The 58508-nt window shown below is 46.8% G+C and overlaps 1 protein-coding gene across 1 annotated transcript; it reads left to right on the forward strand.

The window, feature by feature from the left end:
- Positions 1-796: 796 nt before the first annotated feature.
- psmb6 (proteasome 20S subunit beta 6) lies at positions 797-30367 on the forward strand. Its single transcript, XM_078200900.1, has 6 exons — positions 797-1126; positions 5426-5493; positions 9532-9663; positions 11623-11752; positions 22248-22392; positions 30064-30367. The coding sequence occupies exons 1-6, from the start codon at positions 1010-1012 to the stop codon at positions 30189-30191; spliced, it is 720 nt and encodes a 239-aa protein (XP_078057026.1). The 5' UTR covers positions 797-1009; the 3' UTR covers positions 30192-30367.
- The last annotated feature ends 28141 nt before the right edge of the window (positions 30368-58508 follow it).

Here is a 58508-nt window from a genome sequence, read left to right on the forward strand (position 1 = left end):
CCGCTAAGCCAATTATGAATCCACCTTGTCAGATCACCCTGTAGCCCACGTGCATTTGCCTTCTCAATAAGTCTCCCATGTGGGACTTTGTCGAAGTCTTTGCTGAAATCCATATAAACTACATCTACCGCACTACCTTCACCCACACGCCTGGGCTGAAAGAATCCCCAAATAAAGGCATTGAAGTGAATCTACCTTTAAATACTCAGAGACCTTTCTGAATTTCTATTTCCAGTGTTTATCCCTCAGTATCAAACTCTTCTTTCTGAATCGTTGCTGTGAAGCAGTTTGGAATGTTTTACTATTTTAAATCGCCTTATAATTCCCCATTTTTAAAATACTTTTCCAATTCAATCAAATCAAATCCAATTCAGAGTCTCAACAAGTTGAGACATTTCCGATCCAGGCTGACAAGACAGGGCGAGCGACCAAATCACCCTGTCTACATGAGCCAAGCTGATTGGAGGAGGGAAAGCAATACCTCCTCCAAGACTTGAGCTCATTTGCATCTTAGCCAAAAGGCCGAGATGCGGCTTTTAAAAATTGCTTCATATGAAACATATGAAGCTTCAATGTAACCTAATGACCTCAACCAAGTGCAGCATCCAATCCATACTACACTTGATCTTAGCCCTTCTGATGCTGACCGATTCCAGCCTCCGCCTTCCCATCAAACCCCGCGGCACTCACTCCTCCGCGTTCCCAACAAACCCCGCGGCACTCACTCCTCCGCGTTCCCAACAAACCCCGCGGCACTCACACCTCCGCGTTCCCAACAAACCCCGCGGCACTCACTCCTCCGCGTTCCCAACAAAACCCGCGGCACTCACTCCTCCGCGTTCCCAACAAACCCCGCGGCACTCACTCCTCCGCGTTCCCAACAAACCCCGCGGCACTCACTCCTCCGCGTTCCCAACAAACCCCGCGACACTCACTCCTCCGCGTTCCCAACAAACCCCGCGGCACTCACTCCTCCGCGTTCCCGGCAGTCTGTGTGTGTTGAGCTAAGATGGCGACGGGAGTTTCGGTGATGCGGCCGGTGGAGAGCTGGGCTTTCGGCGCCGCTGCCGCTCAGAGCGGCTCCGATCTCTACCCCGACTGGATGAGGCAGGAAGTCAGCACAGGAGTAAGTTTGATGGCGGCTCCCAGGCGCTGGGAGCAGCTGCAGAACCTCGGGATGATTCATCACAAAATCGGTCTCTCGCAGGAGGCCATTCGGCTCATCCTGTCCGTACCGGCTCCCCAGCGACAGGACTCAGTGCCTTTCCCCCGAACCCCTGCACATTGGACCATTATTTAGCAGAAACAATGTCCTCTGGAACATCTCGATTGATCCCGCCTCCACCACCCTCCCAGGCAGCGCATTCCAGACCGTCACCACCCTCTGGGTAAAAAACCTTTTCCTCAAATCCCCCCTAAACCTCCCACCCCTCACTTTTAACTTGTGTCCCCTCGTAACTGACCCTTCAACTAAGGGGTACAGTGGCTCCCTATCCACCCTCTCAATGCTCCTCAATCTTGAGCACCTCGATCAGGTCGCCCCTCAGCCTTCTCTGCTCCAACGAAAACAACCCAAGCCTATCCAACTTCTCTTAACTTAAATGTTCCATCCCAGGCAGCATCCTGGTGAATCTTCTCTGCACCCCCTCCAGTGCGTTCACATCCTTCCTACAATGTGGCGACCAGAACTGCACACAGTGCTCCAGTTCTGGCCTCACCAAAGTTCTATACAACTCCATCATGACCTCTCTGCTTTTGTAATCTATACCCCGATTGATAAAGGCGAGTGTGCCATATGCCTTTTTCACCATCCTATTAACCTGCCTTTCCACCTTCAGAGATCTATGGACAAACACACCAAGGTCCCTTTGATCTTCGGAACTTCCCAGTGTCAGACGTTTCATCTGCTATTTGTGATATATATAAATGATTTGGAAGAAGGTGTAACTGGTGTAATCAGCAAGTTTGCGGATGACACGAAGATGGCTGGACTTGCGGATAGCAAAGAGCATTGTCGGGCAATACAGCAGGATATAGATAGGCTGGAAAATTGGGCGGAGAGGTGGCAGATGGAATTTAATCCGGATAAATGCGAAGTGATGCATTTTGGAAGAAATAATGTAGGGAGGAGTTATACAATAAATGGCAGAGTCATCAGGAGTATAGAAACACAGAGGGACCTAGGTGTGCAAGTCCACAAATCCTTGAAGGTGGCAACACAGGTGGAGAAGGTGGTGAAGAAGGCATATGGTATGCTTGCCTTGATAGGACGGGGTATAGAGTATAAAAGCTGGAGTCTGATGATGCAGCTGTATAGAACGCTGGTTAGGCCACATTTGGAGTACTGCGTCCAGTTCTGGTCGCCGCACTACCAGAAGGACGTGGAGGCATTGGAGAGAGTGCAGAGAAGGTTTACCAGGATGTTGCCTGGTATGGAGGGTCTTAGCTATGAGGAGAGATTGGGTAGACTGGGGTTGTTCTCCTTGGAAAAACGGAGAATGAGGGGAGATCTAATAGAGGTATACAAGATTATGAAGGGTATAGATAGGGTGAACAGTGGGAAGCTTTTTCCCAGGTCGGAGGTGACGATCACGAGGGGTCACGGGCTCAAGCTGAGAGGGGTGAAGTATAACTCAGACATCAGAGGGACGTTTTTTACACAGAGGGTGGTGGGGGCCTGGAATGCGCTGCCAAGTAGGGTGGTGGAGGCAGGCACGCTGACATCGTTTAAGACTTACCTGGATAGTCACATGAGCAGCCTGGGACTGGAGGGATACAAACGATTGGTCTAGTTGGACCAAGGAGCGGCACAGGCTTGGAGGGCCGAAGGGCCTGTTTCCTGTGCTGTACTGTTCTTTGTTCTTTGTACTACACTTGGTCCCCAACTCCAAATCATCAATGTAAATCATAACCAATTGTGGTCCCAACACTGATCCCTGAGGCACACCACTACTCACTGATCGCCAACCAGAAAAACACCCATTTACCCCCACTCTATGCTTTCTGTTAGTTAACCAATCCTCTATCCATGCTAATACATTACCCATGAAACTGTGCACCTTTATCTTATTCAGCAGTCTTTGGTGCGGCACCTTGTCAAATGCCTTCTGGAAATCCAGATACACCACATTCACAGGTTCCCTATTGTCCACTGCACATGTAATGTTCTCAAAGAATTCTACCAAATTAGTCAAACATGACCTGCCCTTCATGAACCCATGAGCATGAACATGAGTCGAGTGAGACATGAGGGGAAAACCTTTCACATGGCAAGTGATTAGGATTGGGAATGCATTGTCAGACAATGTTGGGGGCAGAGTCAATTGTATCTTTCAAAAGATGATTGTATAATTATCTGGAGAGGACAAGTTACTGGGACAAGGTGCATTGCTCTTCCAGCGTGGACTCGGACACAGTGGATGAAATACCCTCCTGTACTGTAAGCATTCTGTGATAGTAGGGTCGATGACCAAAAGCTTGACCAAAGAAATACATTTATTCATTCACGAGCGGTGAGCTTCATGAAAAGGACAGAATTTATTTCCCATTGCCAATTGTCTTTGATGGTGAACTGTCTTTTGAACCACTGAGGTCCGGTGCTGTTAGGACGGGAGTTCCAAGATTTTGACCCAGTGACAGTGAAGGAACAATGAAGGCCAGCGTGAGGCTTGGGTGGGAATTTGCAATTGGTTGTATCAGTTGCTGAGGTAGGTGGGTGTGTCTGTGGTGGTGGACACCTTAAAGTTAGTGTTCAGAATTTGTCACTGGTGTCAGGGGAAAAAAAACGATGAGAAAAGATTTGGTTTTAGAAAATAGCTTGAATTCATGTTTACCATTACATTAACATGAATGTAATTTAAATTAAGAACATAAGAACATAAGAAATAGGAGCAGGAGTAGGCCATCTAGCCCCTCGAGCCTGCCCTGCCATTCAATAAGATCATGGCTGATCTGACGTGGATCAGTACCACTTACCCGCCTGATCCCCATAACCCTTAATTCCCTTACCGATCAGGAATCCATCCATCCGCGCTTTAAACATATTCAGCGAGGTAGCCTCCACCACCTCAGTGGGCAGAGAATTCCAGAGATTCACCACCCTCTGAGAGAAGAAGTTCCTCCTCAACTCTGTCTTAAACCGACCCCCCTTTATTTTGAGGCTGTGTCCTCTAGTTTTAACTTCCTTACTAAGTGGAAAGAATCTCTCCGCCTCCACCCTATCCAGCCCCCGCATTATCTTATAAGTCTCCATAAGATCCCCCCTCATCCTTCTAAACTCCAACGAGTACAAACCCAATCTCCTCAGCCTCTCCTCATAATCCAAACCCCTCATCTCCGGTATCAACCTGGTGAACCTTCTCTGCACTCCCTCCAATGCCAATATATCCTTCCTCATATAAGGGGACCAATACTGCACACAGTATTCCAGCTGCGGCCTCACCAATGCCCTGTACAGGTGCATCAAGACATCCCTGCTTTTATATTCTATCCCCTTCGCAATATAGGCCAACATCCCATTTGCCTTCTTGATCACCTGTTGTACCTGCAGACTGGGCTTTTGCGTCTCATGCACAAGGACCCCCAGGTCCCTTTGCACGGTAGCATGTTTTAATTTGTTTCCATTGAGATAGTAATCCCATTTGTTATTATTTCCTCCAAAGTGTATAACCTCGCATTTCTCAACGTTATACTCCATTTGCCATATCCTCGCCCACTCACTCAGCCTGTCCAAATCTCTCTGCAGATCTTCTCCGTCCTCCACACGATTCACTTTTCCACTTATCTTTGTGTCGTCTGCAAACTTCGTTACCCTACACTCCGTCCCCTCCTCCAGATCATCTATATAAATGGTAAACAGTTGCGGCCCGAGTACCGATCCCTGCGGCACGCCACTAGTTACCTTCCTCCAACCGGAAAAACACCCATTTATTCCGACTCTTTGCTTCCTGTCGGATAGCCAGTCCCCAATCCACTTTAACACACTACCCCCAACTCCGTGTGCCCTAATCTTCTTCAGCAGCCTTTTATGGGGCACCTTATCAAACGCCTTTTGGAAATCCAAAAACACCGCATTAAATTAATTTAACATTACATTTGATTTCTGGTTAAAAAGATTGTTATTGGATTTTCACATGTCACTGGGTTCAATATTGCTACTCTTGGGCTCCCCTGCCACAAACACTCACTCCCACCCATACATCCACCTCCCTAGGTTTCTCTGTCTCAATGGCATCATTCTAAACAGTGTTAAGTGGAAGTATATGCCATAAATTGAGCACGCAGTATAAGTTATTTCTTGTTTTTCTTAACTGTTTCCTCTGCTTTCTAATTCTCAGACATTCAGGCTCTCTGTCTGATGTTGTGGGTGAATGTGTGTCTGTTCCTAGGGGAATTGACACACATTAATGTGTTTTTTCTATTACAGACAACCATTATGGCTGTGGAGTTTGATGGTGGAGTTGTCATCGGTGCCGATTCTAGAACTACCACAGGGTACGTCTGTAAAGTATTTAGGAAACTAATTGTTCAAGGAGAATGAATCTGGTTCAGGGAAACTGAAATATATACATTACTGTAAGTTAGTTCCAATATCTGTGTGTCAATTGCTTACTGTATCTGGAGGAGGGGACGGAGTGTAGGGTAACGAAGTTTGCAGACGACACAAAGATAAGTGGAAAAGTGAATCGTGTGGAGGACGGAGAAGATCTGCAGAGAGATTTGGACAGGCTGAGTGAGTGGGCGAGGATATGGCAAATGGAGTATAACGTTGAGAAATGCGAGGTTATACACTTTGGAGGAAATAATAACAAATGGGATTACTATCTCAATGGAAACAAATTAAAACATGCTACCGTGCAAAGGGACCTGGGGGTCCTTGTGCAAGAGACGCAAAAGCCCAGTCTGCAGGTACAACAGGTGATCAAGAAGGCAAATGGGATGTTGGCCTATATTGCGAAGGGGATAGAATATAAAAGCGGGGATGTCTTGATGCACCTGTACAGGGCATTGGTGAGGCCGCAGCTGGAATACTGTGTGCAGTATTGGTCCCCTTATATGAGGAAGGATATATTGGCATTGGAGGGAGTGCAAAGAAGGTTCACCAGGTTGATACCAGAGATGAGGGGTTTGGATTATGAGGAGAGGCTGAGGAGATTGGGTTTGTACTCGTTGGAGTTTAGAAGGATGAGGGGGGATCTTATGGAGACTTATAAGATAATGCGGGGGCTGGATAGGGTGGAGGCGGAGAGATTCTTTCCACTTAGTAAGGAAGTTAAAACTAGAGGACACAGCCTCAAAATAAAGGGGGGTCGGTTTAAGACAGTTGAGGAGGAACTTCTTCTCCCAGAGGGTGGTGAATCTCTGGAATTCTCTGCCCACTGAGGTGGTGGAGGCTACCTCGCTGAATATGTTTAAAGCGCGGATGGATGGATTCCTGATCGGTAAGGGAATTAAGGGTTATGGGGATCAGGCGGGTAAGTGGTACTGATCCACGTCAGATCAGCCATGATCTTATTGAATGGCGGGGCAGGCTCGAGGGGCTAGATGGCCTACTCCTGCTCCTATTTCTTATGTTCTTATGTTCTTATGTTAATTTGATACACTGTCCTGGAAGTTAAATATTGGCTTGGATTCGAAAGAGACCTTCAAAATTCTTCTTCACAATAGAAATCTTCTGAAAGGGCAGACAGGTCTTCAGTTTAACAAAAGCAGATAATACTGGAAAATCACAGCAGGTCTGACAGCATCTGTGGAGAGAGAATGGAGCCAACATTTTGAGGAGGGTCATCTAGACTCAATGTTGGCTCTGTTCTCTCTCCACAGATGCTGTCAGACCTGCTGAGATTTTCCAGCATTTTCTGTTTCAGATTCCAGCATCCGAAATATTTTGCTTTTATCTCCGTTTAACATCACATCTGAAAGTTGGTATTTTCAGTATTGCAGTGCACCCTTAGTACCACCTACATTTTGTGCTCTAGTCTCTGCTGTGGGACCTGTTCCTTTAGGAAGCTGTGGGTTCGTCTTAACTCCTATTGCTGAGGGAGTTGGGGGGAAGAGAGAGAGAGAGACACACACACAGACACAGAGAGAGAGACACAGACAATTTACAAAGAGAGCTGATGATTTTGTTTCCTCAGAAGAAACTCTTCAAAATTGCAGAGATGAAAATTCAACAAAACTTACACCAATTTATAAATCAAAGAAAAGCTTTAATAAAGAAACATAATTACTCCAAACTTGGGGTCTCGCCCTGGGCCACTCCAAGCTTCCCACAATTCCCAACAGGTTCCTATTTATAGTGAATCAGCTGGTCAGCTATTACATCACTCTGTAATTGGTTCCATGGTTTACTGGGTCAGCCGACCCTTGCATCTTGTTCCCATTGGTCACATTACATCCAATACAAAGTTGTCACCGGTTACATACTAACAACTTTATATGCAGCACTTTTAGCAGAACTTTGCTAAAATTTAATGGATTGATCTCCTCAACTGTTCCTTCACTGTTGCTGGGTCAAAACCCTGGAACTCCCTCCCGAATAGCACTTTAGGTGTACCTACATTTCTTACTGCACAGTAAGAAACCTCACAACACCAGGTTAAAGTCCAACAGGTTTATTTGGTATGAGCTTTCGGAGCGCTGCCCCTTCATCAGGTGACTGCAGCGGTTCTAAAAGATGACTTGTGTCCACCTTCTGGAGGACAATTTGGGAAGGGTAACAAATGCTGGTCTTGCCAGCGATGAAAGAATGAATTTAAAGAATCCATCAGCAAATCTGCACCATATGAAGCCATCCCATCCCTCGTGGGCTTTTTGCATGTCCATCATATGCAGATTGCTGACTTGTCCGATATCCTGGAGATGTAATCCTCCCTGATCAAGTACACTGTTAAATGTGAGGGACTGTTCTTTGCAAAAGACAAACTATTACAGAAATTATTTAATGTTGAACAAAGCTCAGCTTAGTTAGTACACTCCTAAATCTCTTCTGGCCCCCTCATAATTTGCCTTCAGTTTAAGTTCATTTCTCCCCATGGCTTTGTGTTTACTTTGATCTCTTACTGAAAGATTAAGAAATGACTTTCTATGCAGCAAATATATTGAATCCCTCTTGGTGGAAGCTCCTTTCACTTCATACTTTCTATCTTCCGAGGTGTGAAACCCCACTCCAGTGACCTAAGCACGTGACCCAAAGCTAACATTTCAGTTCTGTATGACCAAATGAGACATTTGAGTTGTAGCCCCGCCTGCCCACTGAGATGGTCTTGAAAGATCTTGTGATCTACTAACAGAGAATTCTCACCAGTTCCATGGCTGATGTTTATCCCTCACCAATTCTGGTTGCCAGCTCTTTTAGATGATGCAGGTCACCGGACGTTAACAGGATCCAAGTCGAATGATGAAGCTAAAACCAAGAGGCACAGTTTTTCTTTATCGAGAGATCTGACAGACTTTGCTCAGGCTCATTGCACTCCTTCCACACGCCCAATGTCTTTAGCCGTCCCCCATTTATATTCATTTGAGTAGACTAGTCAAAATAAGCTAACTACTTGACAGCTGATGAATGTCTAGCAGACTTTCTTTGCTTATATACAAAAAGCCAAATAAAGTACTATCTTGGTAACATCTTAGCATTGAAAAATGTACAGCACTAAACTTGGCCTGGTGTAGAATGATTGACTTGTCTCAGATAAATATCGTGTTTGAGTTGGAGATCAAACTTTGGATTGTCAGTGCAATGCTCTTGGTCCGGGATATTCCCACGATTGTATTTCAGTAGATGACAAATGTTAATTCCTGGGATGGCAGCTTTCCTAAACAAGAACATTTGATTTTGTGACAGTTGACTTTTTCCTTTGTTCTCATAAATCTCTTGATCCACACACATCCAGCGTGATCTAAAGATAAGCACGATCTAAGGGCGGCACAGTGGTTAGCACTGCTGCCTCACTGTGCCAGGGACCTGGGGTCAATTCCTGGCTTGGGTGACTGTCTGTGTGGATCTGCACGTTCTCCCTGTGTCTGCGTGGGTTTCCTCCAGGTGCTCCGGTTTCCTTCCACAATCCAAAGATGTGTAGGTTAGATGGATTAGCCATGGGAAATGTGAGGTTACGGGATAGGGTGGGGTAGAGTGCCTGGGTGTGATTCTCTGTCAGAGAGTCGGTGCAGGCTCGATGGGCTGAATGGCCTTCTGCACTGTAGGGATTCTATGATTGTGCAGGAAATGTTGGCACCACTGCATTTTCAGGCAACATCTGTAAGGAATCGATAACAGCAGCTGTTCAGACATTGCATTGAAGCGTTAGAAGGAATGGAGTCACATGATACAGAAAACTGGGGGCAAGAGAAAAGACCAAATGAGAATTGAAACAGCAACAAATACCGCGTGATCAAAATAATAGATTCAATATAAATGGAAGGACATTTTTCTCCTTCCTTTGTTCCCCTTTTACTGCAGATGTTAAGTTGTGAAGAGCCACATGTGAAGCGGTAACTATTCCCTTGTGATGTGCTCTAACTTCTCTTTTCCAGGTCATACATCGCAAATAGGGTAACAGATAAACTGACTCCAATTCACGATCTGATCTTCTGTTGTCGCTCAGGATCAGCAGCAGACACCCAAGCGATTGCAGATGCAGTGGCCTATCAACTGGGCTTCCACAGGTTGGTCTGATAGGAACATTGTTAAGATCAGATGGTAAACATGATTTAATGCAGGGTAAGAGTATGGGTGGCAGAAACTTTCTGAATACAGGTTTCTAATTGGAGGTGAGTTTGGATTAAGACGATAAGGCTAATGGCCAATAAAGCAACATTTATTTTGGACAGTTGCAATGCTATTAGCTGCATTAAAGGCCCGATGTTGAATGTGATGTTGTAGTTTGAAAGGGATCCAGTTCTGTAGTTGGTGCGGAGCAGATTGATGTTTGCTGTGAATCCAACTTGGCACCACCTGCTGCAGAGAAGCTTAACAGTGTGTAAGGAATCCAATCAGTTTGTCATCTGTATTATCAAATTAACTCTATTCGTATCCTCATACTTCAGAGCATTGCCCTTTTCAACTATTTTAACAATTTCCTCCTAAATGTTACTAATAAATCTGCTAAGATTACTTTCAGGAAGTAAAGTCCAAAGATGTATAAGTGGATTAGCCATGGTAAATGCATGGGGATAGGGTGGAAGCGAATGCCTGGGTGGGATGCTCTTTTGGAGGGCTGGCGCAGGCTCAATGGGCCAAATGGCCTCATTCTGGATTCTATGGTTCTCTGTGCATTCCACATAATGTGTGCTAGAAGTAAGGAGAAATGTTCCAAGCTCCCTCAAATTTCAATATCAGACTAAAACAATAGCTAAAAGCAAATTACTGCAGATGCTGGAATCTGAAACAAAAACAGAAAATGCTGGAAAATCTCAGCAAGTCCAACAGCATTTGTGAAGAGAGAAATGGAGTTAATGATTTGAGTCTGGATGACTTTTCGTCAGAGCTCTAATGGAGTCTTGGGGGACCCTCTTATGTGGCAGCATTCCTGTCTAGTCTCTATTATTCAGAACCTACTTTGCCTTGTGTAAGCCATTTTTTTGGCAGACCCTGGGAACCTGTTTCTGTCCCTCCCTCCGTGTCAGGGCCCCCCTCCCCTTTCCTGTGCATCGCGCTTGTTCCGTGGCCTGCCGGCCCCCTTGCTCCACCCTCTACTGGCCCACCCCCTCAGTCTCTTCCTCTGTCCCTGTCTCTGGCCGTCTCTGTGTCCCCGACCTCGACCATGCTGCCCCTTCCCTCCTGGCTGTGTGACGGCCTCCGTCTGGCACTGCCAACACCCGACTCTGCCACATACTCCCTCCTGTCCTCTTGCACCTTGACCAAGTGTGCTTTTTTACATCTGCAGATTCCAGATAACTTGATAGGAAAGGTGGTATCTTGCATCAAGTGTACTTCTGCTAAACTATTCTCAATTGTACCGGTAATTTGCATGATGTTTATGGCAATTTTGCAGATGTGTAACAAGAATATTTATTCCTCATCTATTGCATAATAGCAAATGTATCATCACTCACCTGATGAAGGAGCAGTGCTCCGAAAGCTCATGATACCAAATAAACCTGTTGGACTTTAACCTGGTGTTGTGAGACTTCTTACTGTGCACACCCCAGTCCAACGCCGGCATCGCCACATCATCATAGCAAATGTTTAGCAGAAGCTGCTGATCTGAACCTTGAGAAGCTCGAATGATGGAGAAGCAAAAGCTTTATGTTAATGAACTTGGTGAAATAATTACATTAAATTCAACCTCTGGCAATTGCACAAAATGCAAGGTTGTAGGAACAAGCAAGGGACAACTTCAAAGGTGCAGGGGCTGGAGAGCTTTTAATTTTGCCTCCTTTAACTGTTGCCTGCTGGAATCACAACTGGCTGGCCAGAGGCAGGGTCCAATGGCCAGGGTCCAAAGGAACTAAGGTACGTTGTCTGGGGAGGAAGGTGGGGCACACCAAGGACAAAGCTGATTGTATCTCTGTAGAAAAACACATCTGCTTCTTGTAGACCATAAGGACACTGCACTGCTGAACCTAGGGTGGTGTGTGGCATCTGATGATGATCTCCTATTCTCTGTGTCACTTTCTTTACAGCATTGAACTTGATGAATTACCACTGGTACAAACAGCTGGTAATTTGTTTAAAGACATGTGCTACAAATACCGAGAAGAGCTGATGGCTGGGATCATCGTCGCTGGGTGGGATAAAAGAAAAGGTGGACAGGTAAATTTTGTGGTTTAATTTTCATCATTTTGATTGGGGGGGGGGGAAGGGAGATCCGGCTTTTGTGGTGGGTGGAGGGGGGGTCCGACAGTCATTGCTCTTTGTGGTGGGCGGGGGAGTTCCGTGGCCTTTGGCCTTTGTGGTTTGGGGGGGTGGTCCCACGACCTTTGGCCTTTGTGGTGGTGGGGGGGAGGGGGGGGGGGGGGGGGAGTCCGACAGTCATTGCTCTTTGTGGTGGGCGGGGGAGTCCCATGGCCTTTGTGGTTAGGGGGGGGTTCCCACGGTCTTTGGCCTTTGTGGTGGGTGTGGTCCTGTGGCCATTGCCCTTTGTGGTGGGGGGTGTGGTCCCACGGATTTTGCCCTTTGTCGTGGGGAAAGTGGTCCCACGGTCATTGGCCTTTGTGGTGTGGGGGGGTCCCACGGTCTTTGGCCCTGACTGAAGAATTAACGAGTGACTTAAGATTTTCTCTCTCTATTATCATGAACAATTGCCCTATTTAACTTTTCTCTCCTTTGAGGGTCTTGAATGTCTTGTTGCTACTTCTCTCCATGCCCACCTGTTCAGTAATTTCCTATTGGGAATCCCTCCTTTGAAAGGTGTAAAAATAACAGGATTGTTGTGGTGGGAGATTTTAATTTCCCCTATATTGACTGGAACTCACTTAGTGCTAGGGGTGTGGATGGGGCAGAGTTTGGAAGGAGCATCCAGGAGGGCTTCCTGAAACAGTATGTGGATAGTCCAACAAGGGAAGGGGCCATACTGGACCTGGTATTGGGGAATGAGCCCGGCCAGGTGGTCAATGTTTCAGTAGGGGAGCAGTTCGAGAACAGTGACAACAATTCAGTAAGCTTTAAGGTACTCATGGATAAAGATAAGTGTAGTCCTCAAGTTAAGGTGCTAAATTGGGGGTAGGCTAATTACAACAATATTAGGCAGGAACTGAAGAATGTAGATTGGGGCAGATGTTTGAGGGCAATTCAACATCTGGCATGTGGGAGGCTTTCAAGTGTAATTTGATAGGGATTCAGGACCGGCACATTCCTCTAAGGATAAAGGATAAGTATGGCAAGTTTTGGGAACCTTGGATAACGAGAGATATTGTGAGCCTTGTCAAAGAGAAAAAGGAAGCATTTGTCAAAGCTAGGAGGCTGGGAACACACAAAGCAAGTGTGGAATACAAGGAAAGTAGAAAGAAACTTAAGCAAGGAGTAAGAAGAGCTAAAAGGGGTCATGAAAAAGCCTTGGCCAGCAGGATTAAGGAAAATCCCAAAGCTTTTAGATGTTCGGAGGGAGGATGTACTGGCAGTTTTGAATAAACTGAAGGTCGATAAGTCCCCTGGGCCTGATGAAATATATCCTAGGATTCTTTGGGAGGCAAGGGATGAGATTGCAGAGCCTTTGGCTTTGATCTTTGGGTCCTCACTGTCCACGGGGATGGTGCCAGAGGACTGGAGAGTGGCGAATGTTGTTCCTCTGTTTAAGAAAGGGAATAGAATTAACCCTGGTAATTATAGACCGGTTAGTCTTACTTCGGTGGTTGGTAAATTGATGGAAAAAGTCCTTAGGGATGGGATTTACGACCATTTAGAAACATGCGGATTAATCCAGGATAGTCAACACGAAATCGTGAGGGGCAAGTCGTGCCTCACAAATTTGATTGAATTTTTTGAGGAGGTAACTAAGTGTGTTGATGAAGGTAGGGCAGTTGATGTCATATACATGGATTAAGGCGTTTGATAAGGTCCCCCATGGTCGGCTTATGATGAAAGTAAGGAGGTGTGGGATAGAGGGAAAGTTGGCCGATTGGATAGGTAACTGGCTATCTGATCGAAGACAGAGGGTGGTGGTGGATGGAAAATTTTCGGACTGGAGGCAGGTTGCTAGCGGAGTGCCACAGGGATCAGTGCTTGGTCCTCTGCTCTTTGTGATTTTTCTTAATGACTTAGAGGAGGGGGCTGAAGGGTGGATCAGTAAATTTGCTGATGACACCAAGATTGGTGGAGTAGTGGATGAGGTGGAGGGTTGTTGTAGGCTACAAAGAGACATAGATAGGATGCAAAGCTGGGCTGAAAAATGGCAAATGGAGTTTAACCCTGATAAATGTGAGGTGATTCATTTTGGTAGGACTAATTTAAATGTGGATTACAGGGTCAAAGGTAGGGTTCTGAAGACTGTGGAGGAACAGAGAGATCTTGGGGTTCATATCCACAGATCTCTAAAGGTTGCCACTCAAGTGGATAGAGCTGTGAAGAAGGCCTATAGTGTGTTAGCTTTTATTAACAGGGGGTTGGAGTTTAAGAGCCGTGGGGTTATGCTGCAACTGTACAGGACCTTGGTGAGACCACATTTGGAATATTGTGTGCAGTTCTGGTCACCTCACTATAAGGAGGATGTGGAAGCGCTGGAAAGAGTGCAGAGGAGATTTACCAGGATGCTGCCTGGTTTGGAGGGTAGGTCTTATGAGGAAAGGTTGAGGGAGCTCGGGCTGTTCTCTCTGGAGCGGAGGAGGCTGAGGGGAGACTTACAAAGAACAAAGAACAAAGAACAATACAGCACAGGAACAGGCCCTTCGGCCCTCCAAGCCCGCGCCGCTCCCCGGTCCAGGATTGAATCCAGGATCCCCGCCCAATTTTCCACCCTATCTCCATACCAATATCCTATCCCCAAGCTGTCCCTCACAGCTACGATGCTTTGTTCATTACAACCTATTAACTCACCCCCTCCCCCCCCATTCCAGACCATGTGATCTCCAGGGAGAGGCGAAAACCCAGAGTGAAAAACCCCAGGGCCAATAACTTAATAGAGGTTTATAAAATGATGAAGGGGATAGATAGAGTGAACGTTCAAAGACTATTTCCTCGGGTGGATGGAGCTATTACAAGGGGGCATAACTATAGGGTTCGTGGTGGGAGATACAGGAAGGATATCAGAGATAGGTTCTTTACGCAGAGAGTGGTTGGGGTGTGGAATGGACTGCCTGCAGTGATAGTGGAGTCAGACACTTTAGTAACATTTAAGCGGTTATTGGATAGGCACATGGAGCACACCAGGATGATAGGGAGTGGGATAGAACCATAGAAAATTACAGCTCAGAAACAGGCCTTTTGGCTCTTCTTGTCTGTGCCAAACCATTTTTTGCCTAGTCCCACTGACCTGCACTTGGACCATATCGCTCCACACCCCTCTCATCCATGAACGCGTCCAAGTTTTTCTTAAATGTTAAAAGTGACCCCGCATTTACCACTTTATCCGGCAACTCATTCCACACTCCCACCACTCTCTGCGTGAAGAAGCCCACCCTAATATTCCCGTTAAACTTTTCTCCTTTCACCCTTAACCCATGCCCTCTGGTTTTTTTCTCCCCGAGCCTCAGCGGAAAAAGCCTGCTTGCATTCACTCAAACTATACCTATCAAAACCTTATACACCTCTATCAAATCTCCCCTCAATCTTCTACGCTCCAGGGAATAAAGTCCCAACCTATTCAATCTCTCTCTGTAACTCAGCTTCTCAAGTCCCGGCAACATCCTTGTGAACCTTCTCTGCACTCTTTCAACCTTATTTACATCCTTCCTGTAACTAGGTGACCAAAACTGTACACAATACTCCAAATTCGGCCTCACCAATGCCTTGTATAACCTTAGTAAGAAGTCTCACAACACCAGGTTAAAGTCCAACAGGTTTATTTGGTAGCAAATACCATAAGCTTTCGGAGCAATGCTCCTTCGTCAGATGGAGTGGTCCCTGTTTGAGAACAGAGAGCACTCCATCTGACGAAGGAGCATTGCTCCGAAAGCTTATGGTATTTGCTACCAAATAAACCTGTTGGACTTTAACCTGGTGTTGTGAGACTTCTTACTGTGCTTACCCCAGTCCAACGCCGGCATCTCCACATCTTGTATAACCTTACCATAACACTCCAACTTTTATACTCGATACTCCGATTTATAAAGGCCAATGTACCAAAGGCAGTCTTTACGACCCTATCCACCTGTGACATCACTTTTAGGGAATTCTGTACCCGTATTCCCCGATCCCTCTGTTCAACTGCACTCTTCAGACTCCTACCATTTACCCTGTACGTTCTACTTTGGTTTGTCCTTCCAATGTGCAATATCTCACACTTGTCTGCGTTAAATTCCATTTGCCATTTTTCAGCCCATTTTTCTAGTTGGTCCAAATCCCTCTGCAAGCTTTGAAAACCTTCCTCACTGTCCACTATACCTCCAATCTTTGTATCATCAGCAAACTTGCTGATCCAATTTACCACATTATCATCCAGATCATTGATATCGATGACAAACAACAATGGACCCAACACCGATCCCTGCGGCACACCACTAGTCACAGGCCTCCACTCAGAGAAGCAATCCTCCACAACCACTCTCTGGCTTCTTCCATTGAGCCAGTGTCTAATCCAATTTACTACCTCCCCATGTATACCTAGCGACTGAACCTTCCTAACTAACCTCCCGTGAGGGACCTTGTCAAAGGCCTTGCTGAAATCCAGGTAGACAACATCCACCGCCTTCCCTTCATCCACTTTCCTGGTAACCTCCTCGAAAAACTCTAATAGATTGGTCAAACATGACCTACCACGCACAAAGCCATGTTGACTCTCCCTAATAAGTCCCTGTCTATCCAAATATTTGTAGATCCTATCCCTTATCACACCTTCCAATAACTTGCCCACCACCGACGTCAAACTTACTGGCCTATAATTTCCCAGATTTCTTTTGGAACCTTTTTTAAACAACGGAACAACATGAGCCACCCACCAATCATCCGGCACCTCCCCCGTGAATACTGACATTTTAAATATGTCTGCCAGGGCCCCTGCAAGTTCATCACTAGCTTCCCTCAAGGTCCGTGGGAATACCCTGTCCGGTCCTGGGGATTTATCCACTCTGATTTGCCTCAAGACAGCGAGCACCTCCTCCCCTTTAATCTGTAAAGGTTCCATGACCTCCCTACCTGTTTGCCCTATTTCCGTAGACTCCATGCCCGTTTCCTCAGTAAATACGGATGCAAAAAAACCATTTAGTATCTCCCCCATCTCTTTTGGTTCCATACACAGTCTACCACTCTGGTCTTCAAGAGGACCAATTTTATCCCTTACTATCCTTTTGCTCCTAACATACCTATAAAAGCTCTTTGGATTTTCCTTCACTCTGTCTGCCAAAGCAACCTCCTGTCTTCTTTTAGCCCAGCTGATTTCCCTCTTAATAGCTTCTTGCACTTTTTATACTCCTCGAGCATCTGATCTGTTCCTTGCTACCTGTACATTTCATACAACTCTCTCTTCCTCTTAATCAGTGTTACAATCTCCCTCGAGGACCAAGGTTCCTTATTCCTTTTTACTTTGCCTTTAATCCTGACAGGAACATACAAACTCTGCACTCTCAAAATTTCTCCTTTGAAGGCCTCCCACTTTCCATTTACATCCTTACCTGAGAACAGCCTGTGCCAATCCACACTTCCCAGATCCCTTCTCATTTCATCAAATTTGGCCTTTTTCCAGTTCAGAATTTCAACCCGAGGACCAGATCTATCCTTATCCATGATCAGGTTGAAACTAATGGCATTATGATCACTGGATCCCAAGTGTTCCCTCACACTCACATCCATCACCTGCCCTAACTCATTTCCCAATAGGAGATCCAATATCGCATCCTCTCTAGTTGGCACCTCTATATACTGATGTAGAAAATTCTCCTGAACACATTTTACAAACTCTACCCCATCTAAACCTTTAACAGTATGCGAGTCCCAATCTATATGTGGAAAATTAAAATCCCCTACTATCACAACTTTGTGTTTCTTGCAGTTGTCAGCTATCTCCGCTGATTTGCTCCTCCAATTCTCGCTGACTATTGGGTGGTCTATAATACAACCCCATTAATGTGGTCATACCTTTCTTGTTTCTCAGCTCCACCCATAGGGCCTCTGTCGACAAGCTCCCTAATCTATCCTGCCTGAGTACCGCTGTAACATTTTCCCTGACCAACAATGCCACCCCCCCACCTTTTATCCCTCTGCCTCTATCCCGCCTGAAACATTGGAACCCTGGAACATTGAGCTGCCAGTCCTGCCCCTCCTGTAGCCAAGTTTCACTCATGGCTATAATGTCATATTTCCATGTGTCTATCCACGCCTTCAGTTCATCTGCCTTCCCCACAATACTCCTGGCATTGAAATAGACACACCTCAAAAGATTATTTCCACCACACTCTACCCTTCCATTTGTGATTTTGCTTGAACTAACCTGTCTTTTTACCCCTGCTCCACTATCTGCTCTGGCACTCTGGTTCCCATCCCCCTGCAAATCTAGTTTAAACGCTCCCCAATAACACTAGCAAATCTCCCTGCAAGTATATTGGTCCCCTTGTAGTTTAGGTGTAACCCGTCTCTCTTGTACAGGTCCCACCTGCCCCAGAAGAGGTCCCAATGATCCAAGAATTGGAAACCCTGCCCCCTGCACCAGTTCCTCAGCCACGTGTTCATCCGCCCAAGCATCCTACTCCTGCCCTCACTGGCATGTGGCTCAGGTAGCAATCCTGAGATTACTACCCTCAGGGTCCTGCTTTTTAACTTCCTTCCAAGCTCTTTGTACTCACTCTTTAGGACCTCCTCACTCTTCCTTCCCACGTCATTGGAACCGATGTGTACCACGACATCTGGCTGATCACCTTCCCACTTTAGAACGCTGTGCACGCGATCAGAGACATCCCTGACCTTGGCACCTGGGAGGCAACAAACCATGCGGGAGTCTCTGTCCCGACCACAGAACCTCCTGTCCGTACCTCTGACCATTGAGTCCCCTATCACTACTGCTCTCCTCTTCTTCATCCCACCCTTTTGTGCTGTAGAACCAGACTCAGTATCAGAGTTCCGGCTGTCGCAGCTTGTCCCAGGTAAAGCATCTCCCACAACAGTATCCAATTCAGTATACCTGTTGTGGAGTGGTATGGCCACAGGGGAACCCTGCTCTGCCTGTCCTTTCACACTGCCATTTCCTCTCCTTACAGTAACCCAATTTCCTGTGCTCTGCTGCTTAGGTGTAACTATCTCCCTAAAGCTACTGTCTATAAACTCCTCATTCTCCTGAATTAGATGGAGGTCATCAAGCTCCTTCTCCAGTTCCCTAACACGCTTTGCTAGCAGCTGCAGCTGAATGCATCTTTTGCAGGTGCTGTCATCAGGGACACCGGAGGTCTCCCTGATCTCCCACATCCTGCAAGAGGAGCATTCCAACATCTTGCCTGGCATTTCTTTTTACTCTGGGGAATAAACTTTCTGAAAAAGAAAAGAAAAACCTACTCTTGCCTCTGCCTGTTCTCGCCGAAGCCCGTTTTGAGCCAAAGCCCTTCAGCTCTCACTCTGCCCCCTGCTCACACTGCTGCCCGCTCAAAGGTGCGGCCTACTTTTAAACCCTCCAAAACCTTCCCAGGCTGCTGCTGGGCCTACTTCCTGTTTTGAAAAAAAACCTCTGATTTTTTTCACAAATTTAACTGAAAAATATAATGCACAAGCAAGCTCCCTTACCCTCAGCCTGCTCCTGTGGAACAGCTTAATCTTGGTTTCAGATAAAGCTCGGCACAACATCGTGGGCCGAAGGGCCTGTTCTGTGCTGTACTGTTCTATGTTCTTTTTACACATATATAAAGAGCAAGAGGATAGCCAGGGAGAGGGTTGGCCCACTCGAGGACAAGGGAGGAAATCTATGTGTGGAGCCAGAGGAAATGGGCGAGGTATTAAATGAGTACTTTGCGTCAGTATTCACCAAAGAGAAGGACTTGGTGGATGATGAGTCTGGGAAAGGATGTATAGATAGTTTGAGTCATGTTGAGATCAAAAAGGAGGAGGTATTGGGGTTCTTGAGAAACATCAAGGTAGACAAGTCTCCAGGGCCTGATGGGATATACCCCAGAATACTGAGAGAGGCAAGAGAGGAAATTGCTGGGGCCTTGAAAGAAATCTTTGTATCCTCACTGGCTACAGGGGAGGTCCTGTAGAAGTGACCAGTGAAGATTTCTCATATAGACTTCTCAGTGAAGACTTCTGATAGAAGTCTCCAGTGAAGAAGGGGCTTGGAGCTCCGAAAGCTTGTGTGGCTTTTGCTACCAAATAAACCTGTTGGACTTTAACCTGGTGTTGTTAAACTACTTGGTGTGTTTACCCCAGTCCAACACCGGCATCTCCACATACAGGGGAGGTCCCAGAGGATTGGAGAATAGCCAATGTTGTTCCTTTGTTTAAGAAGGGTAGCAAGAATAATCCAGGTAATTACAGGCCGGTGAGCCTTGCATTAGTGGTAGGGAAATTATTGGAGAGGATTCTTCGAGACAGGATTTATTCCCACTTGGAAATAAGTGGACGTATTAGTGAGAGGCAACATGGTTTTGTGAAGGGGAGGTCATGTCTCACGAAATTGATCGAGTTTTTTGAGGAAGTGACGAAGATGATTGATGAGGGTAGGGCAGTGGATGTTGTATACATGGACTTCAGTAAGGCCTTTGACAAGGTCCCTCATGGCAGATTGGTGCAGAAGGTGAAGTCGCATGGGATCAGAGGTGAGCTGGCAAGGTGGATACAAAACTGGCTCAGTCAAACAAGACAGAGGGTAGCAGTGGAAGGGTGCGTTTCTGAATTGAGGGCTGTGACAAGTGGTGTTCCTCAGGGATCAGTGCTGGGACCTTTGCTGTTTGTAATATATATAAATGATTTGGAGGAAAACGTAACTGGATTGATTAGTAAGTTTGTGGACGACACAAAGGTTGGTGGATTTGCGGATAGTGATGAGGACCATCAGAGGATACAGCAGGATATAGATCAGTTGGAGACTTGGGCGGAGAGATGGCAGATGGAGTTTAATCCGGACAAATGTGAGGTAATGCATTTTGGAAGGTCTAATACAGATAGGAAATATACAGTAAATGGCAGAACCCTTAGGAGTATTGATAGGCAGAGGGATCTGTGTGTACAGGTACACAGGTCACTGAAAGTGGCAATGCAGGTGGAGAAGGTAGTTAAGAAGGCATACCGCATGCTTGCCTTCATCGGCTGGGGTATTGAGTTTAAAAATTGGCAAGTCATGTTGCCACTTTATAGAACCTTAGTTAGGCCGCACTTGGAATATAGTGTTCAATTCTGGTCGCCACACTACCAGAAGGATGTGGAGGCTTTGGAGAGGGTACAGAAAAGATTTACCAGGATGTTGCCTGGTATGGAGGGCATTAGCTATGAGGAGAGGTTGGAGAAACTTGGTTTGTTCTCACTGGAGTGATGGAGGTTGAGGGGGAGACCTGATAGAAGTCTACAAGATTATGAGAGGCATGGACAGAGTGGATAGTCAGAAGCTTCTTCCCAGGGTGGAAGAGTCAATTACTAGGGGGCATAGGTTTAAGGTGCGAGGGGCAAGTTATAAAAGAGATGTACGAGGCAGATCTTTTACACAGAGAGTGGTGGGTGCCTGGAACCCGTTGCCGGGGGAGGTAGTGGAAGCAGATACGGTAGTGACTTTTAAGGGGCGTCTTGACAAGTACATAAATGAGATGGGAATAGAGGGATATGGTCCTTGGAAGCGTAGGGGGTTTTAGTTAAGTCGGGTAGCATGGTCGGTGCAGGCTTGGAGGGCCGAAGGGCCTGTTCCTGTGTGATGCGCGATTCACTCGGGAGGCTGGATCGTACCCGGGAAATAAAGGCTTTTATTAGCAACAAGAATGGAGCATACTGCTTAACAATACAATCCCAGACTAAAGGGTCACTAGGAAGTGCAGTGACCTTTATACTCCTATAGGAAGGCGGAGCCAACCGGAGTGTACCACAGAACAATACCAACAGGTGGAACACCCCAACCCTAACCCCAACAGTACCAAGACTAACATATGTACAAGTACCCATAGTGATAACCATCTATGGTTCAGTACCCATAGTGGTAACCATCTATGGTTCACCACACTGTGCTGTAATTTTCTTTGTTCTTTGTTCTTTGAAATGCTCTTTCTGAGAGTTGGTGCAGACCCATTGGGCCAAATGGCCTCCTTCTGCACTGTACGGACTCTATGGTTCAAAGATCCATTGGCATCGGGTAGGGATAGGCAATATATAATGGCTGTGCCCAAAGATGTGCGGGTTAGGTTGATTGGCCATGCTAAGTTGCCCCTTAGTGTCCTGGGCTGTGTAGGTTAGGGGGATTAGTGGGGTAAATATGTGGGATTACAGGGATAGGGCCTGGGTGGGATTGTTGTCGGTGCAGATTCGATGGGCTGAGTGGCCTCCTTCTGCATTGAAGGATTTCTATGTTATCCCCACATTAGGCAAGTTCAAATAACCCTATATCCCCTTCTTTCTCTCTTCAAATGTATCAGTTCATCATCAGGTACATTCTTCTTTGGTGGAAGATATAGTTTCTGACTGTCCCCAAATTACCAGGCTTCACTTGTGAGTCCGTGTGATCATTCTGGGAGAGTTATAACCTTATTTTTGATTGTAGGTGTACACAGTTCCAATGGGCGGGATGATGGTCCGGCAGCCATTCTCCATTGGTGGCTCTGGAAGTACCTACATCTATGGTTATGTTGACTCCTCGTACAAACCCGGAATGACAAAGGAGCAGTGTTTAGACTTCACAGCAAATGGTGAGTGTAGAGGCAGAATTCGCTCGTGGTAGGTTTTGCATATAATTATAAAAGTATAAGACAATAGAATTAATATTTACCCAGGGAAATTGAAGAGTGGAAAATTTGAACAGAGATCAGAAGCATTTATAATTAAACTGTAATATGTCAAAGTTTCTATTAATAGTGATCTTCTTAGACCTGCATTTCGTAAGTGATGCACTTAGGATAAGAAGTGTTAACCAGATCCAAAGTGAAACCTCACTTTAGACGAGCAAGTGACTTTTTTTAAGTAAATACACATTCAAAGATCAATGATATTTTATTGGTTAAGGAAAGGTTGCAGTTTGGAATGTATTTGGTCACCTAATTACAGGAAGGATATTAATAAGATTGAAAGAGTGCAGAGAAGGTTTTCAAGGATGTTGCTGGGACTTGAGAAACTAAGTTATAGAGAAAGGTTGAATAAGTTAGGACTTTATTCCCTGGAGCGTAGAAGAATGAGGGGAGATTTGATAGAGGTGTATAAAATTATGATGGGTATAGATAGAGTGAATGCAAGCAGGCTTTTTCCACTGAGGCTAGGGGAGAAAATAACTAGAGGACGTGGGTTAAGGGTGAGGGGGGAAAAGTTTAAAGGGAATATTAGTGGGGGGCTTCTTCTCACAGAGAGTGGTGGGAGTTTGGAATGAGCTGCCAGATGAGGTGGTGAATGCAGGCTCACTTTTAACATTTAAGAAAAACTTGGACAGGTACATGGATGAGAGGGGTGTGGAGGGATATGGTCCAGGTGCAGGTCAGTGGGACTAGGCACAAAATGGTTCGACACAGGCAAGAAGGGCCAAAAGGCCTGTTTCTGTGCTGTAATGTTCTCTGGTTAGTTTAAATTGGAGACATTGAACATTATAATACCCAATGATGTCTCAATATACTTCATGTCCAGTTTTAATAACAATTGCTTTAAAATATGTGTCCAAATGTATAGACTTTTCTGGTTGCAGTCAGGAAAGCAGGTACTTTCGAATGGAAACAGTTTCATCTCAGCAATTGAAAATACCTAAGGGTGTGAGTCGAAATGTTGAATCTGAGTTTCAGAATGATGGTTTTTGTGGCTTTGGGAAACAGTATATCCTCAATCTTGTGAACAATGGCAGGAGATTCCTGGGCCACCAAAGGTTAGATAGTCTTAGATTTCCACATCCAGAAAGACCAACAGGACTTCCATTCTAAGGGCAAATAGTCTTTGGATCTTTCCAATCAGTTAAATGAGGTTGCGAGGAGGATGCAGAATGACCCTATCCTGTAGCCAGAATTTTACCGGCACGCCCTCCCGATTCCAGGGGTGGGCGAGGCTCGGAGAACAGCATTTTCCGTTGGCCTCGGGCGGGATCGTGTGAACCTCAGGCGGATGTGCCGGTAACATTCCGTCCTGTAGCTTGTTTTCCTTAATACAGGTTGTGCTAGGCTACCATCATATTCTTGGTTACAATGTTTACTGAAAGCTCACCCTTTGTCATTGTTGGTAAACACGGTGAATCACTTGTTCAGTCTCTGTCAGAGTAACAGAAGGAGTTACCTCCTGTATTCCTAGGTTAGAAGGGAAGAGATTCAGCGAGGTCTCCTGTCCCTGATCACTATTCAGTGCCCCCAATTTTTTATATTCATTCATGGGACATGGCCATCGCTGGCTTGCCAGCATTTATTGCCCATCCCTAATTGCCCTTGAGAAGATGGTGGTGAGCTGCCTTCTTGAATCGCTGCAGTCCACGTGCTGTGGGTTGACCCACAATGCCGTTAGGGAGGGAATTCCAGGAACAGCCGATATATTTTCAAGTCAGGATGGTGAGTGGCTTGGAGGGGAACTTGCAGGTGGTGTTATCTGCTGCTCTTGTCCTTCTAGGGGGCACGGTGGCATGCTGCCACATAGCGCCGGGGACCCGGGTTCAATTCCTGTGTGGGGTCTGCATGCTCTCCCCCCTGTCTGCATGGGTTTCTTCCGGATGCTCCGGTTTCCTCCGGAGTCTGAAAGACGTGCTGGTTAGGGTGCATTGGCCGTGCTAAATTCTCCCTCAGTGTACCTGAACAGGCGCCGGAGTGTGGTGACGAGGGGATTTTCACAGTAACTTCATTGCAGTGTTAATGTAAGCCTACTTGTGACATTTAATAAATAAACTTTAAACTAGATGGAAGTGGTCGTGGGTTTGGAAGGTGCTGTTTAAGGATCTTTGATGAATTGCTGCAGTACACACTGCTGCTACTGAGCGTCGGTGGTGGAGGGAGTGAATGTTTGTAGATGTGGTGCCAATCAAGCGGGTTGCATTGACCTGGATGATGGCAAGCTTCTTGAGTGTTGTTAGAGCTGCATCCATCCAGGCAAGTGGGGAGTATTCCATCACACTCCTGACTTGCGCCTTGTCGATGGTGGATAGGCTTTGGGGAGTCAGGAGGTGAGTTACCTGCCACAGTATTCTTAGCCTTTGACCTGTTCTTGTAGCCACTATGTGCTGAGTCCAGTTGAGTTTCTGGTCAATGGTAACCCCAAGGATGTTGACAGTAGAGGATTCAGTGACGGTAACACCAGTGAATGTCAAGGGTCGGTGGCTAGAGGGTCTCTTATTGGTGATGGTCAGTGCCTGGCATTTGTGTGGCACGAATGTTACTTGCCACTTGTCAGCCCTAGCCTGGATATTGTCCAGATCTTGTAGCATTTGAACATGGACTGCTTCAGTATCTGAGGAGTCGCGAATGGTGCTGAACATTGTGCAATCATCGGCGAACATCCCCACTTCTAACCTTATGATGGAGGGTAGGTCATTGATGAAGTAGCTGAAGATTGTTGGGTCTAGGACACTACCCTGAGGGACTCCTGCAGAGATATCCTGGAGCTGAGATGACTGACCCTCCACAACCACAACCATCTTCCTATGTACCAGGTATGACTCCAACCAGAGTAGTGTTTGCCCCCTGAAACCCATTGATTCCAGTTTTGCTAGGGCTCCTTGATGCCACACTAGGTTGAATGCGGCCTTGATGTCAAGGGCTGTCACTCTCACCTCACCTCTGAGATTCAGCTCTTTCGCCCATGTTTGAACCAAGACTGTAATGAGGTCAGGAGCTGACTGACTCAGTGCTTCCTGACACAGTATGTGGATAAGCCTACAAGAGGAGAGGCTGTGCTTGATTTGATATTAGGGAATGAACCTGGGCAGATGTCAGATCTATCAGTGGGAGAGCATTTTGGCAATAGTGATCATAACTCTATCTCCTTTATACTAGCATTGGAGAGAGATAGGATCAGTCAAGCTAGGAAGGTGTTTATCTGGAGTAAGGGCAACTATGATGCTATTAGGCAGGAAATTAGAGGCATAAATTGGAAGGAGGTTTTCTCAGGGAAATGTACGGAAGAAATGTGGCAAATTTTCAAGGAAAATTTGTCTGGAGCTCACTGGTACAACAGGGGAGTTATGGTAGGTTACAGGAACCGTGGTGCACGAAAGCTGTAACGGATTTAGTCAGGAAGAAAAGCCTACAAAAGGTTCAGGGAGCTAGGTAATGTTAGAAATCGAGAAGAGTATAAGACTAGTAGGAAGGAAGTAAAGAGGGAAATTAGAAGAGCCAGGAGGGGACATGAGAAGGCCTTGGCAGACAGGATAAAGGAAAATCCCAAGGCATTCTCATGTGGACCACAGTGCTTGGTCCTCTGCTATTTGTAATTTTTATAAATGACTTGGAGGAGGGGGCTGAAGGGTGGATCAGTAAATTTGCTGATGACACCAAGATTGGTAGAGTAGTGGATGAGGTGGAGGGCTGTTGTAGGCTGCAAAGAGATATAGATAGGATGCAAAGCTGGGCTGAACAATGGCAAATGGAGTTTAACCCTGACAAATGCGAGGTGATTCATTTTGGTAGGACAAATTTAAATGTGGATTACAGGGTCAAAGGTAGGGTTCTGAAGAATGTGGAGGAACAGAGAGATCTTGGGGTTCATATCCATAGATCTCTGAAGGTTGCCACTCAAGTGGATAGAGTCGTGAAGAAGGCCTATAGTGTGTTGGCGTTCATTAACAGGGGGTTTGAGTTTAAGAGCCGTGGGGTTATGCTGCAACTGTACAGGACCTTGGTGAGACCACATTTGGAATATTGTGTGCAGTTCTGGTCACCTCACTACAAGAAGGAGGTGGAGACACTGGAAAGAGTGCAGAGGAGATTTACCAGGATGCTGCCTGGTTTGGAGGGTAGGTCTTATGAGGAAAGGTTGAGGGAACTTGGGCTTTTCTCTTTGGAGCGGAGGAGGTTGAGAGGAGACTTAATAGAGGTTTATAAGATGATGAGGGGGATAGATAGAGTGAACGTTCAAAGACTATTTCCTCGGGTGAATGGAGCGGTAACGAGGGGGCATAACTATAGGGTTCATGGTGGGAGATATAGGAAGGATGTCCGAGGTAGGTTCTTTATGCAGAGAGTGGTTGGGGTGTGGAATGGACTGCCTGCAGGGATAGTGGAGTCAGAAACTTTAGGAACATTTAAGAAGCTATTGGATAGGCACATGGAGTACTTCGGGATGATAGGGAGGAAATAGCTTGATCTGGGTTTCAGACAAAGCTCGGCACAACATCGTGGGCCAAAGGGCCTGTTCTGTGCTGTACTGTTCTATGTTCTATTCTACAAGTATGTTAAGAGCAAGAAGATAAGATTGCTGCGAATCCTTCAGCCTTATCTTTTGCACTGATGTGCTGGGCTCCTCCACCGTTGAGGGATGGGAATACTTGTGGAGCCTCCTCTTCCAGTGAGTTGTTTAATTGTCCACCACCATTCTCGACTGGATGTGGAAGGACTGCAGAGCTTAGATCCGATCTGTTGGTTGTGGGGCCGCTTAGCTCTGTCTATCACTTGCTGTTTTCACTGTTTGGCATGCAAGTAGTTCCGTTTGGTAGCTTCACCAGGTTGACATCTCATTATTGGGTATGCCTGGTGCTGCTCCTGGCATGCCCTGCTGCACTCTCCATTGAACCAGGGTTGATTCCCTGACTTGATGGTAATGGTTGAATGGGGGATATGCCGGGCCACGAGGTTGCAGATTGTGCTGGAGTACAATTCTGCTGCTCTTGATGGCCCACAGTGCCTCATGGATGTCCAGTCTTGAGTTGCTAGATCGGTTCGAAGTCTGTCCCATTTAGCATAGCGATAGTGCCACACAACACGATGGAGGTTATTCTCAATGTGAAGGCGGGACATCGTCTCCACCAGGACTGTGCGGTGGTCACTCTTACTGATGCTCTCATGGACAGATGCATCTGCAGCCGGCAGATTGGTAAGGATGAGATCAAGAATGTTATTTCCCCTTGTTGGTTCCTTCACCACTTGCTGCAGACCCAGTCTAGCAATTATATCCTTTAGGACCTGACCAGCTTGGGACTCGCACACTGTTAAAGGTTTAGACAGGGTAGAGTTTGTAAAATGTGTTCAGGAGAATTTTCTACATCAGTATATAGAGGTGCCAACTAAAGAGGATGCGATATTGGATCTCCTATTGGGAAATGAGTTGGGGCAGGTGATGGATGTGAGTGTGAGGGAACACTTGGGATCCAGTGATCATAATGCCATTAGTTTCAACCTGATCGTGGATAAGGATAGATCTGGTCCTCGGGTTGAAATTCTGAACTGGAAAAAGGCCAAATTTGATGAAATGAGAAGGGATCTGGGAAGTGTGGATTGGCACAGGCTGTTCTCAGGTAAGGATGTAAATGGAAAGTGGGAGGCCTTCAAAGGAGAAATTTTGAGAGTGCAGAGTTTGTATGTTCCTGTCAGGATAAAAGGCAAAGTAAATAGGAATAAAGAACCTTGGTTCTCGAGGGAGATTGTAACACTGATTAAGAGGAAGAGAGAGTTGTATGAAATGTACAGGTAGCAAGGAACAGATCAGATGCACGAGGAGTATAAAAAGTGCAAGAAGCTACTTAAGAGGGAAATCAGGAGGGCTAAAAGAAGACAGGAGGTTGCTTTGGCAGACAGAGTGAAGGAAAATCCAAAGAGCTTGTATAGGTACGTTAGGAGCAAAAGGATAGTGAGGGATAAAATTGGTCCTCTTGAAGACCAGAGTGGTAGACTGTGTATGGAACCAAAAGAGATGGGGGAGCTACTAAATGGTTTTTTTGCATCTGTATTTGCTGAGGAAATGGGCATGGAGTCTACGGAAATAGGGCAAACTGGTAGGGAGGTCATGGAACCTTTACAGATTAAAGGGGGGGAGGTGCTTGCTGTCTTGAAGCGAATTACAGAACATAGAACATAGAACATTACAGCGCAGAACAGGCCCTTCGGCCCACGATGTTGCACCGACCAGTTAAAAAAAAGAACTGTGACCCTCCAACCTAAACAGAAAGGATGTGAAAGCCATAGAAAGGGTGCAGAGGAGATTTACAAGGATGTTGCCTGGACTGCCTTATGAGGATAGGTTGAGGGAGCTTGGTCTTTTCTCCTTGGAGAGACAAAGGATGAGAGGTGACCTGATAGAGGTTTACAAGATGTTGAGAGGTATAGATCGGGTGGATTCTCAGACGCCTTTTCCCAGGGCTGAAATGGTTGCTACGAGAGGACACAGGTTTAAGGTGCTGGGGGGTAGGTAGTACAGAGGACATGTCAGGCGTAAGTTTTTCACTCAGAGGGTGGTGGGTGAGTGGAATCGGCTGCCGTGGTGGAGGCAAACTCCATAGGGTCTTTTAAGAGACTTCTGGATGAGTACATGGGACTTAATAGGATTGAGGGTTATAGGTAAGTCTATTTATAAACCTAGTAGGTGGGGACACGACCGGCGCAACTTGTGGGCCGAACGGCCTGTCTGTGCTGTAGTTTTTCTATGTTCTATGTTCTAAATCAGAGTGGATAAATCTCCAGGACCGGACAGGGTATTCCCACGGACCTTGAAGGAAGCTAGTGATGAACTTGCAGGGGCCCTGGCAGACATATTTAAAATGTCAGTATTCACGGGGGAGGTGCCGGATGATTGGTGGGTGGCTCATGTTGTTCCGTTGTTTAAAAAAGGTTCCAAAAGAAATCTGGGAAATTATAGGCCAATAAGTTTGACGTCGGTGGTGGGCAAGTTATTGGAAGGTGTGATAAGGGATAGGATCTACAAATATTTGGATAGACAGGGACTTATTAGGGAGAGTCAACATGGCTTTGTGCGTGGTAGGTCATGTTTGACCAATCTATTAGAGTTTTTTGAGGAGGTTACCAGGAAAGTGGATGAAGAGAAGGCGGTGGATGTTGTCTACCTGGATTTCAGCAAGGCCTTTGATAAGGTTCCTCATGGAAGGTTAGTTAGGAAGGTTCAGTCGCTAGGTATACATGGAGAGGTAGTAAATTGGATTAGACACTAGCTCAATGGAAGAAGTCAGAGAGTGGTTGTGCAGGATTGCTTCTCTGAGTGGAGGCCTGTGACTAGTGGTGTGCCGCAGGGATCGGTGTTGGGTCCATTGTTGTTTGTCATCTATATCAATGATCTGGATGATAATGTGGTAAATTGGATCACCAAATTTGCTGATGATACAAAGATTGGAGGTATAGTGGACAGTGAGGAAGGTTTTTAAAGCTTGCAGAGGGATTTGGACCAACTCGAAAAATGGGCTGAAAAGCAAGGGTGAAAACAAATGCTGTACTTTGAGTTTCTCCCATTTTCTATTTGTGTTGCAGCTCTTGCACTTGCAATGGATCGAGATGGGTCAAGTGGTGGAGTGATTCGTTTAGCAGCCGTCACTGAGAAAGGAGTTGAACGCAAGGTCATTTCTGGGCACCAGCTACCAAAGTTTTCTTCAGCATGAGGTGGTTGGCAAGAGCAGTTCAACATGAATTTTCAGTGAAGAATCATCGCTGTCAATGTTAGATTTCATTTAATGTGTATTATTCAGTATGTTGTAGTGTTGTTTAAAGGCTTCCAGTAACAACTTTCATGAAATATTACAATTAAAATGGTTCCAAAAAATATTGTTTTTATGTCTCTGATCTGAAGCTATAGTTATTATCCTATTGGGGACCATTAACATTTAAGAATAAATCTGAAGGGTCAGTTACAAGGAGACACAAGTTAAAAGTGAGGGGTGGGAGGTTTAGGGGGTGGTGAGGGTCTGGAATGCGCTGCCTGGGATGGTGGTGGAGGAGGGATGCCTCACATTGTTTAAAAAGTACCTGGATGGTAAATTGATGGAAAGGGTCCTTAGGGATGGGATTTACGACCATTTAGAAAGATGCGGATTAATCCGAGATAGTCAGCACGGATTCGTGAAGGGCAAGTCGTGCCTCACAAATTTGATAGAATTTTTTGAGGAGGTAACTAAGTGTGTTGATGAAGGTAGGGCAGTTGATGTCATATACATGGATTTTAGTAAGGCGTTTGATAAGGCCCCCCATGGTCGGCTTATGATGAAAGTGAGGAGGTGTGGGATAGAGGGAAAGTTGGCCGATTGGATAGGTAACTGGCTGTCTGACCGAAGACAGAGGGTGGTGGTCGATGGAAAATTTTCGGATTGGAGGCAGGTTGCTAGCGGTGTGCCGCAGGGATCAGTGCTTGGTCCTCTGCTCTTTGTGATTTTTATTAATGACTTAGAGGAGGGGGCTGAAGGGTGGATCAGTAAATTTGCTGATGACACCAAGATTGGTGGAGTAGTGGATGAGGTGGAGGGCTGTTGTAGGCTGCAAAGAGACATAGATAGGATGCAAAGCTGGGCTGAAAAATGGCAAATGGAGTTTAACCCTGATAAATGTGAGGTGATTCATTTTGGTAGGACAAATTTAAATGTGGATTACAGGGTCAAAGGTAGGGTTCTGAAGACTGTGGAGGAACAGAGAGATCTTGGGGTCCATATCCACAGATCTCTAAAGGTTGCCAGTCAAGTGGATAGAGCTGTGAAGAAGGCCTATAGTGTGTTAGCTTTTATTAACAGGGGGTTGGAGTTTAAGAGCCGTGGGGTTATGCTGCAACTGTACAGGACCTTGGTGAGACCACATTTGGAATATTGTGTGCAGTTCTGGTCACCTCACTGTAAGAAGGATGTGGAAGCGCTGGAAAGAGTGCAGAGGAGATTTACCAGGATGCTGCCTGGTTTGGAGGGTAGGTCATATGAGGAAAGGTTGAGGGAGCTAGGGCTGTTCTCTCTGGAGCGGAGGAGGCTGAGGGGAGACTTAATAGAGGTGTATAAAATGATGAAGGGGATAGATAGAGTGAACGTTCAAAGACTATTTCCTCGGGTGGATGGAGCTATTACAAGGGGGCATAACTATAGGGTTCGTGGTGGGAGATACAGGACGGATATCAGAGGTAGGTTCTTTACGCAGAGAGTGGTTGGGGTGTGGAATGGACTGCCTGCAGTGATAGTGGAGTCAGACACTTTAGGAACATTTAAGCGGTTATTGGATAGGCACATGGAGCACACCAGGATGATAGGGAGTGGGATAGCTTGATCTTGGTTTCAGATAAAGCTCGGCACAACATTGTGGGCCGAAGGGCCTGTTCTGTGCTGTACTGTTCTATGTTCTATGAGTACTTGGCGCATCATAACATTCAAGGTTATGTGCCAAGTGCTGGCAAGTGGGATTAGGTGGGCAGGTCAGGGCATTTCATGCGTCGGTGCAGACTTGATGCACTGTAGGATTCTGTGATTCTACACAGCAATTGAATGACAGAATTACTGAAACAGACACTTTAGTGTTTTTCAAAAATATTTAACCAAATAAGAACTATTAACACCAAAGCTTATAAAGGCTAATGCTATAAACTCAGTTCCACTTTTTACTTATCTTACTGAACTTTGAAGGTTTATTCAACTCAAAATCGCTGTTGTAACCCCACTGTTCAAGAAGGGAACAAGAAAAAAGATGGAAAATTATAGGCCAATTAGCCTAACCTCAGTTGTTGGCAAAATTCTAGAATTCATCGTTAAGGATGAGATTTCTAAATTCTTGGAAGTGCAGGGTCGGATTAAGACGAGTCAGCATGGATTTAGTAAGGGGAGGTCGTGCCTGACAAACCTGTTAGAGTTCTTTGAAGAGATAACAAATAGGTTAGACCAAGGAGAGCCAATGGATGTTATCTATCTTGACTTCCAAAAGGCCTTTGACAAGGTGCCTCACGGGAGACTGCTGAGTAAAATAAGGGCCCATGGTATTCGAGGCAAGGTACTAACATGGATTGACGATTGGCTGTCAGACAGAAGGCAGAGAGTTGGGATAAAAGGTTCTTTCTCAGAATGGCAACCGGTGACAAGTGGTGTCCCGCAGGGTTCAGTGTTGGGGCCACAGCTGTTCTCTTTATATATTAACGATCTAGATGACGGGACTGGGAGCATTCTGGCCAAGTTTGCCGATGATACAAAGATAGGTGGAGGGGCAGGTAGTATTGAGGAGGTGGGGAGGCTGCAGAAAGATTTAGACAGTTTAGGAGAGTGGTCCAAGAAGTGGCTGATGAAATTCAACGTGGGCAAGTGCGAGGTCGTACACTTTGGAAAAAAGAATAGAGGCATGGACTATTTTCTAAACGTTGACAAAATTCATAATGCTAAAGTGCAAAGGGACTTGGGAGTCCTAGTCCAGGATTCTCTAAAGGTAAACTTGCAGGTTGAGTCCGTAATTAAGAAAGCAAATGTAATGTTGTCATTTATCTCAAGAGGCTTGGAATACAAAAGCAGGGATGTACTTCTGAGGCTTTATAAAGCACTGGTTAGGCCCCATTTGGAGTACTGTGAGCAATTTTGGGCCCCACACCTCAGGAAGGACATACTGGCACTGGAGCGGGTCCAGCGGAGATTCACACGGATGATCCCAGGAATGGTAGGCCTGACATACGATGAACGTCTGAGGATCGTGGGATTATATTCATTGGAGTTTAGGAGGTTGAGGGGAGATCTGATAGAAACTTACAAGATAATGAACGGCTTAGATAGGATGGACGTAGGGAAGTTGTTTCCATTAACAGGGGAGACTAGGACGCGGGGGCACAGCCTTAGAATAAAAGGGAGTCACTTTAGAACAGAGATGAGGAGAAATTTCTTCAGCCAGAGAGTGGTGGGTCTGTGGAATTCATTGCCACAGAGGGCTGTGGAGGCCGAGACGTTGAGCGTCTTCAAGACAGAAATTGATAAATTCTTGATTTCTCGAGGTGGCGGATGGAGTTTAATGCGGAGAAGTGTGAGGTAATTCACTTTGGTAGGAATAACAGATGTGTTGAGTATAGGGCTAACGGGAGGACTTTGAATAGTGTGGAGGAGCAGAGGGATCTAGGTGTATGTGTGCATAGATCCCTGAAAGTTGGGAATCAAGTAGATAAGGTTGTTAAGAAGGCATATGGTGTCTTGGCGTTTATTGGTAGGGGGATTGAATTTAGGAGTCGTAGCGTTATGTTGCAACTGTACACAACTCTGGTGCGGCCGCACTTGGAGTACTGTGTGCAGTTCTGGTCCCCACATTACAGGAAGGATGTGGAGGCTTTGGAGAGGGTGCAGAGGAGGTTTACCAGGATGTTGCCTGGTATGGAGGGGAGATCCTATGAGGAGAGGCTGAGGGATTTGGGATTGTTTTCGCTGGAAAGGCGGCGGCTAAGAGGGGATCTTATTGAAACATATAAGATGATTAGAGGTTTAGATAGGGTGGATAGTGATAGCCTTTTTCCTCTGATGGAGAAATCCAGCACGAGGGGGCATGGCTTTAAATTGAGGGGGGGTAGTTATAGAACCGATGTCAGGGGTAGGTTCTTTACCCAGAGGGTGGTGAGGGATTGGAATGCCCTGCCAGCATCAGTAGTAAATGCGCCTAGTTTGGGGGCGTTTAAGAGATCCGTAGATAGGTTCATGGACGAAAAGAAATTGGTTTAGGTTGGAGGGTCACAGTTTTTTTTTTAACTGGTCGGTGCAACATCGTGGGCCGAAGGGCCTGTTCTGCGCTGTAATGTTCTATGTTCTATGTAATTAAAGGCTATGGGGAGAGAGCGGGTAAATGGAGTTGAAATCAACCATGATTGAATGGTGGAGTGGACTCGATGGGCCGAATGGCCTTACTTCCGCTCCTATGTCTTATGGTCTTATGGTCTAAAAGATGTCACCACATTCTTATTCAGTTCACCTTAGTTTTCCAGCAATTTTTCCAAGGTAAGATTCTAAACAAGTCCTTTGCGAATGCTATCCTCCACATTTTCCTTCACCAACCTCATGGATGCCTCAGCTCCTTGTTTGTATTGCTGGCAGGTATGTAACAGCCTTCTCACAGTTACTCTGTGCCACAAGATTCTGACAATCACTGTCCATTTCTTCCACTTGTTGGTAACTAAAGGAAATCTTCCAGCTGCTTTAAGTCCAAACTCAACTCCTGTTTCTGTCAGTAAACACAAAAGATAAACAATAGAACCATCTAACAAAGCCGTACACTTAATCTCCATTGGAATGTGACATGCTTTGGGATGATCCAACCAGAAATGCAAAAAAATTATTTTACCTTCGATACGAGTCTTTGATTATGCAAACCATATGAATAATTTTCTATTACTAACAGGAATTTACAACTGTGTGTAATGTCCTAACTATGTTAGGGATTGTGGGTTTTAAATAAGTCCTTTGGAGACAAAGTCCTGTCTTCACATTGAGGATACCGTCCATTGTGTGGCACTGTCACTGTGCTAAATGGGATAGATTTTGAACAGAGCTAGAAACTCAAGATTGGGCATCCATGAGGTGCTGCGGGCCATCAGCAGCAGCAGAATTGTACTCGGCCACAATCTGTAACCTCACGACCTGGCATATCCATGGGCAGCATGGTGGCACAGTGGTTAGCACTGCTGCCTCAGTGTCAGGGACCCGGGTTCGATTCCCGGCTTCGGGTCACTGTCTGTGCGGAGTCTGCATGCTCTTACCGTGTCTGTGGGTTTCCTCCGGGTGCTCTGGTTTCCTCCCACAGTATGAAAGATGTACTGGTTAGATGCATTGACCCGAACAGGCGCCGGAGTGTGGCGACTAGGGAAACTTCACAGTAAGTTCATTGCAGTATTAATGTAAGCCTTACTTGTGACTAATAAATAAATTTTAACTTTATATCTCCCATTCTGCCATTACCACCAAGTCAGGGATCAATCCTGGTTCAATGAAAAGTACAGGAGGGCATGTGGGTAACAACATCAGGCATATCTAAAAATGATGTAAAGTTGGTGAACTCCCACATGGGACTAATTCAGCGCCAAATGACTTAAGCAGCAAGTAATAGACAGGGCTAACCATCAGATCATCCTAAGCTCTGCAATCCTACCACATCCAGTCATGAATGGTGGATGTACACAAACATTTCACTGGAGCAGGAGGCTGCACAGATTTTCAGTGCACACACCCCGATATCAGTCTCTAAATCAACCTCCAATCCAACACAATACATGTACACATGCCCTTATTACAGCCTATTTATCCACATTTAATCTCTCACAATCCATGTACACTCTCCCCTATCATGGTCTGGTTATCCCATTTTATATCTCCTCCCACAGTCCATGTACATGCTTGCCTGTCAGTTCCTAAATCCCTATTCAGTCTCCTAAATTCCATATGCACACACCCTGATCACAGTTTCTATATCCCCATTTAACCTTCCACAGTCCATGTACACTTTCCTATAGTGCAGTTCAATGAAGTGTGCAGGAGAGCATGCCAGGAACAGCACCAGGCATATCTTAAATTGAGGTGGTAAGGGTCACCTCAAGGACATAGAAACTAGAAGCAGGGTAGACCATTTGGCCCTTTGAGCCTGCTCCACTATTCATCTTGATCATGACCAATCATCGAATACAATATCCTGATCCTCCCTTTTCCCCATATCCATTGATCCCTTTAGCCCCAAGTGCTATATTTAATTTCTTCTTGAAATCAGACGTTTTGGCCTCAACCACATTCTGTGGGAGCGAATGCCACACATTCACCACCCTCGGTGTCGGTGGTAGCCATGGTGTAAAAAAAAACTTCATCCAGTGAGTGGAGAGTTGGGTGTCATGGCTACCACCGACACCGCAAACTGCTGGCTCAAAATGAAGAGGACTCCAAGATCGCGCATATCGACACAGACATCAAAGCCAACCATTATCTTATAATTGAGTCTGTGTCTATATTTGCCCTGTTTGTGAAACCAACTCTCCACTCACCTGATGAAGGGGCAGTGCTCTGAAAGCTTGTGCTACCAATTGAACCTGTTGGATTTCAACCTGGTGTTGTGAGACTTTTTACTGTGTCTAACCCAGTCCAACGCCAGCATCTCCACATCATAGTCTGTTATGTGAGATCTTGTCGAAAGTCCTCTGAAAGTCAAAATAAACCACATTCACTGGTTCTCCTTGGTCAACTCTACTAGTTACATATCAAAAAATTCCAATAGATTCATCAAGCATAATTTACGATCATCCTCAACACCGGTGCCCCACAAGACTTGTGTTCTCAGCTCCCTACTATACCCCTTATACACCAATGACTGTGTGGCCAAATTCCCCTCCAAGTCGATTTTCACATTTGCTGATGACACCACCATGGTGGGTCAGATCTCAAACGATGAGACAGAGTACAGGAATGAGACAGAGAATCTGGTGAACTGGTGTGGCAACAATAATCTCCCCCTCAATGTCAGCAAAACGAAGGAGATTGTCATCGACTTCAGGAAGCATAAAGGAGAACATGCCCCTGTCTACATCAATGGGGATGAAGTAGAAAGGGTCGAGAGCTTCAAGTTTTTAGGTGTCCAGATCACCAACAATCTGTCCTGGTCCCCCATGCCGACACTATAGTTAAGAAAGCCCACCAACCCCTTTCTAAGAAGACTAAGGAAATTTGGCATGTCAGCTACGACTCTCACCAACTTTTACAGATGCACCATAGAAAACATTCTTTCTGGTTGTATCACAGCTTGGTATGGCTCCTGCTCTGCCCAAGACCGCAAGGAACTACAAAAGGTCGTGAATGTAGCCCAATCCATCACGCAAACCAGCCTCCCATCCATTGACTCTGTCTACACTTCCCACTGCCTCGGCAAAACAACCAGCATAATTAAGGACCCCACGCACCCCGGACATTCTCTCTCCCACCTTCTTCCTTCGGGAAAAAGATACAAAAGTCTGAGGTCACGTACCAACCGACTCAAGGACAGCTTCTTCCCTGCTGCTGTCAGACTTTTGAATGGACTTCCCTTGCATTAAGTTGATCTTTCTCTACACCCTACCTATGACTATAACACTACATTCTGCACTCTTTCATTTCTTTCTCTATGAATGGTATGCTTTGTTCTTTGTTTTGTTTGCTTTGTCTGCATAGTGCGCAAGAAACAATACTTTTCACTATGTTAATACATATGACAATAATAAATCAAATCAAATCAAATTTCCCCTTTGTAAATCCATGCTGAATTTGTCTGATTATACCACTGCCTTCCAAATGCCGAGTTATGAAATCCTTGATAATGGACTCTAGCAACTTTCCCAGTACCGATGTTAGGCTCACTGGTCTATAGTTCCCAGTTTTCTCTCTACCTCCCTTTTTGAATAGTGGGCTTACATTGATGATAGATGAGGGAAAGGCAGTGGATGTTGTATACATGGACTTCAATAAGGCCTTTGACAAGTTACCTCATGGTAGACTGGTACAAAAGGTGAAGTCTCAATTTTATGCAGATGGTGGTGAATGTCGAGAACATGCTGCCTGGGGAGGTGGTGGGAGCAGGTACGATTGCGGAATTTAAGGGGCAACTTGATCTGATACTGACCAATGAACCTGGACAGGTGTCAGATCTCTCAGTGGGAGAGCATCTTGGGGATAGCGATCATAACTCTATCTCCTTTAGGCTTGCATTGGAAAAAGAGAGGATCAGGCAAGCTAGGAAAGTGTCTATATGGCGTAAGGGGAAATATGAAGACATTAGACAGCAAATTAGAGGAGTAAATTGGAAGGAGGTATTCTCGGGGAAATGTACTGAAGAGAGATGGCAGTTTTTCAAGGAATGTCTGTCTAGAGTTCTACAGGACAACGTTCCGAGCAGACAGGGAGGAGTTGGTCGGTTAAAGGAACCATGGTGCACGAAAGCTGTGCGGGACCTAGTCGAGAAGAAAAGGAAAGCGTACAAAAGGCTCAGAGAGCTTGGCGAAGATAGGGATTTAGAAGAGTATACGGCTTGTAGGAAGAGACTAAAGAAGGAAATTAGGAGAGCCAGAAGGGGTCACGAGAAGGCCCTGGCAGGTAGGATTAAGGAGAACCCTAAGGCGTTCTATAAATATGTGAAGAGTAAAAGCATGAGACGTGACGGAATAGGGCCTATAAAAGGTGAAGGCAGGAAAATCAGTACGGAACCAGTAGAATTGGCAGAGGTGCTTAATGAGTATTTTGCCTCGGTTTTCACAGAGGAGAAGGACCTGGGTGGATGTACTGCAGGCGTGCGGTGAACTGAAAGGATTGAGTTTGTGGACTTTAAGAAAGAGGTTGTGCTGGAATCTTTGAATGGCATCAAGATAGATAAGTCGCCGGGTCCGGATGGGATGTACCCCAGGTTACTGTGGGAGGCGAGGGAAGAGATTGCAGAGCCTCTGGCGATGATCTTTGCCTCATCGATGGAGACAGGAGAGGTGCCGGAGGATTGGAGGATTGCGGATGTGGTTCCTATTTTCAAGAAGGAGAATAGGGATAGCCCAGGTAATTACCGACCGGTGAGTCTAACCTCAGTGGTTGGTAAACTGATGGAGAAGATCCTGAGGGACAGGATATATGAGCATTTAGAGAGGTTTAGTATGCTCAAGAATACTCAGCATGGCTTTGTCAAGGGCAGATCGTGCCTTACGAGCCTGGTAGAGTTCTTCGAAAATTGACGAAGGGAAGGCAGTAGATGTGGTTTATATGGATTTTAGCAAGGCGTTCGATAAGGTCAGCCATGCAAGGCTTCGAGAAAAAGTGAGAGGGCATGGGATCCAAGGGGCTGCTGCCCTGTGGATCCAGAACTGGCTTGCCCAAAGGAGGCAGAGAGTGGGTATAGATGGGTCTTTTTCTAAATGGAGGTCGGTCACCAGTGGTGTGCCCCAGGGATCTGTTCTGGGACCTTTGCTGTTTGTCATTTTCATAAATGACCTGGATGAGGAAGCGGAGGGATGGGTTGGTAAGTTTGCTGACGACACGAAGGTTGGTGGGGTTGTGGATAGTCTGGAGGGATGTCAGAAGTTACAGAGGGACATAGATAGGATGCAAGACTGGGCGGACATGTGGCAGATGGACTTCAACCCAGATAAATGCGTAGTGGTCCATTTTGGTAGGTCAAATGGGATGAAGGAGTACAATATAAAGGGAAAGACTCTTAGTACTGTGGAGGATCAGAAGGACCTTGGGGTCCGGGTCCATAGGACTCTGAAATCGGCCCCACAGGTGGAGGAGGTGGTTAAGAAGGTATATGGTGTGCTGGCCTTCATCAATCGAGGGATTGAGTTTAGGAGTCCGGGGATAATGATGCAGCTATATAAGACCCTCGTCAGACCCCACTTGGAGTACTGTGCTCAGTTCTGGTCGCCTCACTATAGGGAGGATGTGGAAAAGATTTAAAGGGTGCAGAGGAGATTTACAAGGATGTTGCCTGGATTGAGTGGCATGCCTTATGAGGATAGGCTGAGGGAGCTCGGTCTTTTCTCCTTGGAGAGACGAAGGATGAGAGGAGACCTAATAGAGGTGTATAAGATGTTGAGAGGCATAGATCGGCTGGACTCTCAGAGGCTTTTTCCCAGGGTGGAAATGTCTGCTACGAGAGGACACAGGTTTAAGGTGCTGGGGGGTAGGTACAGGGGAGCTGTTAGGGATAAGTTTTTCACACAGAGGGTGGTGGGCGAGTGGAATCGGCTGCCGTCAGTGGTGGTGGAGGCGAACTCAATAGGGTCTTTTAAGAGACTCCTGGATGAGTACATGGAGCGTAATAGGATGGAAGGTTATAGGTAGGTCTAGAAGGTAGGGATGTGTTCGGCACAACTTGTGGGCCGAAGGGCCTGTTTGTGCTGTAGGTTTTCTATGTTTCTTCTATGTTTCTAACTAGATGAATACATGAATAGGGTGGGAATGGAAGGATACGGACTCCGTAAGTGCATACGGTTTTAGTTTAGATCAGAGGAGAGATGGCAAGATGGATAGCAGAACTGGCTTGTCAATAGAAGTCATGATGTGGAGATGCCGGCGTTGGACTGGGGTAAGCACAGTAAGAAGTCTCACAACACCAGGTTAAAGTCCAACAGGTTTATTTGGTAGCAAATACCATAAGCTTTCGGAGCAATGCTCCTTCGTCAGATGGAGTGGTCTCTGTTCTCAAACAGGGCACAGACACAGAAATCAAATTACAGAATACTGATTAGAATGCAAATCTCTACAGCCAGCCAGGTCTTAAATGCACAGACAATGTGGGTGGAGGGAGCATTCAACACAGGTTAAAGAGATGTGTATTGTCTCCAGACAGTACAGCTTGTGAAATTGTGCAAGTCCAGGAGTCAAGCTGTGGGGGTTAACAGCTTGACTCCTGGACTTGCACAATTTCACAAGCTGTACTGTCTGGAGACAATACACATCTCTTTAACCTGTGTTGAATGCTCCCTCCACCCACATTGTCTGTGCATTTAAGACCTGGCTGGCTGTAGAGATTTGCATTCTAATCAGTATTCTGTAATTTGATTTCTGTGTCTGTGCCCTGTTTGAGAACAGAGACCACTCCATCTGACGAAGGAGCATTGCTCCGAAAGCTTATGGTATTTGCTACCAAATAAACCTGTTGGACTTTAACCTGGTGTTGTGAGACTTCTTACCTTGTCAATAGAAGACAGAGGGTAGCAGTAGGGGGGTGCTTTTTGAATGGAAGGCTGTGATTGTCGGTGTTCTACAGGGATCAGTTCTGGGACCTTTGTTGTTCGTAGTATATATAAATGATTTGGAGGAAAATGTAGCTGGTTTGATTAGTAAGTTCGCAGATGACACAAAAATTGGTGGAGTTGTGGAAAATGGACAGGATTGTCAGAGGATACAGCAAGATATAGACTGGTTGGAGACTTGGGTGGAGAGCCTGTTCCTGTGTTTTACTGTTCTTTGTTCTTTATTAGTTACCCTCCAATCTGTAGGAACTATTCCAGAGTCCAAAGAAATTTGGAAAATAACCACCAATAGATCTACTATTTCCAGGGCCACTTCCGTAAGTACTTTGGGATGAAGATTATCAAGACCCTGGGAATTTAACCATCTTCAATCCCATTAATTTCCCCAAAACCATTTCTCTACTAATGCTGATTTCCTTCAACTCCTCACTAAAACATGTTTCTCTCAGCACTTCTGGCACATTATTCATGTCTTCCTTTGTGAAGACTGAAGCAAAGAACAAGTTTAATTCCTCAGCCATTTCTTTATTCCCTGGTATGACAGTGCCATAAGAGCCTCAGAGATAAGGGGCAGTACAGGGCAGTGCTGTAACAGTCTCAGGGGTAAGGGCAGTACAGGGCGGTGCTGTAACAGTCTCAGGGGTAAGGGCAGTACAGGGCGGTGCTGTAACAGTCTCAGGGGTAAGGGCAGTACAGGGCGGTGCTGTAACAGTCTCAGGGGTAAGGGGCAGTACAGGATGATGCTGTAACAGTCTCAGGGGTAAGGGGCAGTACAGGGCGGTGCTGTAACAGTCTCAGGGGTAAGGGCAGTACAGGGCGGTGCTGTAACAGCCTCAGGGGTAAGGGGCAGTACAGGACGGTGCTGTAACAGTCTCAGGGGTAAGGGCAGTACAGGGCGGTGCTGTAACAGCCTCAGAGGTAAGGGGCAGTACAGGGCGGTGCTGTAACAGTCTCAGGGGTAAGGGGCAGTACAGGATGATGCTGTAACAGTCTCAGGGATAAGGGGCAGTACAGGGCGGTGCTGTAACAGTCTCAGGGGTAAGGGGCAGTACAGGATGATGCTGTAACAGTCTCAGGGATAAGGGGCAGTACAGGGTGGTGATGTAACAGCCTCAGGGGTAAGGGGCAGTACAGGACGGTGCTGTAACAGCCTCAGGGGTAAGGGGCAGTACAGGATGATGCTGTAACAGCCTCAGAGATAAGGGTCAGTACAGGCCAGTGATGTAACAGTCTCAGGGGTAAGGGGCAGTACAGGATGGTGATGTAACAGCCTCAGGGGTAAGGGGCAGTACAGGGCGGTGCTGTAACAGTCACAGGGGTAAGGGGCAGTACAGGACAATGCTGTAACAGTCTCAGGGGTAAGGGGCAGTACAGGATGGTGATGTAACAGCCTCAGGGGTAAGGGGCAGTACAGGGCGGTGCTGTAACAGTCACAGGGGTAAGGGGCAGTACAGGACGGTGCTGTAACAGTCTCAGGGGTAAGGGGCAGTACAGGACAATGCTGTAACAGTCTCAGGGGTAAGGGCAGTACAGGGTGGTGATGTAACAGCCTCAGGGGTAAGGGGCAGTACAGGGCGGTGCTGTAACAGTCTCAGGGGTAAGGGGCAGTACAGGGCGGTGCTGTAACAGCCTCAGGGGTAAGGGGCAGTACAGGGCGGTGCTGTAACAGTCTCAGGGGTAAGGGGCAGTACAGGATGGTGATGTAACAGCCTCAGGGGTAAGGGCAGTACAGGACAGTGCTGTAACAGCCTCAGGGGTAAGGGGTAGTACAGGATGGTGCTGTAACAGTCTCAGGGGTAAGGGGCAGTACAGGACAATGCTGTAACAGTCTCAGGGGTAAGGGGCAGTACAGGGCGGTGCTGTAACAGTCTCAGGGGTAAGGGGCAGTACAGGGCGGTGCTGTAACAGTCTCAGGGGTAAGGGGCAGTACAGGGCGGTGCTGTAACAGTCTCAGGGGTAAGGGGCAGTACAGGATGGTGCTGTAACAGTCTCAGGGGTAAGGGGCAGTACAGGATGGTGCTGTAACAGTCTCAGGGGTAAGGGGCAGTACAGGACAATGCTGTAACAGTCTCAGGGGTAAGGGGCAGTACAGGATGATGCTGTAACAGCCTCAGGGGTAAGGGGCAGTACAGGATGATGCTGTAACAGTCTCAGGGGCAAGGGCAGTACAGGGTGGTGATGTAACAGCCTCAGGGGTAAGGGGCAGTACAGGACGGTGCTGTAACAGTCTCAGGGGTAAGGGGCAGTACAGGATGATGCTGTAACAGCCTCAGGGGTAAGGGCAGTACAGGACGGTGCTGTAACAGTCTCAGGGGTAAGGGGCAGTACAGGACGGTGCTGTAACAGTCTCAGGGATAAGGGGCAGTACAGGACAGTGCTGTAACAGTCTCAGGGGTAAGGGGTAGTACAGGATGATGCTGTAACAGCCTCAGGGGTAAGGGGCAGTACAGGACGGTGCTGTAACAGTCTCAGGGGTAAGGGCAGTACAGGATGATGCTGTAACAGTCTCAGGGGTAAGGGCAGTACAGGATGATGCTGTAACAGTCTCAGGGGTAAGGGGTAGTACAGGATGATGCTGTAACAGTCTCAGGGGTAAGGGCAGTACAGGACGGTGCTGTAACAGCCTCAGGGGTAAGGGGCAGTACAGGACGGTGCTGTAACAGTCTCAGGGGTAAGGGCAGTACAGGATGATGCTGTAACAGTCTCAGGGGTAAGGGCAGTACAGGATGATGCTGTAACAGTCTCAGGGGTAAGGGGTAGTACAGGATGATGCTGTAACAGTCTCAGGGGTAAGGGCAGTACAGGACGGTGCTGTAACAGCCTCAGGGGTAAGGGGCAGTACAGGACGGTGCTGTAACAGTCTCAGGGGTAAGGGGCAGTACCGGACGGTGCTGTAACAGTCTCAGGGGTAAGGGGCAGTACAGGACGGTGCTGTAACAGCCTCAGGGGTAAGGGGCAGTACAGGACGGTGCTGTAACAGCCTCAGGGGTAAGGGCAGTACAGGATGATGCTGTAACAGCCTCAGGGGTAAGGGGCAGTACAGGACGGTGCTGTAACAGCCTCAGGGGTAAGGGGCAGTACAGGGCGGTGCTGTAACAGCCTCAGGGGTAAGGGGCAGTACAGGACAATGCTGTAACAGTCTCAGGGGTAAGGGGCAGTACAGGGTGGTGATGTAACAGCCTCAGGGGTAAGGGGCAGTACAGGACAATGCTGTAACAGTCTCAGGGGTAAGGGGCAGTACAGGACGGTGCTGTAACAGCCTCAGGGGTAAGGGGCAGTACAGGACAATGCTGTAACAGTCTCAGGGGTAAGGGGCAGTACAGGACGGTGCTGTAACAGTCTCAGGGGTAAGGGGCAGTACAGGGCGGTGCTGTAACAGTCACAGGGGTAAGGGGCAGTACAGGACAATGCTGTAACAGTCTCAGGGGTAAGGGGCAGTACAGGGTGGTGATGTAACAGCCTCAGGGGTAAGGGGCAGTACAGGACAATGCTGTAACAGTCTCAGGGGTAAGGGGCAGTACAGGATGGTGCTGTAACAGTCTCAGGGGTAAGGGGCAGTACAGGATGGTGCTGTAACAGCCTCAGGGGTAAGGGGCAGTGCAGGACAATGCTGTAACAGTCTCAGGGGTAAGGGGCAGTACAGGACGGTGCTGTAACAGTCTCAGGGGTAAGGGGCAGTACAGGACGGTGCTGTAACAGCCTCAGGGGTAAGGGCAGTACAGGATGATGCTGTAACAGCCTCAGGGGTAAGGGGCAGTACAGGACGGTGCTGTAACAGCCTCAGGGGTAAGGGGCAGTACAGGGCGGTGCTGTAACAGTCACAGGGGTAAGGGGCAGTACAGGACAATGCTGTAACAGTCTCAGGGGTAAGGGGCAGTACAGGGTGGTGATGTAACAGCCTCAGGGGTAAGGGGCAGTACAGGACAATGCTGTAACAGTCTCAGGGGTAAGGGGCAGTACAGGACGGTGCTGTAACAGCCTCAGGGGTAAGGGGCAGTACAGGACAATGCTGTAACAGTCTCAGGGGTAAGGGGCAGTACAGGGCGGTGCTGTAACAGTCTCAGAGGTAAGGGGCAGTACAAGGGAATGGTCCCTTTAAGCAGTCCATAGGGGCGGGTCTCTCCACGACTTGTCTCTCCACATGTCAGACAATTGATCAGAAAATGTTGTCAAGATCTTAAATAAAAAATATTTTAAATTATCTGGATACTGATATGATAGAAATGTTAGCTGGATATTTTATAAATGTTATATATTTGTGGTCAATCTAATCTTGGGTGTTGGCAGTCACACCAATTGGGAGGAGCTGATTACCAGAGAGGATTATTTAAACCGGCTGCTGGAAACTTGCAGTCTGTGTCTGGGATTCAGAGAGGGAAGGAGCTCAGAACATTGCAGAGATTGAGGGATAGAGTGTGAGTGCTGGAACAACTGTGTCTCTGACAGCCATGATGTGAAGATGCCGGCGTTGGACTGGGGTAAGCACAGTAAGAAGTCTCACAACACCAGGTTAAAGTCCAACAGGTTTATTTGGAAACTGATGGCCAAGTTCCGCACACACGAGGACGGCCTAAACCGGGATGTTGGATTTATGTCACATTATCAGTAACCCCCACAGCTTGCCTCCTGGACTTGTAGAATTTCACTGGCTGTTCTGTCTGGAGACAATACACATCTCTTTAACCTGTGTTGAATGCTCTCTCCACCCACATTGTCTGTACATTTAAGACCTGGCTGGCTGTAGAGATTTTCATTCTAATCAGTATTCTGTAATTTGATTTCTGTGTCTGTTTGCACTGTTTGAGAACAGATAACCACTCCATCTGACGAAGGGGCAGTGCTCCGAAAGCTTATGGTATTTGCTACCAAATAAACCTGTTGGACTTTAACCTGGTGTTGTGAGACTTCTTACTCTGACAGCTTAACAGACTTGCAGAGATTGAGGGGTAGATTTTTGGGGTTGGACAGAGAGATGACATGTCCCCTTTTCTTTGTGCTTTGCCCTTTTCTTTTGGCTCATGTCCAACCCTTGTTGCTCCCTGTGATGCCTTGCCCTTACCTTGTGGAGGGTTGTCTTCTTGCCTACTGGGCCTTTTTCTCTTATTATCTGTGTTTGTTGTATGTATGTTGTGGGTGATGGGTGTATATAGGAATGCATGTGTCTGTGGGCTTGAAGAATACTTTAGTGGTCAATTTGCATTATCCTGTGGTGATTTAAAGACTATTGTATTGAGGAAGTCTATTTGGTCTTTGTGTATTGTCATTTTGATTTTAATTGATGGGAGGTGGTTGTTTATTGTGTTGAAGTCCTTCCTTTCTGCTTTTGTGTGTTGTACTCAGATATTATTCAGGTATCTGTAATAATGTGAGGGTGTTTTGGGGCATTTCTTAAATGCACTGTTCTCCCATTCTGCCATGTAGATGTTTGCATGGCTGTCCCCTTGACCTGTAGCTAGTACTTGTTGTTGAATTCAAAATCATTCCTAGACAGTCCCAGGTGTAGTAATTGAATTATTGCCTCATTGGGTCTGTCTCCCTGGGGGAAACCTTCTGAAGGCTTTTCTTACTGCCCTAATTCCCCTATCTGTTTCTGTGTTTATGTATAGACTCTCAATGTCCATTGTGAACAAGAGGCTGTTTGATTGGATTGTCAGTTTACTATCAGTACAAAATGGTAGGTATCTTGGGTGTTTCCCTAATATTGGATTCAGGAAGTAGTCAATATATTCTCTTTTATTTGTAAGACTCTCTACCACAGTCTGATACTATGGGTACTGTCCATGTCTCTGGGTGTTTGTGTATTTTTGAGAGCATGTAGAAGACTCTGGGGTGTGGGTGCTGGCCTGCTAGATATTCCTTTTGTCTTTTGTTGGTGTACTCTCCTGCTAATAGTTGATCTAGGATGTTCCCAATGATTTGCCTGATTTCTGGATAGATCGGCCTGTCTAGTTCATAGGGAACACTGGTGCGAATAGTAGTCTGTCTGACTCTGCCCTTTCAAAGTAGTAGACTAGTTTTATTTTTCTGTAGAAGTCTTTGAGATCTCCCTCCATTTGGCTGGGTTTCAGGTTTGCTGTGGGTACAAAGGAAAGACCCTTCTCTAAGGTCTGTCTTTGTTTCTGTCCGCTGGGAGATGGCGCTCAGGTTTATGACTGTCTTGCCCCACTGAGGGGATGTTATCCCTGGTTACCTGTTCCTCTGCTCAGGTTTCTGTGCACCTTAGTTTAAAGCCTTCAACCATTTTGAGATCATGTGTTGGGCTGTGGCTTCTGTCCAGTGTATGCTATCCCATCCCACCCTAAAGAGTTTAGAAACATAGAAAACTACAGCACAAAAACAGGCCCTTCAGCCCCACAAGTTGTGCTGAACATATCCCTACCTTTTAGACCTACCTATAACCCTCCATCCTATTAAGTCCCATGTACTCATCCAGGAGTCTCTTAAAAGACCCTATTGAGTTTGCCTCCACCACCACTGACGGCAGCTGATTCCACTCGTCCACCACCCTCTGTGAAAAACTTCCCCCTAACATTTCCCCTGTACCTATCCCCCAGCACCTTAAACCTGTGTCCCCTCGTAACAGCCATTTCCACCCTGGGAAAAAGCCTCAGAGTCCACCCGATCTATGCCTCTCAACATCTTATACACCTCTATTAGGTCTCCTCTCATCCTACGTGTCTCCAAGGAGAAAAGACCGAGCTCCCTCAGCCTATCCTCATAAGGCATACCACTCAATCCAGGCAACATCCTTGTAAATCTCCTCTGCACCCTTTCAATCTTTTCCACATCCAGAACTGAGCACAGTACTCCAAGTGGGGGCTGACGAGGGTCTTGTATAGCTGCATCATTATCCCTGGACTCCAAAACTCAATCCCTCGATTGATAAAGGCCAGCACACCATACGCCTTCTTAACCACCTCCTCCACCTGCAGGGCCGATTTTAGAGTCCTATGGACCTGGACCCCAAGGTCCTTCTGATCCTCCACCATACGAAGATTCTTTCCCTTTATATTGTACTCCTTCATCCCATTTGACCTGCCAAAATGGACCACTACGCATTTATCTGGGTTTAAGTCCATCTGCCACTTGTCCGCCCAGTCTTGCATCCTATCTATGTCCCTCTGTAACTTCTGACATCCCTCCAGACTATCCACAACCCCACCAACCTTCGTGTCGTCAGCACACTTACCAACCCATCCCTCCGCTTCCTCATCCAGGTCATTTATGAAAATGACAAACAGCAAGGGTCCCAGAACAGATCCCTGGGGCACACCACTGGTGACCGACCTCCAATTAGAAAAAGACCCATCTATACACACGCTGCCTCCTTTGGGCAAGCCAGTTCTGGATCCACAGGGCAGCAGCCCCTTGGATCCCATGCCCTCTCTTTTTCTAGAAGCCTTGCATGGCTGACCTTATCGAACGCCTTGCTAAAATCCATATGAACCACATCTACCACTTTCCCTTCGTCAATGTGTTTAGTCACATTTTCGAAGAACTCCACCAAGCTCGTAAGGCACGATCTGCCTTTGACAAAGCCATGCTGAGTATTCTTGAGCATACTAAACCTCTCTAAATGCTCATACATCTTATCCCTCAGGATCTTCTCCATCAGCTTACCAACCACTGAGGTTCAACCACAATTTCACAAGCTGACCCCTTCTGGCTCTCCTAATTTCCTTCTTTAGTCCCTTCTTACAAGCCGTATACTCATCTAGATCCCTATCTTTGCCAAGCTCTGTGAACCTTTTGTACGCTTTCTTTTTCTTCTCGACTAGGTCCCCCACAGCTTTCGTACATCATGGTTCCTTTAACCTACCAACTCCTCCCTGTCTGCTCAGAACATTGTCCTGTAGAACCCTAGACAGACATTCCTTGAAAAACTGCCACCTCTCTTCAGTAGATTTCCCTGAGAATACCTCCTTCCAATTAACTCCTCTAATTTGCTGCCTTGTATCTTCCTATTTCCCCTTACTCCATATAAACGCTTTCCTAGCTTGCTTGATCCTCTCTTTTCCCAATGCAAGCATAAAGGAGATAGAGTTATGATCGCTATCCCCAGGATGTTCTCCCACTGAGAGATCTGACACCTGTCCAGGCTCATTGGTCAGTATCAGATCAAGTACAGCCTCTCCTCTTGTAGGCTTGTCCACATGCTGTGTCAGGAAACCCTCCTGAACATACCTAACGAACTCCTCCCCATCCAATCCCCTTACCCTAGGGATATTCCAATCTATGTTTGGGAAATTAAAGTCTCCCATCACAACAACTCTGCTATTATTGCAACTCCAGGATCTGTTTCCCTATCTGCTCCTCCACCTCCCTGTCACTATTGGGCGGCGTATAGAAAACTCCCAGCAAAGTGATCGACCCCTTCCCACTCAGAACTTCCACCCACAGAGACTCTGTAGACAATCCCTCCACAGCATACACCTTCTCTACAGCTGTGACACTATTCCTGATCAGCAGTGCCACTCCACCCCCTCTGTTGCCTCCCTCCCTGTCCTTCCTGAAACATCTGAATCCCGGCACCTGTAGTATCCAGTCCTGTCCCTGAGACATCCAAGTCTCCGTAATGGCCACCACATCACACTTCCAGGCATCGATCCATGCTCTGAGCTCATCCCCTTTATTCACTATACTCCTGGCATTAAAGTAAACACATAGAACATAGAACATAGAACATAGAACAGTACAGCACAGAACAGGTCCTTCGGCCCACGATGTTGTGCCGAGCTTTATCTGAAACCAAGATCAAGCTATCCCACGCCCTATCATCCTGGTGTGCTCCATGTGCCTATCCAATAACCGCTTAAATGTTCCTAAAGTGTCTGACTCCACTATCACTGCAGGCAGTCCATTCCACACCCCAACCACTCTCTGCATAAAGAACCTACCTCTGATATCCTTCCTGTATCTCCCACCACGAACCCTATAGTTATGCCCCCTTGTAATAGCTCCATCCACCCGAGGAAATAGTCTTTGAATGTTCACTCTATCTATCCCCTTCATCATTTTATAAACCTCTATTAAGTCTCCCCTCAGCCTCCTCCGCTCCAGAGAGAACAGCCCTAGCTCCCTCAACCTTTCCTCATAAGACCTACCCTCCAAACCAGGCAGCATCCTGGTAAATCTCCTCTGCACTCTTTCCAGCGCTTCCACATCCTCCTTATAGTGAGGTGACCAGAACTGCACACAATATTCCAAATGTGGTCTCACCAAGGTCCTGTACAGTTGCAGCATAACCCCACGGCTCTTAAACTCCAACCCCCTGTTAATAAAAGCTAACACACTATAGGCCTTCTTCACAGCTCTATCCACTTGAGTGGCAACCTTTAGAGATCTGTGGATATGAACCCCAAGATCTCTCTGTTCCTCCACAGTCTTCAGAACCCTACCTTTGACCCTGTAATCCACATTTAAATTAGTCCTACCAAAATGAATCACCTCACATTTATCAGGGTTAAACCCCATTTGCCATTTTTCAGCCCAGCTTTGCATCCTATCTATGTCTCTTTGCGGCCTACAACAGCCCTCCACCTCATCCACTACTCCACCAATCTTGGTGTCATCAGCAAATTTACTGGTCCACCCTTCAGCCCCCTCCTCTAAGTCATTAATAAAAATCACAAAGAGCAGAGGACCAAGCACTGATCCCTGTGGCACTCCGCTAGCAACCTGCCTCCAATCCGAAAATTTTCCATCGACCACCACCCTCTGTCTTCGATCAGACAGCCAGTTACCTATCCAATCGGCCAACTTTCCCTCTATCCCACACCTCCTCACTTTCATCATAAGCCGACCATGGGGGACCTTATCAAACGCCTTACTAAAATCCATGTATATGACATCAACTGCCCTACCTTCATCAACACACTTAGTTACCACCTCAAAAAATTCTATCAAATTTGTGAGGCACGACTTACCCTTCATGAATCCGTGCTGATTATCCCAGATTAATCCGCATCTTTCTAAATGGTCGTAAATCCCATCTCTAAGGACCTTCTCCATCAATTTACCAACCACCTAAGTAAGACTAACCAGTCTATAATTACTGGGGTCATTTCTATTCCCTTTCTTAAACAGAGGAACAACATTCGCCATTCTCCAGTCTTCTGGCACCATCCCCATGGACAGCGAGGACCCAAAGATCAAAGCCAAAGGCTCTGCAATCTCATCCCTTGCCTCCCAAAGAATCCTAGGATACATTTCATCAGGCCCAGGGGACTTATCGACCTTCAGTTTATTCAAAACTGCCAGTACATCCTCCCTCCGAACATCTCTTTCCTCCAACCTATTAGCCTGTAACACCTTCTCTTCCTCAAAAACATGGCCCCTCTCCTTGGTGAACACTGAAGAAAAGTATTCATTCATCACCTCGCCTATCTCTACTGACTCCAGACACAAGTTCCCACTACTGTCCTTGACTGGCCCTAACCTCACCCTGGTCATTCTTTTATTCCTCACAGAAGAGTAAAAAGCCTTGGGGTTTTCCTTGATCCGACCTGCCAAGGACTTCTCGTGTGCCCCCCCTAGCTCTCCTAAGCCCCTTTTTCAGCTCATTCCTTGCTAACTTGTAACCCTCAATCGAGCCATCTGAACCTTGTTTCCTCATCCCTACATAAGCTTCCCTCTTCCTTTTCACAAGACATTCCACCTCTTTCGTGAACCATGGTTCCCTCACTCGGCCATTTCCTCCTGCCTGACAGGGACATACCTATCAAGGACATCCAGTATTTTTTCCTTGAAAAAGTTCCACTTTTCATTAGTTCCTTTCTCTAACCTCTATTAAGTCTCCCCTCAGCCTCCTCTGCTCCAGAGAGAGCAGCCCAACTCCCTCTACCTTTCCTCATAAGACCTACCCTCCAAACCAGGCAGCATCCTGGTAAATCTCCTCTGCACTCTTTCCAGTGCTTCCACATCCTCCTTATAGTGAGGTGACCAGAACTGCACACAATATTCCAAATGTGGTCTCACCAAGGTCCTGTACAGTTGCAGCATAACCCCACGGCTCTTAAACTCCAACCCCCTGTTAATAAAAGCTAACACACTATAGGCCTTCTTCACAGCTCTATCCACTTGAGTGGCAACCTTTAGAGATCTGTGGATATGAACCCCAAGATCTCTCTGTTCCTCCACAGTCTTCAGAACCCTACCTTTGACCCTGTAATCCACATTTAAATTAGTCCTACCAAAATGAATCACCTCACATTTATCAGGGTTAAACTCCATCTCAATCCTTTGGTCTGAGCTCTCCCCTTCTCTATCCCCCGTCCATCTTCTCTCTTGCACCATCTATAACCCTTCTCTGTTTGCGAGCTAACTTCCTCGCTCCCAGTTACCTCGTCTCGATCCCCTCCCCCAACCTATCTAGTTTAAACTCTCCCCAGTAGCCTTAGCCAACCTTCCCGCCAGGATATTGGTCCCCCTGGGATTCAAGTGCCACCCGTTTTGTGTGTACAGGTCACACCTGCCCCTAAAGAGGTCCCAATGGTCCAGGAACCTGAATCCCTGCCCCCTGCACCAGTCCCTCAGCCACACATTCATCCTCCACCTCACTCCATTCCTGCCCTCATGTGGCACAGGCAGCAATCCTGAGATTACTACCTTTGCTTTCCTCCTTCTCAGCTGTCTCCCTAATTCCCTATACTCTCTTTTCATGACCCCTTCCTTCCCACATCAGCGGTACCAATATGTACCGCTACCTCTGGCTCCTCTCCCTCCCCCTTCAAGATTTACGGGAGTCGACCAGCGACATCCTGGATCCTGGCCCCAGGGAGGCAGACCACCATCCGAGACTCCTGCCTGCCTCCACAAAAATGCCTGTCTGACCCCCTTACTGTCGAGTCCCCGATTAACACTACCTTCCTCCTCTTTTCCTTAGCCCTCTGAGTGACAGGGCCGGACTCCACTCCGGAGACACGGCCACTGCTGCTTCCCCCAGGCGGGCTGTCCCCCCCAGCAGTACTCAGGCAGGAGTACTTGTGTAAGAACCCATCCACCGGGGTGATTTCAATCACCCGAGCTTTACCCTTCCTGGCCGTCACCCACTTGGCCTCCACCCGTGGCCCTGGTGTGACCACCTGATGATGGCTCTTGTCTATCACCTCCTCATTCTCCCTTAACAGCCTAAGATCCTCGAGCTGCACTTCCAGCTCCTTAACACGGCCCGTCAGGAATCGCAGCTCAACACAGGTGCCTCCAGGACCTCCCACATCCGACACTGGGAACAACACACTGGCCTCGTACTCCTATTTGCCCCTTTATACCAAGGTACACAGAGAAATGTAAATAAGAATGAAAAAAACTCACCCCTGCTCGCCCTGTCCCCTGAAGCCCTGTGAGCCAAAGCCCTTATAGCTCACACTCTGCTTCACACTCACTCCACTGCCCACTCCCGACGCTGCCCGCTGTATACTGGAGCCTACCTTTTATACTTTGCGCGCTTAAAAAAACCCTTCCCAGACTCCTTAGCAGCCCACTTCTGGTTTTCAGTTTAAAATTAAGAAAAATACTACCACAAAAATAAAGGCCAAAAAAACACACTAACTGACTAAATAAATAAATCTCTCACCAGCACTCTGCCACAAATCATTCCCTCTCTGCTTGCTCCAGTGGAACAATGAGGGTTTATTGAGAGTTTATTGCTGAGTGCTGGTATGTGGTCCTGTGTATTTATGAATTTATTTATCTCCATGGTTGCTGCCTCCTTTAGGGAGGTTCAAGGCTATTGGGGAATTTTAACTGGGCTGTTCTTAGGAGTGCTTGTTGCTGTTGAACCCTTTTGGCTCCTGTTAATCCCTATTGATGTGAGTTTTCACATGTGGTTGGGGATGTAGTTTCTCCAGGAATGCCTGGTAGGTGTGAATTTTGCCCTGGGAAGCTGTCTATTTGTGTTGCCCCATTGGGACAGTGGTCAATCCTACACTGGTTAATGCCTCCTATGACTATGGGTTTTATTAGTGAGGGTCCAGTGTGTTTGTGCATCTTGTTGTTGTTTTGTGCGTGCTGAGCATTCTTGTTCAGTATGTGCTGTTCCTGTGGGGTGGGGGTCCTATCTGTTTTCCACTTTATCCCATTATTGTTTGTTTCTATGTTTTCATAGAAACATAGAAAACTACACCACAAAACAGGCCCTTCGGCCTACCTTTAACCCTCCATCCTATTAAGTCCCATGTACTCATCCAGGAGTCTCTTAAAAGACCCTATTGAGTTTGCCTCCACCACCACTGACGGCAGCCGATTCCACTCGCCCACCACCCTCTGTGTGAAAAACTTCCCCCTAACATTTCCCCTGTACCTACACCCCAGCACCTTTAAACCTGTGTCCTCTCGTAGCAGCCATTTCCACCCTGGGAAAAAGCCTGAGTCCACCCGATCTATGCCTCTCAACATCTTGTATACCTCTATTAGGTCTCCTCTCATCCTTCGTCTCTCCAAGGAGAAAAGACCGAGCTCCCTCAGCCTATCCTCATAAGGCATGCCACTCAATCCAAGCAACATCCTTGTAAATCTCCTCTGCACCCTTTCAATCTTTTCCACATCCTTCCTGTAATGAGGCGACCAGAACTGAGCACAGTACTCCAAGTGGGGTCTGACGAGGGTCTTGTATAGCTGCATCATTATCCCCGGACTCCTAAACTCAATCCCTCGATTGATAACGGCCAGCACACCATACGCCGCCTTAACCACCTCCTCCACCTGCAGGGCCGATTTTAGAGTCCTATGGACCCGGACCCCAAGGTCCTTCTGATCCTCTACCGTACGAAGAGTCTTTCCCTTTATATTGTACTCCTTCATCCCGTTTGACCTGCCAAAATGGACCACTATGCATTTATCTGGGTTGAAGTCCATCTGCCACGTGTCCGCCCAGTCTTGCATCCTATCTATGTCCCTCTGTAACTTCTGACATCCCTCCAGACTATCCACAACCCCACCAACCTTCGTGTCATCAGCAAACTTACCAACCCATCCCTCCGCTTCCTCATCCAGGTCATTTATGAAAATGACAAACAGCAAGGGTCCCAGAACAGATCCCTGGGGCACACCACTGGTGACCGACCTCCATTTAGAAAAAGACCCATCTATACCCACTTTCTGCCTCCTTTGGGCAAGCCAGTTCTGGATCCACAGGGCAGCAGCCCCTTGGATCCCATGTCCTCTCTCTTTTTCCAGAAGCCTTGCATGGGGGACCTTATCGAACGCCTTGCTAAAATCCATATAAACCACATCTACCACTTTCCCTTCGTCAATGTGTTTAGTCACATTTTTGAAGAACTCCACCAGGCTCATAAGGCACAATCTGCCTTTGACCAAGCCATGCTGAGTATTCTTGAGCATACTAAACCTCTCTAAATGCTCATGAAGCTTGTCCCTCAGGATCTTCTCCATCAGCTTACCAACCACGGAGGTTAGACTCACCGGTCGGTAATTTCCTGGGCTATCCCTATTCCCCTTCTTGAAAATAGGAACCACATCTGCAATCCTCCGGCACCTCTCCCATCTCTATCGACGACGCAAAGATCATCGCCAGAGGCTCTGCAATCTCTTCCCTCGTCTCCCACAGTAACCTGGGGTACATCCCATCCAGACCCGGCGACTTATCTATCTTGATGGCATTCAAAGATTCCAGCACAACCTCTTTGTTAAAGTCCACATACTCAATCCTTTCAGTTCACCGCATGCCCGCAGTACATCCACCCAGGTCCTTCTCCTCTGTGAAAACCGAGGCAAAATATTCATTGAGCACCTCTGCCATTTCTACTGGTTCCGTACTGATTTTCCCGCCTTCACCTTTTATAGGCCCTATTCCTTCACGTCTCATCCTTTTACTTTTCACATATTTATAGAACGCCTTAGGGTTTTCCTTAATTCTACATGCCAAGGCCTTCTCGTGATCCCTTCTGGCTCCCCTAATTTCCTTTAGTCCCTTCCTACAAGCCGTATACTCATCTAGATCCCTATCTTTGCCAAGCTCTGTGAACCTTTTGTACGCTTTCCTTTTTTTCTTGACTAGGTCCCCCACAGCTTTCGTACATCACTGTTCCTTTAACCTACCAACTCCTCCCTGTCTGCTCAGAACATTGTCCTGTAGAACCCTAGACAGACATTCCTTGAAAAACTGCCACCTCTCTTCAGTACATTTCCCCGAGAATACCTCCTTCCAATTTACTCCTCTAATTTGCTGCCTTGTATCTTCATATTTCCCCTTACTCCATATAAACGCTTTCCTAGCTTGCCTGATCCCCTCTTTTTCCAATGCAAGCATAAAGGAGATAGAGTTATGATCGCTATCCCCAGGATGCTCTCCCACCAAGAGATCTGACACCTGTCCAGGATCATTGGTCAGTATCAGATCAAGTACAGCCTCTCCTCTTATAGGCTTGTCCACATGCTGTGTCAGGAAACCCTCCTGAACACACCTAACAAACTCCTCCCCATCCGATCCCCTTGCTCTAGGGATATTCCAATCTATGTTTGGGAAATTAAAATCTCCCATCACAACAACTCTGCTATTATTGCAACTCTCCAGGATCTGTTTCCCTATCTGCTCCTCCACCTCCCTGTCACTATTGGGTGGCCTACAGAAAAGTCCCAGCAAAGTGATCGAACCCTTCCCACTCCGAACTTCCACCCACAGAGACTCTGTAGACAATCCCTCCACAGCATACACCTTCCCAACAGCTGTGACACTATTCCTGATCAGCAGTGCCACTCCACCCCCTCTGTTATAAGAACATAAGAACATAAGAAATAGGAGCAGGAGTAGGCCATCTAGGCCCTCGAGCCTGCCCCGCCATTCAATAAGATCATGGCTGATCTGACGTGGATCAGTACCACTTACCCGCCTGATCCCCATAACCCTTAATTCCCTTACCGATCAGGAATCCATCCATCTGTGCTTTAAACATATTCAGCGAGGTAGCCTCCACCACCTCAGTGGGCAGAGAATTCCAGAGATTCACCACCCTCTGGGAGAAGAAGTTCCTCCTCAACTCTGTCTTAAACCAACCCCCCTTTATTTTGAGGCTGTGTCCTCTAGTTTTAACTTCCTTACTAAGTGGAAAGAATCTCTCCGCCTCCACCCTATCCAGCCCCCGCATTATCTTATAAGTCTCCATAAGATCCCCCCTCATCCTTCTAAACTCCAACGAGTACAAACCCAATCTCCTCAGCCTCTCCTCATAATCCAAACCCCTCATCTCCGGTATCAACCTGGTGAACCTTCTCTGCACTCCCTCCAATGCCAATATATCCTTCCTCATATAAGGGGACCAATACTGCACACAGTATTCCAGCTGCGGCCTCACCAATGCCCTGTACAGGTGCATCAAGACATCCCCGCTTTTATATTCTATCCCCCTCGCAATATAGGCCAACATCCCATTTGCCTTCTTGATCACCTGTTGTACCTGCAGACTGGGCTTTTGCGTCTCTTGCACAAGGACCCCCAGGTCCCTTTGCACGGTAGCATGTTTTAATTTGTTTCCATTGAGATAGTAATCCCATTTGTTATTATTTCCTCAAGTGTATAACCTCGCATTTCTCAACGTTATACTCCATTTGCCATATCCTCGCCCACTCACTCAGCCTGTCCAAATCTCTCTGCAGATCTTCTCCGTCCTCCACACGATTCACTTTTCCACTTATCTTTGTGTCGTCTGCAAACTTCGTTACCCTACACTCCGTCCCCTCCTCCAGATCATCTATATAAATGGTAAACAGTTGCAGCCCGAGTACCGATCCCTGCGGCACGCCACTAGTTACCTTCCTCCAACCGGAAAAACACCCATTTATTCCGACTCTTTGCTTCCTGTCGGATAGCCAGTCCCCAATCCACTTTAACACACTACCCCCAACTCCGTGTGCCCTAATCTTCTTCAGCAGCCTTTTATGGGGCACCTTATCAAACGCCTTTTGGAAATCCAAAAACACCGCATCCACCGGTTCTCCTCCATCAACCGCCCTAGTCACATCTTCATAAAAATCCAACATGTTCGTCAAGCACGACTTTCCCCTCATGAATCCATGCTGCGTCTGATTGATCGAACCATTTCTATCCAGATGCCCTGCTATCTCCTCTTTAATAATGGATTCCAGCATTTTCCCTACTACAGACGTTAAGCTGACCGGCCTATAGTTACCCGCCTTTTGTCTCCTTCCTTTTTTAAACAGCGGCGTAACATTAGCCGTTTTCCAATCAACCGGCACTACCCCAGAATGCAACGAGTTTTGATAAATAATCACTAACGCATCC

The sequence above is a fragment of the Mustelus asterias genome, chromosome 31 (assembly GCF_964213995.1).
Source record: "Mustelus asterias chromosome 31, sMusAst1.hap1.1, whole genome shotgun sequence".
In the NCBI taxonomy this organism is placed as follows: domain Eukaryota; kingdom Metazoa; phylum Chordata; class Chondrichthyes; order Carcharhiniformes; family Triakidae; genus Mustelus; species Mustelus asterias.

Bases quoted from the DNA above. Each gene is read 5' to 3' on its own strand.
- psmb6 (XM_078200900.1), top strand. From the start codon at position 1,010: ATGGCGACGGGAGTTTCGGTGATGCGGCCGGTGGAGAGCTGGGCTTTC. The intron at 1,127-5,425 runs GTAAGTTTGATG...TTTCTATTACAG, and splicing joins GGCAGGAAGTCAGCACAGGA to ACAACCATTATGGCTGTGGA. The intron at 11,753-22,247 runs GTAAATTTTGTG...TTTTGATTGTAG, and splicing joins ATAAAAGAAAAGGTGGACAG to GTGTACACAGTTCCAATGGG.